Raw genomic sequence first — 61,223 nt, 5'->3', positions numbered from 1 at the left:
ATATTTTTAAACGCTTAAAAGACACACGCCTGTTACTTCCTAACCAAATCAGGATACGTCTGTATCGCCTTCGAAATGGAACAAAATATATAGAACACCAGCCTTCTCTGAAGTCATCCTGTGAGTAGTAGCTATAGAAACACAATCAAGAAGAGCATAAACAGCAACATTAGCCAATCTAGTCCTTTCAGTCGAAGGAACCCCCAATCTATCCAAATACTTAATAAGTTCCGGTCAGCTTCCTCTAAACTATTCAAAGGAGGTTTCTTTTTAGGAGCAGAATAATAACAAATATATATACCTTGGAAATCAATAATTGGGTATTGATTATAAGACCATCTAGGTTCTTTCATCTTCAAGAATCTCTCAAAAGCATTCTACCTAAAATCAAGCATCCAATCAGGTTCTTCTTTAAGTGAAGAAATCAACCTTGATACTTCTTTCGAATTGAAAACGAATCAATATTCATTGTGATGGATTAGCATGTTTTTTTTTCCACCTAGATCATATATCATTTAAAATAACTAGAGGCCGGTGATAATTATTGTGTTCGCCTACTTTTTGGTTTTTTTTTTTAATTTAGCTAAATATAGAATTGCCCCTTCTAATTACAAAAATTCCATTGTGAAAAACCCAAAATGCCCCTTGACCTTCTGCATTCACAAGCTATATAGGAATTATTTAATAATTTTTTTATTCTGAATTTGATTTCCTTAATGCTGCTTTGTAATATAAATATATATATCCATGTCTAGGTTTGTAGACCATGAGATGTAAGCCTGGATAATAAAAATCTTTAGCAATGTGAAAAGGGAGATCAAAATAGCAGTGACAAAATGAGAGGAAGTCTTGTCAATTTTCGTTGAGGTACAAATCATGGTCTTATGCAGGCACATAAATGTGAATGCATGTGTGTGCTTACATGGTTTCCAATCCTTAACCCCTGCCAAGTATTTATCTTAGTATGAAGTTGGCCAAGTTGTTACCTAGATGGAGTGAAAATGTCAAAGTTTTCTTTTTTCATTTTCTTTTACTCGAGTAATATTAAATCTAGAACAGATTTGTGCTTCTGCTTTGCTTCAGTCCCTTTATGACTTTCACTGAATAATTTGTATAAGAAAAACACGGTCCTGCTGTTTTCCGTTCACCATGGTTTCCATTACAAAAAAAAAAAAGAGGGAATCTTTTCAAGCACATGATAGAAGAGATGTTTAGGATCCATAAGCTGAAGCCTCGTGCAAGAAGAAGGCTTAATGCAGTATATTCACTTGGAGGCTTCTGGTATGCGTTGTTTATACCATGCTGCCCTCAAAATGTTCAATTGTTCCAGTGGATTGCTAGAGATTAATTATTCAGGTTATTGTTATGATGTTATCCTAATAGCACTATGCCAGGTATGGTGTATCATTGATCAGTTTCTGTTTCTAACAGCCGTCACTATTTGTACTTTCTAACGGGTGGCTTAATATGGGAAATAATTGATCAAAAAGCTTATGATCTTTGTTTGCAGGAGAAAATTTTTGAAGACTGGTGTAAATCAGTTGTCTTGTTAACTGTGCAAGATGGATCCTCTGAGTCAGGGGACTAGCTCCACTCCAGTGGATCCTCCTATGAAACGCAAACGTGGCCGTCCGCGCAAGGATGAGAGCTCAGTACCAGGCGAGAAAACACCAGTATTGCCTGAATCTGACAATATGAAGGAAAACAAAGAGACTACAGGAACAACTGGTGCTAGCATGGTGGGTCAGGTGATTACCGGTGTTATTGATGGTTTATTTGATGCTGGATATCTTGTTAAAGTTAAGGTAGGGGACTCTGACACTCCTTTGAGGGGTCTTGTATTTCTACCCAGCCGATTCATTCCCATCACTGCTGCAAATGATGTGGCTCCACAAGCAAAAATGAATAGAAGAGCAGATATTCCCATCCCAGTTTCATATCCTCCGACTTAGCTGCCTAGTTTTGTTACTTCACCAGAGCAAAGTGATAAGCAACTGGTTGAGTTAAAAAAGCTTGCACCCACTGCTCAAGACAAAGGGCTACAATCTGGGTTTCAACCAACTGTCCCAACTGCAAAGGAGAGCCAGTCTGCTCCTCAGATGCTGCCTCTGACTGAATACTTGCAGAGTAGCACAGGACCTTCCTTTGGAGGGAAAGTTGTGCGGCATCAAGTTTTGGGTTCAGGATGTGACAATCAATCTGCCTCTGCTATGGCACAGATGGGGCATAATAAGGTTGCCGGACAGCATGATTTGATGCTGGAATATGAAGCCTCCCTAAGAAAAGGTCCTAATTTAAGCGTAAAGGCAAATGAACAATCAAAATCTGTGTCACTACCTGCACCTCCTGCTGATATTTTGCCAGGCAGTGAAACTGCTAAGATGGAGCTTGAAATTCAACAGCAACCTTCCAGTGATGACCTTAAGGTGAATCAACCAGTTCATTATGGAGTAAAAAGCCCTAGTTCTTTCATGGAAAAAAAGGCTTCTCCAAAAAATGTTGCACCTCCGGAGCCTGCTATGAAGATTATCAGTGGGGATGATAAATCCCATCTTAATGGTAGTTCTATAGGTCCTGCTGCTAACTCTACTGAGGCAAACTCACTGTCAGAACCAATTGAAAGCTTTCCATCACTATTGTTTGAGAGAGAAGCTATTCCCTCAACACCAAAGCTTGCAGCTGAAGGATCTCCTCTTCAGAGAGTCACCAAACCCCAGTCAGATGGTTCTTCTGGTGGTACAGATATTATGAAGGCAGGGGCAGACACTTCAGCATCAATTATCCTACCTGCAACTCTATTTGGGAGAGAAGCTATTCTTCCAGAATCCAAGACTGCTTCCGATGAACTTGTTCTTCATAGAATGACCACACCCCAGATCTGCAGTTCTCCTAGTGTTGCCAATAATGTGGACAGTAATATCAAGGATGTCATTCCACCTGCCGAATCTTAGATTATCTAGTGGCATGAAAACATCTCAGTGGTGTAGGACATTTTCTTCTGAAACCATAGACAGGATAAAGCTGTGATAGATGGATGCTACACATGATGTCAAGAGTCAAGGAATAAATAGGCCTGGGCGATAATGTTCGACATTGCTATTATTTAGAGTGTTAAGCAGATCCTTAAATATCAGTTCAGAGGCTGGGCATGTATTTTCTGCTCTTAATGTCCTTTACCTTTTGATTTGGGATCGTTGTAGTAGAAATGGATGTAGACTTTGGTAATAATATTTTCTTGCAACCTTTTGGAGTAAATCAGTTGAAAGTAGTATATCTTAGTTATCAAATTTCCATCTTAAATTTGCTAGAAGAGGAAGGCCAAATCTGTTTCCCAAAGAAATTTTAGGGTCTTCGCCCACAAGTTTAAGAGAACAGTTTGTTTAGCCCAAAACTAGTATAGCTTCTGCTGCTATAAAACCTAAAAATCTGCTACTTTCCGTTTGTTTCTCGAGAAAACAGAGAACAGAAAATAAAAACCCTTGGAGCTCTATGCAACTGGTTTCAAAATTTATAGTACAAAATACAAGGTTGCAATAAACATGGACATAATATCTCAGTTACAGGAGCAAGTGAATCAAATAGCAGCACTTACTTTCAACACTTTTGGTACCCTTCAAAAAGATGGACTTTCAGTCAGACTCTCACAAAACTTCCCTGAACCTCCTCCAAATCCTACAGAAGATGCTGCCAATTTCTCTGAGCAGCCATAACAGATGAGTGCTGCCCTTGTCAAAGCTGCTAAACAGATTAATTTTATTAAACCCTGTTGCTTAAAGATTTAAAATTTATAGAAATCCAGAAGATTGAGTCTTTATGATCTTCTCTTCATTCCAGCATCTGTTTTTTCTTAATTAGGGCTGATTCAGTTGTTTTAAGCAGTGATTCTTTGTGGGTGATTTTTGTGGTGCAAGATGCTTGAAGGGTGGGGTTTTTTTTTTTTATTATTCTTCTAGTTTAGTTTGTGTAAGGACAACCCTTCATGTCTGAATTTTTGTCGGCATACTCGAACTTAGGTTGTCTGTTCAGGGTTATGTTTGGAATTTGAATTGGAAATTTTTTTTTTCCTCTCACTTCAGTCCTTTATTAAGTACTGTAAACAAAACTGGGAAGTGGCCAAAGATCTTGTCAGTGTTATTAGATTTTGGTTGAATCATTGGGGTATAATATCGTTTACGATGAACTTTAAAGTTCTGTGTGAAGTCTAAATTTTATGGCCATATGAAATTCTTTCTGGTGTTTGTTAGTGGAGATTTGTAGTACTAGGATGCTTTCTTTTACTAAACTTAATGAAGAATCTTTTGTTTGTGGAGTGAACACCTCAGGAACTGAAGCGAAAGCTGCCTTGTTGTGATTGCAAGAATCTCGAATAATCTATGAGTTTCTTTAAAATAAGAGTCTGACTCTTGCTTTGTCTAGCAATGTCAAGTTTGCTTTTGGGCTGCAGAGATTTTGATCTCAAGTTCTCTGCTGTTGGTTTTCTGTCCATCCTGCATGCACTGTAATAACTGGGTTGCTTTGTACAGAAACTTATTTCTGGTTGTTCTTTCTACAGTTTGATGTGTTGGTTGCAGCACTTCCTCTGTCTGAGTGAGGTGAGGAGGCCCAGCTGAAAAGGATTGCAGAACTCCAGGTTATTCTACATAAACTTCACCTGATTTACTCTTTTTACATCTAATATTATAGAATTGATGAATGATCTGTTTTTTCTGTGAACGCCAGGCTGAAGATGATGCTGTAGGCCAGGAACTGCACAGGCAACTGGAGGCAGCAGGTAAATTCGTCAACTTTTCAGCTTGTGTTTGATGTGCTGTATGTGCTTGGATACTCGATGAACACTTGTCCTGCTTTACAGTGAATGTTATAATTACTGGGTAGTTAGAGGAGTGGCATCTTCCCCTGCAAAGCAAGGGAAGCACAGAAATCCAGATTTGGAATCCCACCCCTTGCTCCTCTAGTACGTACCCAAAAGGGGACGATATAACATTCTCAATTCCCTGTCAATATAAAAAACGAATTTAGTTATTTGGGAAGTGATTTAAATTATACTAATATGAAAGGAATAGGATATAACGAGTTTTGGCTGCTTTAGTTCAATACGTGCAGATATGGAAAGGAAAATTAAGGATGTAGCAAGGTTTGGAACCACGGTCTCCATCTCATGTATGGGGACTGCTCTAGTTCGAAATGTGCAGATACAGACACGGTGAACATAACTGATTGAAACTAGAAACCATGGTGGAGCTTTAAAGACAGATGGCTGCTTGCGGCTGCCTGCCATGCAATTAGATTCATACAAGTTTCTTTTGATTGGTCATGTTATTTGCTTTTCAAGTCCTTAAATTTGAAATGGGTTATTTTGGATCATTTACATGTCCTTGCCATATGTTTAATTTCCTCCTTTTGTACTCATCACTAACAAACATGGTGGTTTCGACGTTTGCAGAGAGGGAGCTAAAACTGGTGCAAAAGTTGTGCAGTCAAGCTACTGATAATTAATGCTTGAATTTGAAGAAACCAAACTGAAGATTATGGTGCACACTTTTTTTCCTTCTTTCTTGTTTCCCCGAACTTTTTCCTGTTAAGAAGTTTCAAGGATATCGCTTGATGTACTACGTACTCAAGGTATTAGTTGAATGTTAGGGTTCATAGTCTATATATATATATATATATGCTTATTTCGAAATTCTAATTGATGCTTCGATATTTTTCATTTGCATGTATACCTCACCTCAACCCTTCAAAGTTTACCTGCCTCACTTGTGGCGTGTGGATCTGGTGTTATTATACTTCCAAGTCATGGATGAGATACAAAAATCGAGAGGAATTTCTCACTCACATTCATTGTGATTTTAATTAAATAAGATATTAATGTAATCTTTTATTTTTGTTCAAGTTAATATTAGAAAGAAAAACTACACAACCTGAGTGATCTATCCATGAACAGAAGATGAAGTGGTGACAACAGTCAGCTCACTCTTCGACAGATAAACAATGGGATGAATGTTTTCATGTTATATACAACAAAACGATTATCACGCCCCCCACCATAGGGTACCCCCAACAACAATACTGGCCTAGTCCAGCCCTTCATGGTTAAGTTGAAATAAGGAGCCCAGAAATGCTAAAAAATATTCATATAAATTTTTATAATGGTATATAATAATTGATTAAATATTTTTAAATATATAATTAAGACTAAACACAGACCGGATCGTACGGCCGAACAGACCTAACAGTATTGTTAAAAGAAAATTAAGAAGAAGGAGGTTTTGGTAATGGTAAGAAAGATGAGGTTCATAATGCAACCTTAAAGTTACATTGAGGACCAAACAAAAAAAAGAAACTCATAAAATGCGAACGTCCTTACAAGAACAAATTCCTTAATCTTTGCTTCCTCCGTCAAACAGTGTCATTGTCTTCCTTTGATTTTTCAACTGGGAGTCAAATGCTCCTGATCTCACTCTCCCTTTGAAATCTTCAGTCTTTCACTGCAAAATACCCCGGCATCAAATTCTGGTAAGAAGCATTGATTCTTGTTTTTTTCACGTTCTTTCTAATGTTACTGTAATTAAGGGCTTCTATGAGTGGACAGTACCCTAGTTTAATACTGCTGTTTTAAGGATTCTTTGTCCTTGCACTGTCTAGTTTATTGTCCTTGCTAGATTATTAGACCCTTTGGAGATCAATCCAGTGGAAAGTTTTGAGCTTTATGGTTTGTTGTATTTGTAGTAGTAACAAAGGTTAGTGCTTTTTGGCTGGGTTTGCTGGTTTTAGTGGGAGTTTGGGGAATTTGGTGAGATTTGGGAAACGGGTCATAATGGATTTGCATTTGAAGAATTTGTTTGGTAGATTTCAGGAGCAATTTGGTTCTGGTCCTGGGCTTGGTCCTGGATCAAGTACATGTCTAATGAAGGTAGAGGGAGTTTCTCCTAATTTCATTAAATCTATATATAAAGGTTCTGCTGCTCTTTATAGAACTGAACCGTGGAAAAGATTGCGTCCTTGGCATCTTTTTGGTATCCGGGTAGGGAAGGATTCGGATTGGTCCGGCAAGAAACAGCCTTTTCCTTGTGTTCAGTTCATAGGAGGTGATGGTGGGGATGTTGGGTTTTATATGTTTCGATCTGAAAGTGATGCTAAGAAGATGACTGGACCGAGAGAGACAATTCGTGTTCCAAATGTTGAGCTTTTGAGGGTCTCGTATGAACCTGAGAGGTTGATGTTTCCTTCAAATAAGAGAATGATCAAGTCTTTGTCATTGGAAGCATCGGGTACTGATAGGTTTCCTGTGATTGATGTTGCACGTTGTATGTCTTCTGGTGAGCTTCGGTTTAGGAATCCAACTCTTGAAGAGCTTAGGTTTGTGCATGCCTTCATGAGAGCTATTTCTCTTGTGCATCCACTACTCCAGGAAGATAAAGATGGTGCTCCAAAATGGTCAAGGATGATGTATTTTGAAACATTTATTGAGACTGTGGATGTTCAATGGCCTCCAGAAATGGCCAAGGGTCATGACCTTGTTGCAGTTACTGTCTCACATCCTCCTGGTCAGGCATATGAGGAAAAGGCTAGCTCAACAGCTAGCTCGACACCCACCAAGTATGCTGAACCACCAAGGGAGGAGGTCTTTGTTGATGTAAGAGTAAATTCAAATGGTGTCTTGAGGCAGTGTACATTGTGCGAGAAAGAAGTTCATGGAGACCAGTCTCAATGTTGTGCGCAGTGTCGCGCTGTGGTCTACTGCAGTTCTCTGTGCCAGAAGCAGCACTGGAAGGAAACACACAAGAGCATGTGTGGTCTTTACAAGGCTATGATGGAAAGAGAAGAAGAGCTGGCAATGAAAATCTTTTTGTTCCCATGTTCAGCTGACCAGCCTTGTAAATGGCTTGAGTCACTGGGCATCCATCAAAAAGGCATGTGGAGAAGGAAGTGTGGTTGCTATGCTCACTGCCCTCTTGGTCTCCTTCCTGTCAAAGGTGGGCTTTGGGACTCATGGGGTGGGCTGGATGATGAGGAGTACCCTCGTGATTCCCCTTTTCACAACCACGTAAGAGATGGAATATCAAGCCCAATCCTTCTTTCTGGTTGGTCAGAGTACTATAATCTTCGGTCGCTGCCATTATCAAGCCCTGTTGCTGACATTCTCTCTCACCCATTTACAGTTTATTACATATTAACTGCTCTTAATATTAGTTCGAAGAACCTGTTACTCAAAGGGAAAGAGGTGATTCTTCACTACCTTGGTCCTGAAGGGGAGTTAGATTGGATGCCTGCATTTGCAGAGATTGGCCATTTGCTGAATGGATCAGGAAATATACATATTGTAATGGTGGGACCGGAAGTTCCAACTAACTTGTCAGGGACAACTTCAGGAATAAGTAGTAGAGTGAGGGTGAATCTTGTGAGAGGTAATTATCAGGATGAAGCCACCTATCTTCCTTCTCCACATATCATTGTTGCATTGAACTGTGGATTGGAGAGCTATTCTGCTTGGGGAGGAGCACTTGAATTGATAAAATCTAGAGGTGTTCCAGCCTTCTTCACAGAGCAGTCTGAAATTTTATGTGCGAATGCAAAGCAGGTTCTTCGCGGAGCTGGATTACACATTACACATCCAGTGACACCAAATCCTTTCCGCTCTCCAATCAAGACTCACTGTCTTTCAAACAATCTTCCTTCATATAGCAATGGTTTTGTGCTTGGGGTGAATACATGAAGAAGGAGCCATGCTTCTGTTGTCCATGGTGGTTGTCATTTACCTGATCATATTGCAGGTGTTGTGGTGATTGAAGCAACTTGATTTAACCATTTCAAAGAACATTTTGTATATTTTTAATTGTTTCATAATGTTTATCATTTAACTGTAATAAGCTGATTATCAGCTTGGTATGCCACTGTGATCTTATTTCTTGTTGCAATCCATAGTGGGCATCGACAATTCCTGGCCAGATATGGTTTCATTCAAAGTGTGTAAACGTTCAATCATAAGAGAATTGTTTTCCACGGTAACTAAGCCTGCGAACGGTACTAAAATATCCGTGTTTTCTTCCTCTCTTCGAAGATGACTTGCTGAGTGAAAACCATTTCCTTTCTCATAGCACTGTTGTCTACCATGTTTTATGTATGTAGACGAAAGGATGTTAGAGAATGCTGTGATTTTCCTGAAAGCTGTTATTTTCGGTAATGTTACCAGAGATTTTATAAGGATAATTTGACAGATCTTACATCTTCATAACCAGAAAACAATGGAGACAATTTTATAGCTGGCGGAGATTCGATAATGAAATGATGTAGGCCAGTTGTTGTCGTAGCTGTAAGAGGTCAGTATCCGGGGTCAGTGAAATGGGGAAACTTGTAAATTTCTTTGTTCAAATCGTGCATAGAAAACCTCTGTATGCGTTTGATTTGCAGTCTTGTTAGCATGTCTCTTGTCATACTCACATGCTTATTAAGAGCCCTTTGGTTTGGGCTTCAAGTTCTCTGGGTTCGAAAGAACATCATTGAATGCACGCTTAATGATTGAAAAATGGTGGCATCTCATATGTTTTTCCATTAAAAAACCAAAGTCTACCTTTTACCTTTTTCCTGAACCTTCACTCTGATCTCCAATATAACTTCCTGTTCTCTATTTCCTGCTGAAATAAAGTCTTGTCCTGTATTTCCGTACATATCAGGAACTGCTTTCCAGAAGTTGTATGACGAAGAGGAAAAGCTGCAAATTATAGTGAAGAAAAAGCACTGCTGACTAGTTGAGAAACTTACTGAATAAAATTGAAGGTAAGTAAGCTATCTCAAAGTCATAGTAGAAAACGTTATGTCCATAACACCTATATTACAGATGTAGATGGATTCTCACAACTCCTATGTTAGAATACCTCCCTGGCTTGGACCATGTGACAGAGTTGACATCAACCCTAGCATTTCAAGCACCTGAAGAAGATCTTCGTGAGTGGGCCATTATTTGGAGACTTGGTAGGTATGATTGTTTCCATCCCAGCAGATTTTCCCAAAATGGTGGGATCCGTAATGGGCCAGCCAACCACATGTGAGCTACAAGTTGTCAAAACTCAAACGCACCAGAAGCTCTAATTGGTGCAAGACACAACTCTTTATTTTGTTGTATCTTGGAAAAGGGAAATGCTTGTAACAACTTGACCGAAACAGTTCAGTTCTGTTCATGGACATCTAAGGCAACTATCAACTTACTAGTTTTTGTTTTTGTTTTTTTTCTTTAAATAAAAAAATTAACACGATATAAAAAAGGCATATAACATATTTTGAAAGCTATTTAGAGACGAGTCCTGTGAGACATCAACAGCTTGCATGTCACATGTGTTGCAAGCTTGCAATCCACTCCAATGGAATTAAAACCTTGGCCTCTATTTTTCATACTCTTTCTTTCCTTATTTCCCTTTCCATTCTCTTCCTCTGCCATCACCGTTGCCCACGCATCACTCTCTCCCCCACCACAAAATATCTACATGGCCACCATGACCCCACCCCTTTTTTCTGATTTCATATGACTTGTTAAATTATATATATATATATATATATATATATATATATATATATATATATATATATATATACACATGGTGTTTTATCTGTTCTATTTTTTTCTCTGTGATAATTTCTTATTTTTTTTTAAAAAAAAAACTCATCTACTTGTTGCAACATTAACTATTAGTGGCAAAATTTGTCATTTCAGAACGAGATAGTATTAGTCTATGCAGCTAGCACCGCATAGTTTGACCATCCACCTTCCTTCTATTATAGAAGGAAACCAAACCCTCATGTAAAGTTCAGAAAGCCAATCAACTTGCAAACCTAACCTCATTGGCCCAGAAAGGCAGCAACTTGACCGTTTGCTCTATAAAAAGGCTAGCACAGCCAGTGCCTCCTCTTATCAAGTCACACCCCATCAATCAAATCCTGCCCCAAAGAGGTCTGATAAGCAATGGAGCAGTCCATCTATCATCAACCTTCACCATGGTACTATCTCCTTGCAAACCCAGCCCTCTTCTCCTATCCCCCCACCCCAGAAAACCATGTCAACTGGTCTGAAACCCCCGAGTCACACATCTATTCTGCTGACCTCCCTGGTACTTTGGACAACTTACTTTAGCTTCTTATGATGTTTCTTTTCATTTCTTGAAGTTTCTTGCATTTCTTTCAATTGTGTTTGAATTGGAATGAGATGTTGTCTTGGTTCTTATGGCAGGTGTGAGGAAAGAAGAGATAAAACTTGAGGTAGAGGATTCAAGGTACCTCATAATTAGAACTGAGGCTATTAATGAATCAACTCAGCCTGCCAAGTCCTTCAATAGAAAATTCAGGCTTCCTGGTGGGATTGATATTGAGGGAATATCAGCAGGATTTGAAGACGGTGTCTTGACAGTTACTGTACCGAGAGCTTTTAGGAGGAGGGGATTCTTTATTGACCCAGATGATGTGCCTGAAAGGCTACAAGTTCTTGCTAGGGCTGCTTGATTTTTTCCATCCTTAGATGCTTAATTAGGCACTAAAACCTATTGTTTTATGATTGAATGATTGATTGCTAGCACTAGTTATTGGGATAAGCTAGGCTTGCTATTGAGATTGGAAAAAATTGTGTAAAAACATTTATCCAGTAGGCAGATAATGCTTTGGTTCTTCATGTTTGGAATGAAAGAGTAATTGTTTTTGTAAGTGTTTTTTATTTAAAAATTGTATTAAAATAATATTTTTTTATTTTTTAAAAATAATTTTTGATATAAATATATTAAAATGATTTATAAATATTAATCTAAAATAAAAAAAATAAAATAAAATTTAAATTTTTTCAGTGCTTCTTACTGGTAACATCTTGAGTCTTGGTTTCCTCAAGCAGCACACGCTTTGATTTCACTCTAGTTTCCATTGCTTTCTTGCTCCATTGAGAGATGATACAGTTTTACTTGTTTTGCCTCAAATTGCCGAAGTGAAATCAAAATTCAAGGATCATGAATTTTTGTAACTGCATGACAAGTTCAACTCTTATTGGCTGTGAACATTGCAAGTTCCTAACCACCTGACCGTTTGGGAACGCTAGTTCAACCCTTTTGGTTTGGAAACATGGATTGCTCCGCGGCCTATAACAGTTGAACATGGTTGCTCCGCTGCCGCTCCAACTTCCTAAACAGGCACACAGGTTTTCTAACTGCAGCCTTGGTTCATGAATGGATTATCTAACCACCAAACTTGGCTGAAGCAGAAAAACGAACCTTGTCCTTATAGCCCACCAGAGGGCATCAATTTACTGAATATGTAGACATGGTGTTAAATAGGATCACAGATATTTTTGCGGCCATAAGGAATCTGAATCTCTTGGTCCTCCAAAAAGATAATGTCATGTGCACAGCAATGGGACCATCGTGCTCAACTTTCAACAACCTTCCTTTATCCCCAGCTGCATCCACAGATAATTAATTATTGATTATTTCCCTACCACTATTTTTTTAAAAGGGGATTCATCTATATTGAATTAGTTTCATTTGTCTTGATATTTGTAAATATGATTCAAGTTTTGATTTTGCTATGATCATAGTAAAGTTTTAATTTTGAAATAAATACAGTGAAATTTCCATAGGTATGTGTCCATCTGTACATCTATTTTTTTATAAGAAAATAATTATTGCAATTTTCCATGAATAAATGAAGATAATTAACATAGTTTTGCAACTTGTCTAGTGTGTTTGGTCAGTCGCAGCATTTCCATGGCATCCAACTATCCAAGAGGCACATGCAGGAGGACAACAATGCTGTGCTGTAACTCCAACTTGTCCTCTGCCCTAAGAGTAGGAAGTGAGGAAACGAACAGAACAACTTGCTCAAGAAAAGGGGAGAAAAATCATTACAGTGAAGACAAACAGCTTCATCTCAAATCTGCACCCCTCTCAGTACAGTATTTACTTCATCAAATCTCAACTCAACGACGCACAGATAAGGCATGACAACCGAAAGAAAGCCTAACAACATGGCCCTGGAACTGCTCCAAAATGTTACCATTTTCCATACCTCTGAAGGGTTCAACAGGCATAAGTTGTATCTGTGTCTTAACTACTCAAGTTAGCTATTTATCAATTTCAAGAGTTCAACAGCCTCGCATAATCTTCTTTCTATGTTCTCTCTCACAGCCGCACCGCGAGGTTTCCTGCACAAAGATGGGATGTATTGAACTTGGCTAACTTTTGCCTATTATGAATCATGATACAAGTGTTTTCTATAAAATTATTTTGGGATGTACTTTAACGCAAACCATATTTTAATAAAGCAGACGAGCTTGTATGAAATAAAATGTTCTAGCAACTAAAGTTCAGAAGAAATTTTCACAAGCCTAATAACCCATTTCGAGCGCTCTCCCCATTAACAAACCCGAATCTCTCTGTAACAGCTTCTTTACACACACACACATCTTGGATTAGTTCCGGTGTGGGTTTGACAATATCAATCTATATCTTATTCATTATCTGTTGGGTAAATTAACTATCTAAAAATCCCTGCTCATTCGGGCCGGCTAAGGTCGGTATCCATCCGGGTTGACATTAAATTTTCATCCCTGCTACACATGTGCTAGTGTCAGCAACTATAGAATTATGAACAGATGATTAAGAAGAACTGCATGTAAACATACAATAATTGAGGTCAACTGTATTCATAATAATTGAGGTCGACTATTCAGCTGGTTCAAGTTGGGACTCTGGGAGCTCGAAATGCATTTATTTGATGACATCTCATTGCCATCTATTTAAAATACTTTTCTTCAATAATTGTATTTATTTGATCATGATTACTCATAGCTATTTTTCTCCCATATGTAGTTGTCGTCATATTTCTCAAGCCAAATATTTTTCTTTCAAGATTTTGATCTTCAAGTGGCTTTCATATTTGGCCAAAACTTCATTTGGTTGCCTCTATCCAATAAAATTTTAATTTAGAGTTTTGGTATGGTAACTCTATTCAATAAAATTTTGTCTTTCTTTATAATACTTAATCTTTCTTGTGTTATTTCTGAGTGCGTGATCTAGAATCCTAAAACTTTATCCTTGGGTCAAAGGTCAACAATGAATAGCACATAAGCTTACAGAACTAGAACATGCCATAATCGCTTTTATCAAAATTCTAATTTCAGTTTCTCAAATCCATAATTTACTCCACAATACTAATTAATTTTGGGAACTCTTTGGTTTAGGTGATTAAAATGGTTAATTTGATCCCAATTGAAGTAGATAATTTGATTTGATAAATTATTACAGGAAGAGTTCAGCTGTATGAAAAAACTTTCCTTTGATAAACTGATGCTAATTAATTTTTTAAGGAAGTGGATATTGGGGTCATCTCAGAATATTCCTGCTGTTGAATGTGTCAATACAAGATATGCCTGCCATATTTTAGGGGCCAAGGCTCTTCCATAGTTAATTAGCAATAAAACTAGTGCTAGGTTATAACAAATGTACTCTCAACAAGCCCAACAGCAAAATACTTCCTAAGATTAGCTGATAAGTTGTAAATTGTTTTTCTTTGGTTTGACGTTATGTGGACGGGTTTAATTATATGCATCGCCGGTCATTCCGATGATACTCTACTTGCTGCTTTATGTAACCTTTCAGGATTTGATAGGGATATTTTAAATTCTAATCAGCTATATGCCTTCATCAGGATTTTATGACATTTTTCTTTCATAGAACTTTCAAATACTTTAGAATTGTGTTACCGTTAGACCAGCTGCTCATTGAATATTCCACCTGCCTCATAGCAACACTTGAAGGAGTTCCTATTTGTCAATTACGAAAGATTCAAATTGATTCTTATTCCTATGTTTTGGTACTGCTCGGATAATTAAATGATATGCATGAACAACAAGAAAAATGTAAGAATGCAGATGATGTAGTTAAGAATAAGAGACAAGTTCAGAGTTCCTATAAGAAGAAGTACTACTAATTTGTTTTTGCAAAATATCTCAGGTTTAGTTACACTAGCTAGCACAGATAGTAGTAACTATGAGTCCAACAATCTTTTTCTCTATGCTTTTGTTCCTTCTCCCTCTCTACCTTCTCCTGATCGCCTGCAGGAAAAGTTCAAAAAAGCTACCACCAGGTTCTTTGGGTTTCCCCATCATTGGCCAAACTTTCAGCTTCCTAAGTGCCATGAGGAAAAATAGAGCAGAAGAATGGCTTCAGGATAAAAAAAGAAAATATGGCCCCATTTCGAAAATGAGCCTTTTGGGGGCTCCAACAGTATTCGTATGCGGTCAGGCTGCAAACAAGTTCATCTACACCTGTGATGATAGCATACTTGCCAATCAGCAACCATCGTCTATAAGAAGGCTTTGCGGCGAGAGGAATATCCTAGAATTGAGTGGCCACGAGCACAAGCGTGTTAGAGGAGCTCTTGTATCGATTTTAAAGCCTGAAGTGTTGAAGCAATATGTTGGTAAGATGGATGAAGAAGTCAGAAAGCATTTCAAGATTCATTGGCATGGAAAGAAGAAGGTTTTGGTAGGTCAATTTTATCAAACGACAAAATACTTGCACTACATAAAAATGATAAGTGCTTACTACGGTAAATGTCCTAATTTTCATTGTTGACCTCTACAGGTTGAAAATCACAGGTGAAGCAATGAAAACTGTGTACTCTTGCATTTCTTTATGTCTTATATATCTCTTATTTCTCTTTACAACGTAGGCAATGCCATTGATGAAGACTCTTACCTTCAACGTTATGAGCTCACTGATATTCGGAATAGAGCAAAGTGCAAAAAGAGAGATACTTGTAGAGCTCTTCCAACAACTGCTGAAGGGTATTCTTTGTGTACCAATCAATTTTCCCTTCACATGCTTCAACCGTAGCCTCCAAGCTAGAGAAAAAATCAGAACGATTGTCATGGATCTGATTCATGAAAAGAGGGCTGCAATGGAGGATCAAATCACCTCTCCACAACAAGATCTTATCACCACACTGCTTAGTCTCAGAAATGCGGACTTTTCAGCAGCATTATCTGATGAGGAAATAGTAGATAATGTTATCCTTATAATGATAGCTGGATATGACACAACTTCCATCCTCCTCAGTTTCTTGATCAATCTTTTAGCCAATAATCCATCTGTTTATGCCAGCGTTCTTCAAGGTACGCAACTAAATTGATTCAATAAAGACCAAATAATATTGAACAAATTCAAAGCAGTTACTGAAATTTGAGACTACAGAACAAGAGGAGATTGCCAGGAGTAAGGTCTCAGAGGACCTTTTGACATGGGATGATCTCCAGAGAATGAGATACACATGGAGAGTAGCGACGGAGACTCTAAGGATGACCCCTCCAGTGTTTTCCTTCTTCAGGAAGGTCCTAAAAGATTTTGAATATGAAGGATACCTAATTCCCAAAGGATGGCAGGTATGGTTCAAGTCTCTGCGTGTTTCCCTTGTCATTGTAACTTACTCACCAGTGCTACAAGATAACATGTATTCTGCTAAGTTTTGACTCAGGTAATCTGGGCAGCCTGCATGACACACATGGATGAGTGTCTCTTCCCAAATCCATCAGGTTTTGATCCGGGACATTTTGACAAACAGGCACCAGTTCCTCCATATAGTTTTGTGGCATTCGGAGGCGGAGCTAGAATATGTCCTGGATATGAATTTGCAAGACTTGAAACTCTGATAACAATACATTACCTAGTGAACAGGTTTACATGGAAGCTATGTCACCCAAACATTTCTTTTTCAAGGGATCCATTGCCAATTTTCAAGGATGGACTGGAGATAGAAATTGAGCCAAAGATCCCAAGTCAACTGAATGCAAACTCCTACATCTATTCCAATGGAAGTTAAAACAGACGCTCTATATGATACTATTCCATTACAATATAACTGTTGAAATAAAATTCCTGCTAGTTGTAATTGTTGGTGGGAAAGAATACTGGTGGTGGCTTTAAATACTCAGAGGAGACTGTTTTTATTTCAAAAATAACAAGAAAATTACAAGCTCTCAAACTCACTCACTCTTTCTCTCTTGTATTTTCCACACACATTGCAATGCTCTCTTGATGACTATTTATAGGCATGAATGGTAGGACAGAAGGAAAAAACAGAGAACATGCAGAACATATTCCACCAGCTCATCTTTCCATTTTTTGCTAAAGTAGATGAGTTGTTCCACTTTGTTGCTTTAATGGAGTGGGACTACCTCACATGGTAATGTTCTAACAACTGGACCTTATGATTGAGTTTACAGCAACAAATTCCCCTTTTAAACTCGATCGAGTGATGTCATTCCAAGCATGAACTTCAATATGATAAATGTCTCCCCTTTCAATGGTTTTGTAAAGATATCTGCAACTTGATCAGTTGTTTTGCAAGATATCAGTTCAACTTCTTTGTTCTTCACATGCTCTCGGATAAAGTGATGACGTGTATTGATGTGTTTACTTCTTTCATGATACACTGCGTTCTTTGCTAATGCAATCGTTGATCGATTATCAATATTAATCTCTGTAGGATTTTCTTGTGGAAATCCCAAATACTTCAACATATTTCTTAACCATATTGAATGACATAAAGCTGAGTTGGCAGCAACATACTCAGCTTCACAGCTTGATAACGTTACTATTGATTGCTTTTTGGATATCCATGTGAAAGATGTATCTCCCATGAAAAAGACAAATCTTGTTGTGCCTTTTTTTTCATCTAGATCTCTACCTCAATCACTATCCGAGTAGCCAACAAGATTGAAGGTATTACTTGAAGTGTAAAACATACCTTCATTTATCGTTCCTTTGATGTAGCGAAGAATTCTCTTGGCTGTATTCAAGTGAGACTGATCTGGTGTCTCCATATATCTGCTGATAAGTCCAACTCCATAAAGTATATTTGGTCTGGTACATGTCAAGTACCTCAAGCTTTTTACTAAGCTTTTAAAGTAGGTTGGATCAAAATTTTCAACTTTACTCTTCCTCACTTCCACTCCATTCTCAACTGGAGTTGATACTGGATTGCAGCTTTTCATCTTAAACCTTTCATGAATATTTTTAGTGTAGCCGCTTTGAGATACAAAAATCCTTTCTTTTTTCTACATTACTTCCAGATCAAGAAAGTGTGTCATTAAACCAATGTATGTCATCTCAAACTGTTGTACCATGTTATTCTTAAAGTTTTCAAACATGGTAGGATTGTTGCCGGTGAATATTAAATCATCAACATATAGGCACACAAATAGTGTGCTTCCATCAGCTTATTTCTTCACATACATCACGTGTTTATATGGACATTTCTCAAATCCATTCTCTTGAAAATACCTGTCAATTCTGGTACTCCAAGCACGCGGAGCTTGCTTCAAACCATAGAGAGCTTTCTTCAACTTGTATACTTTGCCTTCATTTCCAGCTTCAATGTATCCAAGTGGTTGTTCAACATAGATCTCTTCTTCTAAGAAACCATTCAGAAATGCTGACTTCACGTCGAGTTGATAGATCTTCCATCCATGTTATGCAGCTAGTGAGATCATCAATCTGATTGTCTCTAGATGGGCTACTAGAGCAAATACTTCTCCATAGTCAATTCCTTCTCTCTGTTTGTAGCCTTTTGCCACTAATCTTGTTTTGTATCTTTGTACTTTGCCTTTTGCATTCTTCTTCGTCTTATAGACCCATTTGACACCTATTGCTTTCTTGTTTTCTAGTAGATTAGTCAGCTTCCAGGTATCATTCTTCTCAATGGCATGTATTTCTTCATCCATTGCTTATATCCACTTCTCTTCTGTGATAGCTTCATTGAAGCTAAGTGGATCACTATCTGTGAAGAAACAAAATATAGTTGTATCTTCCATGACTTGAGTGGCATCGTATAATTCTTCTAGATTTCTCATCCTTCTTAGTTCTTCTGATGAAGATGTTGATGTTGATAATGGTCCTGGTATTGATGTGCTTCTTCTATTGAACACAGGAAATTTGTGTACTGGACTTTGCTGCTCATCTGTTGGTAACATTGGACCTTCTGCAAGTATTGTTGGTACTTCCACTTCGTCTTCAAGGATCAAATCAGTGCTGATCCATTTGACTGCTTCTGATCATCATTCCATTGCCAAGTTTTATCTTCTTTAAAGATAATATCTCTACTCATAATTACCTTCTTTGTGATGGGATTATACAGCTTGTATCCCATCCTTCGATCACCATATCCGACAAAGATGCATTTCTCACTTTTATCATCGAGTTTGGTCCTTCTTGCATCTAGGATCTTTGTATATGCCACACAACCAAAGACTCGAAGATGAGTAACACTTGGTTTGTGACCACTCCATGCTTCTTCTGGAGTGACAGCTTGCAAACTTCTGGTTGGGCAGCGATTCAGTAGATACACTGCACATGATACAACTTCAGCCCAGTATTGTTTGGGCAATTTCTTTGCTTTGAGTAAACTTCTTGCCATGTCAAGAATCGTTTGATTATTTCTCTCAGCTACACCATTCAGTTGTGGTGTATAGGCTGGTGTTATCTGATGCCTTTTCCCTGATGCCTTGTTGTGTACAAAAAGCATCAAAGTCATTTGAAGTGTATTCTCCACCTTGATTAGATCTCACGGTTCTGATCTTACAGCCACTTTGCTTCTCAACAATGGCTTTAAAATCTTTAAAACAATTCAACACTTCTGACTTCTTTTTCAGAAAGTATATCCATGTCTTTCTGCTAAAATCATTAGTAAAAGTAAGGAAATACCTATTTTGTCCAGTTGACATAAGCTTTATGGGACCACACACATCTGTGTGCACTAACTCCAGTGGCTTATTTTTTTTCCAGTTGACTTCTTTGGCAAAACTGGTTCTATGATGTTTGCTGAGGACACAACTTTCACAGACTTCATCTGGATGATTAATGTGGGGCATGCCTTTGACCATATTCTTGCTTGCTAGCATTTTCAGACTTGTAAAATTCAGATGTCCAAGCCTTAGCTGCCAAAGCCACTCTTCATTGTTGGTGATGGCACTCAAACACTTTGCTGCATCATCTTATTCCTGGATATCTTCACATAGGCAATTAATCTTCCATTGTAATCTTTAATTGTTAGATTACAGTTCTTCATAGAAGAGTGTAACCTTTCTCCAGAAGTTGGCCTATACTCAGCAAGTTATGCTTAATGGCTAGAACATAATAAACATCTACAATGTAGCTATGATCGTCATTCTTCAAACGAATTAGGATGTTGCCTCTGCCTTTCACTGGAACTTTTGAGGTGTCTCCAAAAATGACTTGACCTTTTACGGTCTCATCTAGATCTCCAAATAGATCTCATTGACCACTTATATGATTGGTAGCTCCAGAATCCAAATACCATATATTCTCCTGATTCTTGCCTAGTCCTTGTTGGACTAATAATACAGCTGGTCCTCTTATGGTGATATTATTATCTACATAGTTGACTTCTCCATCTACCTCGGATGAAGCTTTCTTCGACATTTATTGCTATAATGCCCAAATTGATTGCATCTATAACACTGGATATTTCTCTTGTCATGGTTGTTGTAACTGCCTCCTCTTCCTCTAGGAGTAAATATATGTTCTCCCCGGCCTCCTCTGGTGGTGTTTCTACCTCCTCTTCCTCTTAATCCTGTATTCTAAGATCCTCTTCCTTGAAATTGCTAAAATCCCCCTCGTCTTTGTTGACTGCTTCCTTGAGTGATATATCCACTTGTTGAAATCTCTCTCCCCTCCTTGAAAGACAACTTTGATTGTAAGGCATGCTTAATTGCCTTATCTCCATTTCTTTTCACAATCTTTTGCTTATGAGCTTGCAAAGAACTCATAAGCTCATCCACTTTCAACTTGTCCACTTCTTTGGATTCTTCAATAGCGACAATAACAAAATCAAATTTTGGATCTAGGGATCTTAAAATTTTCTCAGTAATTCGAGCATCTGAGAGGGCTTCTCCATTTCTTCTCATCTGATTGACTATCACCATAATTCTTGTGTGATAATCAGAAATAGATTCTGATGACTTCATTTGCACTGATTCAAATTCACCTCGCAAAGATTGAAGACGAATCTTCTTGATTCTATCAGCACCTTTGTATTTTTGTTGGAGAGCCTCCCATATTTCTTTTGATGTTTCTGCAGAAGCAATGATCTCAAATATGGCTTCATCAAGACCTTGATAAATGATTGTCTTTGCTTTGTTGTCTTTCTTTCTATTAGCTCTCAGGAGTTGTTTTTGTGCTTCTTGTAATGAATCTTCTGCTTGTTTAGACTCTGGTTCATCATAACCATATTCCACAATCTCTATACACTCTTGTGAACCAAGAAATGCCTTCAATCTGATACTCCAATTATCATAATTGTCTTTGGTCAACTTTGGGATAAGTGTTTGTGCATTTTATGTAGTCATTTTATTCTTTGAATGACTATATCACCTTCTGAGAGTTGAATTTTGGCAAAACTGACACTGTAGATGGATCCGGAATGCTTAAAACAGTAGGGAATCGGTCTTACTTGGTTGAAAATGGGTCAGAAATGGGCTGAACCGGTCAGGAAACCGATTCTGGACATCGGGCGGTTCGCTGGGGTTGAAACGGGAATATTCTGGGAATATTCTCTTGGCTCGGCTCAGCTCGGGAGATTGGCTCGGCTGGCGATTAAGCGGCTCGGCGTGGCTCAATATACGGCAAGCGTGTGGCTCAGTTGTCTTCTTCCTCGGGGCGCGTCGGATGCGCGTGGGATACAGTGGCAAACTTTCAAGCGGCGTGTGTGGGATACCTCCTGCTCCGATTATGCTGAGTTTTGCACCAGTGAGTTCGTATGGATGAACTCTACACGATGGAATGATCAAAAGGTGTTTTTGACAACTTTGAAAAATCAGGTATATCCCAAAAACTCTTCTGTTTTCTGACGAATTGGACTCTGATACCAATTATTGGTGGGAAAGACCACTGGTGGTGGCTTTAAATACTCAGAGGAGATAAAACACACTGTTTTTATTTCAAAAATAACAAGAAGATTACAAGCTCTCAAACTCACTCACTCTTTCTCTCTTGTATTTTCCACACACATTGCAATGCTCTCTTGATGCCTATTTGTAGGCATGAACGGTAGGACAAAAGGAAAAACCAGAGAACATGCAGGACATATTTCACCAGCTTATCTTTCCACTTTTTGCTAAAGTAGATGAGTTGTTCCACTTTGTTGCTTTAATGGAGTGGGACTACCTCACATGGTAATGTTCTAACAGCTGGACCTTATGATTGAGTTTACAGCAACAGTAATAATATGGCCTATGTAATGTTTTCTCCTTTTAGCTTCAAGAATTGAGAGAACATCTGAAAGCAAATCTTAGTTACAGATGTGTGAGACTAATTTTACTCTCTGAATGCATTATATCTCCCGAAAACTATTGGAAGAGGAAATTAATAAATAGAGAAATCGTGTTAAAGAACCATCTCAACCCAATAACTTAAGTTGTTAGGTGAGGTCCCATGATATGATTTATATTATTCTCCAACACACCCCCTCAAGTGAAAGTCCCTTGGGCTTGAAACTTGCACATGCTCACATTACCTTGTGCTTAATTTTTATCAAATAAATAGGGATGATGAGATTTGAACTCGTGACCGCTTGGTCATCAAAGCTCTGATACCATGTCAAAGAACCTTCTCAACCCAATAGCTTAAGCTGTTAGGTAAGGTCCCATAATATGATTTATATTATTTTCTAACAAATCGAATATATATATATATATATAGGCATAGATGATCAGCTCGGTAGAGAATCGAAAAGGTGCATGGTAATCCTCCACCTAGAAGAAAAAAGATAGGCATCTTCAAAATAGGTACTTGTTGGGACAATAATTTGTTCCAATATGAAAATTATGAAATGATTAAGATGTTTGGTATCCATGATACAAACGAATAATTACTTCATTATTTTGGTGATTTCCAACAGCAGTAAATGGAATTTTTTATTATTATTATTGATCTTATTCTATAACAAATGAGGACAAATGACGCAGATACTTTGTGTAATATGGTGCATAATATCTTTTAAAAGTGTTTTTCAATTGAAAATATATTAAAAATAATATTTTTTATCATAATTCTTTTATATATATATATATATAGTACATCAAAATCATTGAAAAATACATAAAAATATAGCATCAGTTTAATATTTTTTTCAAGCAAAAAATAATTTAAAAAACACTTTAGAAAATAAAAACGACCACTACACCAAACAAGTAAGCCTTAGTAAACTCTCAACAAGATCACTAAAATCTAAATATAAATTCTTGGCAGTGATCAAAGCGACTAACCACACTGCGAAACAAAACTTGATGTTGTGGTTTTTTGTATTCTTAATTTTTCCTTATCATTTCATATAAATATTTTCTATCATCATAGAATTATTTTGATTTTCTAGGTTGACATTTTTACAAGGATTTATTGGCCCTGCCTGCAAAGGTTTTACTCTACACATTGATTTTCTACATGCTAGTTTGATTTAACTCTCCCAAATTGCTTGTTTGATTATATAATTCAGATAAATTTTAAAAACATTATGGCCTCTTCATCATGATATCGTATTTCTCATGAGCGTTTGGTTATTGTCATGAAATGAAAGAGGTAGAGATAAAAAAGATAAAACAGAACACAAAACAAAGATAAAATTGTGTTTGGTAGTGATATATAAAACAAAATAACTATTTTTTTTTATCTTATTTGGTTTATGGTGGACAAGACATAATGAAATATACAAAAATATATTTTATTCTGATATTAATTACTATTAAACTTACATATTTAAAAAATTAATTAGATATTTTTTTTAATTTAATTTATATTGAGTATTGAAATTAATAATAGTATAATAACCCTAGTTATAAAACCGAGATTGGCTCAGTGGGTCGATCTGAGACCCGATCAACCTAGAATTTAGACCGATCCGAGTTCTAAAAAAAAGAGAAAAGAATTAGCTCGGACTAACCCGATTAAAAACCCTAATCGACCCATGACCAGGGGCAAAACCCATTCAAAACCTGGGTAAATAACTTGTTAACTTTTTTTTTAAAAAAAAGATTGATCAAAACGATATTGTTTTGATCATTTAAAAAAAAAATAAGGTTAACCCGGGTTAACTCTTCTAAATTGTAATCCGAGAGAAGCTCCTGAGTCAATTTTTAAAATTATGATAATAATAATTTTATATTTACATGTTTTAGTTGGATAATTTTGAGAATAAGAGTTATATACAAGAATATTTTACACATAAAAATAATAAATAATATCTCAAGACATGACCTATTTATATATACTTTAAATAAATTTACTCTAAAATTATTTTAAAAATATATTTATTTTAATGTTTTTATCACTATTTTTTCAACCAACCTTTGTACTATTATCTCGGTCTCTCTGTTGTCATTAACCAAACGCTTCCTAAAGTATTTCATGAGTTCGTTGGATAGGATATTCTGTTCGCCTTCTGACAAACTGTTGAGGAAAACTCAGATTTGTCATTTTGGAAAGGTTCAAAAGTCCGATCCTTGTACTCTATGATTTGTTCCATCGACAAATGCTATGCATTGATAACAAGTGAAATTAATGGAAGAATTCTGCTGTTAAGAGACAAATCAGTTTCCCATAGGAAGAAGTTTTTCTCTCGCATATCTCATATATACCAGCTGCTTTAACACCAATCTTTTGAGCAAGCAGAAATGAATCTTGAAATGTTTTTCGTCTTGCTTTTCTTACTTCTACCACTCTACCTTCTCCTGAGACAGAGAATTTCAGGAAGGTTTCCACCGGGTTCTTTAGGGTTACCCATCATTGGCCAAAGTATCACCTTCCGGCCGCATGCCATGCGCAAAAATACAGATGAAGAATGGCTACGGATTAGAATAAGAAAATACGTTCCCGTCTGGAAAACGAGCCTCCTTGGGAAACCAACAGTGTTCCTGTCTGGGGCTGCAAACAAGTTCATCTACAATTGTGATGGTAGCATTCTTGCCGGTCAGAAACCGCTGTCGGTGAGGAGGATTTGTGGTCAGAGGAATATTTTTGAATTGAGTGGCCATGAGCACAAGCGCGTCAGAGGAGTACTGGTATCACTCTTAAAGCCTGAAGTGTTAAGGCAACATGTCGGTGAGATGGATGAAAGAATCAGAAAGCATTTCGAGATGCATTGGCATGGAAAGCAGAAGGTTTCTGTATGTCCATTTTATCTAACAACAAAATATCAGCACATCTCTTAAGAATATTTTAAACCATAAATCTAATTCTGCCATCTCCTGACTATAAATCATAGGCAATATATGCGCGCGCGATATATCTATTTTTATCATCGCATTGTAGGCAATGCCATTGATGAAGAGCCTCACCTTCAACATTATGAGCTCACTGATAATTGGAATAGAATGAGGCGTGAGAAGAGAAACACTTGGAGAGCTCTTCCAACAACTCATCAAGGGTGCTCTTTCAGTACCAATCAATTTTCCCTTCACACGCTTCAGTCGTAGTCTGAAAGCAAGGGAGGAAATCAGAATGATCATCATGTATACACGAAAAAAGGGCTGCACAGAAACATCAAACTGCCTGTCCTCAACAAGATCTTATCAACACGTTACTTAGTCTCAGAAATGAAGACTTTTCAGCAGCATTATCTGATGAGGAAATTGTAGATAATGTTATCACTGTAATGATAGCAGGGCATGACACAGCCACCGTGCTCCTCACTTTATTGATTAGACTTTTAGCAAGTGATCAAGCTATTTATGCAAGTATATCTAAAGGTACGCAACTAAATCCATTCTATACTATTGAAAAATATCGCACAAATTCATGGAAATTTACCGAAATTTGCGACTGCAGAACAAGAGGAGATTGCCAAGAGTAAGGCCTCTGGAGAGCTTTTACATCGGATGATCTTGCAAGGATGAAATACACATGGAGGGTAGCATTGGAATGTCTAATTAGAATGACCCCTCCTGTATTTAACTCCTTTAGGAATGTCCTTAAAGATTTCGAGTACGAAGGGTACCTTATTCCCAAAGGATGGCAGGTGTGACAAAATTCTATGCTTGTTTTACTTTCCATTGTAGCTTAATAACTAGAACAACATGATAACATATAACTCTTGTACTAAGTTTCAATTTTTTTTAACTCAGATAGCCTGAGCAGCCTGCAAGACACACATGGATAACTGTCTTTTCCCAGATTCAATGAACTTCGATCCAAAGCATTTCGATATGCAAATCCCACCGTATAGTTTTGTGGCATTCAGGGGAGGAGCGCGAATATGCCCTGGGTATGAATTTGCAAGACTTGAAACTCTGATTACAATGCATTACCTGGTGAACAGGTTCACATGGAAGCGCTGTATCCCTGACATTTCTTTTCCGGAGATCCAATGCCAGCTTTAAAGGATGGACTGGAGATTGAAATTGAGCCAAAGGGACCTCTCAAAGTCAACTCAATGCATACTCCTGCAATTTTGGGCTCTTTTCCTTCAATAAACTTAAGAACTGAAGCTGTTATTTGATTTTACTCCACAACACAGTCATGAGATTTTCAGATTTAACTGTTTGATTGTTTATCCAGAAATTACTTCCAAGCTGCAGTAGGTCGGCTAGAAGAGGCAGTTTACAAGACTAAACTGGAGATAATGAAGAAAATGAAAAAACAGCTCCAGATTTAAAATGCTTTATATGTGGCAGAAACAGCCTTGAAGTCAGCAACTCAACCTGGAAAAACTAGGTCTCTGAGTTGAGAACCTGTAAGTTATGACTTAGTTCTGAGTTCTAATTTATTACAACTATCTTAGATTAGATTAGGATTTTCTTTATTAGTTAAAATTGCAGAAAACGTTATCTGCCCGTATCCATTTACTACAGGAAAGCGAAAGCAAACCCAATTTCAATTCTCAATCTCGATTCTATGATGCCATGTGTATTGATGAGAAGGATGGCCCCTGTATACACTGCAAGTTTGCCAGCAGCCAGTTGTCATCTCTGACATGTAGGAAAACATATCAGGATTTTGAAAAATAGAGCTAGCTCCTTTATTGCTTCTTGGTGACTTCCAGTGGAATTTTGATGTAAACATGCAGGAGGTTGGATCGGTATTCGAGTTATTATTTGTCCTGTTTTGAATTTCTAAAACTTACTTTCAGACTGGTTTGAGATTTTAGGACTACGGCAAGTATATTACGCGATAACATGTGTTCTTGTCACACCTGTCAGCAACAAGATTCCTGCTGAGCAAGGAGTTGCAGATTCTTTTTCTTCTTTCTGCCTTGACATGTCTTAGTAGGATATTTATGCATTCCCGGCAAAATTTTTATTTCATTTCAATGTGTGATCATGACATTTACATCCCTGGACAGAAGCGCAAGTCCTTAGGGTTCGCCATATTGGATATTCCACCCACCTTATGACAACACTGGAGGAAATTCAGATTTGTCAATTTGGAAACGTTCAAATATATCAAATCCTTGTTATTTACAATTTGGTGCTTTAAAAATTGTTTAGCATCAGCAGCTTAGGAAAAAGATACAGGAATACTGCTAATGTAGACCGGCCGGCAAGGACAACAATAAGAGATTTGTCAATTTGGAAACGTTCAAATATATCAAATCCTTGTTATTTACAATTTGGTGCATTAAAAATTGTTTAGCATCAGCAGCTTAGGAAAAAGATACAGGAATACTGCTAATGTAGACCGGCCGGCAAGGACAACAATAAGAGATTTGTCAATTTGGAAACGTTCAAATATATCAAATCCTTGTTATTTACAATTTGGTGCATTAAAAATTGTTTAGCATCAGCAGCTTAGGAAATAGATACAGGAATACTGCTAATGTAGACCGGCCGGCAAGGACAACAATAAGAGCAATAAGAATCAGAATTTCCTGTAGCTAGGATATTAGTCTCAACACATTTCATATACTCGCAGTTTGCACCAAAGTTACGAGCAAGAAGAATGAATCCTGAAATCCTTTTTGCCTTGCTTCTTTTCCTTCTCCCTCTATACTTCCTCCTCACAAGGAGGAGTTCCAAAAGGCTTCCACCTGGTTCTTTAGGTTTACCCATCATAGGCCAAACCCTTAGTTTCTTAAATGCCATGCGCAAAAATACAGCAGAAAAATGGCTTCAGAATAGAACACGAAAATATGGTCCTGTCTCAAAAATGAACCTATTTGGGACCCCAACAGTGTTCCTTCAAGGACAGGCTGCAAACAAGTTCATCTATACTTGCGATGGCGACACACTTTCCAGTCAGCAACCATTGTCAGTAAAAAGGATTTGCGGGGAGAGGAATATATTCGAATTGAGTGGCCTTGAGCACAGGCGTGTCAGAGGAGCACTTGTATCATTTTTAAAACCTGAAGTGTTAAAGCAATATGTTGGTATGATGGATGAACGAATTAGAAAGCATTTTGAGATGCATTGGCATGGAAAGCAGAAGGTTATGGTAAGTTGAACAGCAACATTTGAACACATCTTCAACTGATATCTTATTGATAGTTTTATTTTTTAAAGAGTAAAGGAAGAAACAGGAGAGATTAAAAGACTGCAAGAATAAGAATACTTGCCAAGTAACCTTACCTTGTTAACAATGCCAAGCAATTTGTCTAAGTACTCTTTGATTGTCTCGGACTCTTTCATCTTTTGCAACTCAAATTCTCTTATTAAATTCATCACTTGTATTCCACGTATTCTTTCATCTCTTGCATATTCTTTCTTTAAATAATCTCAAACATCTTTTGCTGATCTAACAGACATGATTCTAGTAAAAATAGTTGTTGAAACAACAACATACAAACAAGCTTTTGCCTTTGACTTCCTGATTTTTCTTTCCTAATGACTTTTGATCTGAGTCGTGGTGATGTAGGCGAAAGCTAAAGACAGTAAAAACAAAGAAAAAACACAAGAATTTTAATGAGCGAAAGAGGCTGCCGATATAAACCTCAAGTTCGCAGATTTTATTTTCTCTAGAATAACAGTGATAGTGTGCCTTCTTAGGATGTTTACAAAGCTTTAAATAGGCTAGAAACCCAACCTCAACTAGGAAACAAAAATATAAATTCGAGATTATAAAGGAAGAAAGTATAAAATCCAAAAATAACTAGGAAAATTATAAAAACTGACAAAACCAAGGGGGTCTAGGGTGAGATTTTCAAAATCTAATAATTCAACAGTGGAATCAAAAGTTATAGTTCTTTTCAGCTGTTATTCGAGTCTGGCGTGACCAAACTTCTTCCTGGACTTAGACCTGTCCTACTGGTCTATAAATATATGTTAGGTCATCCATGTAATCTATTTGAGGCAACTCTTCATCTAGTTGTGGCAGACATACACCTGGTTACTCAAAATCACCCATTTTGACAATGGAGGAACTTCATAATCCTTTTTCATAGCTTCCCATAGATCTAATGCCTCAGGTATGTCTTTATTTTCACTGTTTAAAGCTGGTAGTTTTCTCCATCAAAAGACAAGAGGAGCAATTTGAGAGAAATTGACTTCAGCTTCTATCATAGGTCTCTTAAAAAGACTGCTCTGATACCAATTGATAGTTTTATTTTTTTAAAAAAAAAAGTAAAGGAAGAAATAGAAGAGATTAAAAGACTGCAAGAATACTTGTATGTTGCATACAGGGATTATTGATTGCATTTATTTGATAAGCATCCTTACAAATAAATAGTAGTAAAAGAAAATTGAAATGCTAACTAACAGCAACAAATCATGCTATGATGTGCTAACAAACTAACAACTCCTACATACTAAGACAATTTTTATTTGCTGGAAACATAAAAATCTGAAGCTAACAGAACAAAAAGGAAATATAAACTTATAGCAGTCCTGAAGCAATCTTCAACACTTATCACTAGATTGTGAATTTGCTTCTTTTGTGCTAATTAATAAATTGTTTTTTTTTTCTCTTCACGACACAGGCAATGCCATTGATGAAGACACTTACCTTCAATCTTATGAGCTCACTTATCATGGGAATAGAACAAGGTTCAAAAAGAGATGTACCAGTAAAGCTCTTCCAACAACTGATGGAGGGTCTTATATCAGTACCAATCAATTTGCCCTTCACACGCTTCAACCGTAGCCTCCAAGCAAGTGAAAAGATCAGAGAAATCGTCATGGATCTTATTCGTGAAAAAAGGGTTGCATTGGACCATCAAAATGCCTCTCCTCAACAAGATCTAATCACTAGCTTGCTTAGTCTCCGGAACGATCACAATTCTGTAGCATTATCTGATGAGGAAATTGTGGATAATGCTATTATTATAATGATAGGTGGCCATGACACATCCTCCATCCTCCTCGCTTTCTTGATCAGGCTTTTAGCCAAAGATCCATCTGTTTATGCCGGCGTTGTTCAAGGTAGGCAACTAAATGAATATAAAAAAGATCAAATGATTGTAAATTAATCAATAACAAATTACTAAAATGTGAGACTGCAGAACAAGAAGAGATTGCCAAGAATAAGGCCTCCAATGAGCTCTTAACATGGGATGATCTTGGAAGAATGAAATACACATGGAGAGTAGCTATGGAGTCTCTAAGGATGAACCCTCCTGTATTTTTTTCCTTCAGGAAGGTCCTGAAAGATTTCAATTATGAGGGTTACCTTATTCCCAAAGGATGGCAGGTGTGATACAACTCTACTTCTGCTTCTCTTATCATTTGTGAACATCAATGCTGAGTTTCAAATGTTTTGCCGCAGGTGATGTGGGCAGCCTGCATGACACACATGGATGGTTCTATCTTCCCAAATCCATCGGATTTTGATCCAAAGCATTTCGAAAGGCAGTCATCGATCCCCCCATATAGTTTCATGGGATTCGGAGGAGGACCTCGAATATGTCCTGGATATGAATTTGCAAGACTTGAAACTCTGATTACAGTACATTACCTGGTGAACATGTTCACATGGAAGCTTTGTTGTCCTGAAATTTCTTTTTCTAGGGATCCAATGCCAACTTTCAAGGATGGACTAGAGATAGAAATCGAGCCAAAGATTCTTGGAGAAATCATCTAAGTGTATGCTTCTGCAATAATGGGATCTATTCCCCTCGACCAAAGTTATAATTGATGCTATTATTGGACTCTACCCTTTCGCTAATATTCTTTCAACCTCTATGCAATGCAAATAAGAATCCAACTACTGGCGCTCCATCTCAGTCAAACATTTACTACTGGAATTTCAGCAGAATAGCCCATCAAGAATGTTGCATCTATCATCTCCATGAAAGAAACAATGTGTAGTACTGAACTCATAAGTGACCTCTCAAATATATTCACTCCAAAACATGATTGATTAGATAATGTGAAGATTGACGATGATTTTTGGTTGATTCTTTACCTAGTGGTCTAGAACTACTTCGATGATTCTTTATCTTTCAAAACCAATATTTTGAAGATAATAATGACATTTGATCATAAGCACCCCAATCTTGTGCGATAACCTCGAATCAAGAATTATTAGCCCAATGCCTCCTCGTGTTAGGTTATTATATATGAACTATGGAATCCTAACACGAGTCCACCAAGCCAATTCTCCCCAAAACATTTCAATGATCATAGACTCTTCAAGATCCTACCATCAATCTATTTCGTTGGATTATTAGGCTTGTGAGAGATAAGCTAGATATCCAATATTCAACAGATCATGATACATATATATTATATATCTATAGATATAAACTTGTTTAGAGAAGTCTTTATATATAAAATAAAGCAGCATCCTCTGATCACTTTGCATTCATCACTTAGAGCTTCAGATTAGACAGTAGACTTGGACAAAAGATGGTTTTATTATTAAATACTTTCTTCAGTTCTACACAAAATAGTTAACCTTTGTCTGAATATACAAGTATTTAGTAACAGAAATTCTGCTGTCCAAATTCGGCAAAAATATGACATGCTGCCTTGCAGTAGTGACAAGGGCTGAATTAATCAGTATATACTGGGTGACACATTGTGTTACTAGAAAGCCCAAGAGCAAGATATTCCTGTTGGCCAAGCTGTTTAAGGCTATTCTTGTTCTTCCTGGATGACAAGTAGTAGGATTTACATGCGTTGCCGAAAAACTTTCAAGAACATTGCAACGTTTTCCGACAAGTAGGTTGATTTAGCATCTTGGATTTTTGTGTGTAACATGTACTCATGATGGCGTCCGCATAGAAGACTAGTTCAGCTCTTGATTGGATATTCCACCCACCTCATGACAAATCCTCAGGAAATTCAGATTTTTCAATATGGGAAGGTTCAAACTCAGATCATTGTTATCTATGATTTGGAGCATATACATCTACAAGTGATATGCATCAGCATCAAGACCAAAATGCTTGAATACGTGTAGATCTGCCAGGATAACAACAGGAGACAAAATTAGAGTTTCTTATAAGTGGGATTGTTAAGTCAGTGTTTCGTAAGTAGAAGTGTTCCTCTCTAGGTATTTTGTGTGGTTTAAACCAATAATTATAGGAGATATGGATCCTGGAATCTTTTTCTCCTTGCTTCCTTTTCTTCTTCCACTTTACCTTCTCCTGATAAGGAAAAGTTCAAAAAGGCTTCCACCAGTTTCTTTGGGGTTACCCATCATAGGCCAAAGCCTGAGCTTCCTACGTGCCATGCGCATGAAACACAGTAGATAAATGGCTTCAGGATAGAATAAGAAAATACGGCCCCATTTAAAAAATGAACTTCTTTGGGACCCCAACAATGTTCCTTCATGGACTGGCTGCAAATAAGTTCATCTATACTTGTGATGGTAGCACACTTGTCAATCAACATCCATTATCGGTAAGAAAGATTTGCGGTGAGAGGAATATCCTGGAATTGAATGGACATGAGCACAAGCGTGAGGGGTCCTTGTATCATTTCTCCAGCCTGAAGTGTTAAAGCAATATGTTGGTAAGATAGATGAAGAAGTTAGGAAGCATTTTGAGATGCATTGGCATGGCAAGCAGAAGATTTCGGTATGTCAAATTAATCAAACAGAAAATATCAGCACATCTTAATATGTTTCTTTTATCTTGAATGCATAGGCAATGCTATTGATGAAGACCCTTACATTCAACATTTTGAGCTCACTGATAATTGGAATTGAACAAGGTGAGAAAAGAGACATACTTGTAGAGCTATTTCAACAACTGCTGAAGGGCGTTCTATCGGTGCCAATCAATTTGCCATTCACATGCTTCAATCAGTTGTTGAAAGGAACAACTACCAACTGAATAAAGATCGATTACCATTACATAAAACCATAAATGGTTGAAAAATATGGCACTGCAGAACAGGAGAAAATTGTCAGGAGTAAGACCTTGGGGGAGCTTCTAACATGGAATGATCTTGCAAGTATGAAATACACATGGAGAGTAGCATTGGAGTCTCTAAGGATAATGTCTCCTGTATTCATTTCCTTCAGGAGGGTCGTTAAAGATTTCGAGTATGAAGGATACCTTATTCCCAAAGGATGGCAGGTGTGACACAATCCCATGCTTGTTTCCCTATTTGTTGTAGCTCAATACCATGCTACATGCTAACATGCTTTAGGTTTGAACTATTTATTCCAGGTAGCTTGGTCAGCCTGCATGACACACATGAATGAGTGTATCTTCCCAGATCCATCAAAGTTTGAACCAAGACATTTCAAGAAAGCAGCATTCCTCCCTCCATACAGTTTTGTAGCATTAGGCGGTGGACATAGAATATGTCCTGGATATGAATTTGCAAGACTTGAAACTCTGATTACAATACATTACCTGGTGAACAGGTTCACATGGAAGCTCTGTTGCCAAAACATTTCTTTTTCTAGAGATCCAATGCCAACATTCAAGTATGGACTAGAGATAGAAATTGAACCAAAGATTCCTGACTAAGTCATCGAAATGCATACTCCAGCATCTATAGACTATAGCTATGTCCCTTGAATTGTAAAGTTAGAATTGATGCTGTGACATCATTTGAGAACTTTTCTGCCGCCTGAATGTCAAGAAGTCATGCCGGCCATATATTAGTAACCACAAGAGTCTTTATTAGTCAGACCAAGATGATAACATATGTTACTATCACATTCCTACTGCAAATGCGTTCCTACTGGGTGCATTAATTTAGGTTATTTTCCTGTTTCCTGGATTGATGGTTTATAGAATAACTTTTGTATTTATTTGACAGTAGACAAATATAAAGAATGTCTGCATCATGCAGTTCACTTTCATAAACAACAGCATAAGACACTAAGTCAGATTCAATTATTGGATATTCAGCTCATCTTAGGGCAATGCTCCTGCAGGTTCTGATTCAACTCATCTTTTCCCTTAAAACATCACCTCAGTTCAACATCATGATTAACTTGTTTGGTGTAGATGATGTATCAAATTGCTTATGAGATGTATGCTTTTCTGAGGCAATCAGACTTTCACTTTATTGCTCTTCAAAGCTGAATATCACAGCAAGTAGGAACAATCAGCAGTGAAAGCAGCAAGGTGAGGTAAACACAACAATGAGTCAAAATAGAAAGTGTAAGATTATCACCTTCGGTTGCAAAGAACTAGATAAATATGGAAATTCTAAAAAGAAAGTAAAAGCTGTGATAATAAGTTAAAGCAGTCATCTAAACTTAATGGCAGATGTGCTGATGTTGTGAGCTACAGTGATAAACGAATAGACATTCTGCAAAACAAAAGCTTGGATGTTCCTTTCTATAAATCTCTATAAATATAGAAGGAAAAAAAAAATCTAGGGCACTCTTGGACATTGTGAATATGTGTTATGAAAAAATAAAGAAAGTGTCTAAGGCCTGATCTTGTTATGCCCTTGAATGCAACAACCTCACCTGTGGCCCGTATATAGTAGCTACAGAGTTAAATCAATTCAATGCCAGGAATCAGATGAATTTGTCGTCTTTCAGACAGCTTACATAGCATATAAAGGGAGAGTACAGAGAAAAATGATTCTAAAAAATTGAAACCTCACCTTCATCAAAGCAAAGAAACATTTTCATTCAACTATAATTTATGCTCAACACAATTCAACAGCCAAAGATGAAAAACTATTATTTCCTCTAAACCAGCATAGAAGGTTCTCATTCCTATACAACGTTCCCTTGAACTATCAAACAAACTAAAATCTTACCATATCCCATTTGCTACTGAGGCAACCCAGCTTCAACCTCATTCCACAACTCGATATTCTTGGAAAACCTCTCCTTTACTTCCCCAATAAGCTCTTTCGCCTTGTCTACCTCCCCACTACTCGCAAGCCCTTGCACTAAAATCTTCATAGTCGAAAAATTTGGCACCATTTTCTTCCCCATGCTCTCCTTGCAAACCCTATAGGCCGACTCGAAATCCCCACCTTTACCCAAAAAGTAAACCAAAGTAGCATAACAGCTATAAGCCGGTTGACACCCTCTATTCTCCATACTCTTAAACAACCTCTTTGCTTCCTCCAAATCACCTTCCATACAAAACCCAAGAATCAAATGACTATACGTAACCCCATTCGGCGTAATTCCCTTCGATAAACACCCTTCTAACAATACATTCGCTTCTCTCGCCCTCTTAAGTTTACACAAACTGTGAATCCTAATATTATAAACACCAATACCAGCACTGATCCCATAATCCTCCTCTATCATTTTCGACACTGTCCCTACATCCTCATACTTCTCTTCCCTATAAAACCCCGCAAATAAATGCCCGAAAGTGGTTTCGTTCGGCTTCACTCCCTTCATATCCATCTCATTCAAAACCGAATAACACGAACTCGAACTCCCACTCTCACAAAATGACTGAATGACAGTATTAAAAGTTTCCAGATTCGGCTCGATTTTGTACCTCTTACTAAAATCAACAAAAACCCTATTCACTTCATCATATTTCTTTGCTAAAATACACGAAAACAGCAAGGCATTCAACAATTTCACTGACCCAGAGGTTAAAACGACGTCATTTTGATTCTTCTCATGATATTCCTTGAAAAGCCGAATCGCCTGATCAATCATGCCAGCTTGGCCGTAGAGGATGATGGAGTGAGCAGCGAAGCGTACGGTGCGGAGATCAGGGCGTGAAGTGCGGAGATCAGTTAAGAAGTCGTCGATGTAAGAGAAGTTGTTGGATTTGGCGAGCTTGTCAATGGCGACTGAGAAGGTGATTCGGTCGATGTGTGCGTAGGGAGTTAGGCAAGCGGAGCGGCAGATTTCGAGGATTTTTTCGGGGTTGGTTTCGCTTTTGAGGAGTGAGAGGGCGGCGCATGTTTTGGATTTGGAGGAGAGTGGGGAGGTGGAGAAGTTGATGTGGTGGCGGAGGTGGAGGAACTGGAGGCGGAGGCGGAGGCGAGCGAAGAGTGCCATTTTGGTGGGGGGAAAGGGAGGGGATTTGGGGGTATCTGGAGAGTGGAGGGTTTGGGGGTTTTAGGGGGGAATGGTATGGTGGGTGAGGGTGTATGATTTGAGGATAGAGTGCGGAGTATTTATTTAAGAAAAAAGAAGAGATTGATTCGGTTAGCGAGGGAATTGAACCCGACGTGAATCGAACACGCAACCTTCTGATCTGGAGTCAGACGCGCTACCATTGCGCCACGGATCCCTGGATAGTTATTATCAGATACTAAAATCAACTTAACATAATGAAATCAATTTTAAAGACAAGTCATTGATAGATTGAACTACAAATTTATTTGAAGCCTAAACAGTGAGGAAGTTTAAATTGGTGGTGATGCTCTGATAGTTTATTGTTATTGATCGTGGACAAGCAGCCGCAAATACGGCCTCAGGATGCTAAATGTTAGTATCGGTTTCACTTTATTGATGATGCAAAAAGGGTTGTATTTTTGCAGTTGGCCTTCGCCGGGATCTTTATTAGTAATCGTCATCTCTGCCTTCTCTGAGCTGTTTCCAGCAACTTACGTTGTGTGAATTCATAGTGTATGTGCCGAACCGTCTTGAAGCAGCCAGCATGCATGACATGGATGATAGTAGTGTATACACTTTAAAACTTTGCAATCATTTGGGAATTGAATTTGATGTGTGCCGACAAATTAATTTGGTTTATTCTTGTAGACTCTAGCTAGTTTGAATTTCTTGCACCATTTGCCAGAGCCAGCTGCTTTCATCTTATTCTGTGCGAGGAATTAAGGAACGAGGTGAGGGTTTGGGGGAATGGTTTTGGGCAGTCGATCTAAATTGATATATATTTTGTATTGATTTGGCACTGCTAATTAATAATGGTCTCTAGTTTCCTAATTCCTAGCATAAACAGCTCTGACCTTGCTGCAATAACAATTTATTATCCTAATTGTCCTATTTCAGATAAGTGTCTTTCCCTACTGAACTTACGAACCAGGCTTGCATCTGGGTGTACCTTTGGATAGACGACATCAGTCCTATGGAATTACTTGGAAAGATAATTATTGCAGGTTAAAACTAGTTGGTTGAGTTGTTTGATGATATCTTTCTAATATATTTTTTAATTTAAAGTTTTTTAAGCTTGAAACTTATATATGTTCACCTTAAAAGATTTAAAATTTACATAAGTTCATACTACTTTGTGTTATTAAGAACTTGTTTATAAATGTAATAATAATTATTTTTCAAAATATTTTTTATTAACTCGCTCTATCTTTAAAATAGTTAATTTTTTTATAAAATAAATTGTAATTTAGACCGGCTATTATATGTGAACGTGAGAAAAAGAACAACCTTTAGGTACCTAATTGGAAAACTATAATCCCTTAAGGACTAAAGCTGTAGTTTGTTTACTAATTTCAGATATGTGCATAACATGTTTTAATTGGGTTTGGGAAATGGATGTGGTGGATGCGGGTGCATGGGGGGGTCATTATTATCCGGGATGATGATGGTCGTTTGATGGCTGTGTTGGTACTTTTATTTGCAAGGATATGGAAAATGGACGGCACTGATTTGAGGGTAAAGTGCGGAGTTTTTTTATAAAAGAAAAAACAGATTGATCCGGTGAGGGAGGGGATTGAACCCGACGTGAATCGAACACGCAACCTTCTGATCTGGAGTCAGACGCGCTACCATTGCGCCACGGATCCCTGGATAACAAATACTTCCTACAAATAAATATTATTAAGCTAACATTACGAAAACATGAAAGATTAATAGTAGTAGTAATAATAATTAGGGTTTGTTATTTTATTCAGCTTTCTGAGCTTCTCAAGATTGCATCAAGAAGCATTAATGGCCGCAGAAAAGGATATCAAGGAGTCTGAAGAAGCCATCGATTTGTAAGGAAGGTAGAGATGCACAGCAACGAGAAGGTTTCCAAAGACTTTTTGATGACTTTACGTGCATACAGAAACGGGTGCAAGGATTTGGTTGATGCGTACAGAGGTGTTGTTGGGCTGGTTGCAGGCTATCTGATTTGCTAGTGGGGTTTCATAGATTTTTGCCAAATTCTGAAGCAATGGACTCTATAATAAGCTAGTTGCCCATTTGAAAATTGGAGAATATGTGTTAGAATTTACTTCCACGAAACTTTTGACAAAGTTAATGGATCCCTCACAAACAAGTAAGCCTCCATGTCGCAGACAGTTGATATGGAGATTTTTTTGCTGGAGAAGATGAACGTCGGGATGCTGGAAAACCTACAAAAATTTGTCCCTTTTGAAGAATTGAAGATCTTTCAATGATGAAGTTAGTATATATGAGGATGGAGATTATGAAGCAACAGGAAGTTGTGTGTGGGTGTTGAAAGGTTGTGGGAAAGGTTATAATTAAAAGCGAGTTCTAGCACTTGAAATGATTTATATACGTGCAGCTAGCTATCGCTATTGAATATAAAGTTAAGAAAAATATTATCATTCAGATGTAGCTCAGATTTTGTGTTTATCTTTCATAGCAATCCTGTACGTACATGCTCTTCATTATTTCATAGATCTGCTAAACTCGAGCTGGAAGCAGACTTTTCTATGTCTTCTCCACCAGATCTTGACGTCTTGTAATGCAATATTATATTTCTAAAAAGAAAATCAATTTATAAACTTAGTTTAATCCCAATTTTATTTAACTCCAAGGGTTATCGATCTGGTTTGGTTTCCAGCGCAAAACTCTGAAACCTTCATGCCTTATTTCTTTCTTAACAATGCAATTAAATTTCTTTTTCTTTTCGCATGAGATCCATAAGTTTTTCCATAGCCTTGCAAATAATATCTCATCATATTTTACTCTGTATATTTCAAGGAATTTGAAGTTAAATAAGGTTGATATTGTTGTTGGTGCTAGCAGGAGCACTAACAATTCTTTAGGTGGTGATTGTCTTCGTGAATGTGTTTCTAGAAAATGATGATTATGAGTCTGGTTATTTGTTTTAGCCCTAGCGATTATGATTTATAATTAAATTAATGAAAATCTACGCACGTATAAATGAAGTTTAAATCCAAAGTATACAACAATTTTTATGTAATGAAAACTTTTATTTTTATTCCAGAAAGTAATGTTGTTAGTAAAAATCTTATTAATTTATAATTAATCCGAGTTTTGAAAACCTCTTCCATGTCATGTTAACAACGCATTTGTAAACAACCTTAATTAGTTGTGGGTATGTAGAAGAAGACGACATAATATTGAGGAAATTAAGAGCATCAAAATCTAAATCCTTTATCTAATTTGTGTTAATAAGACGAAGATAAAATTAAGGGTTCATTTTTTAGGCTCCCTATATATCATCATTTGAAGTAATAATCTATCATTGAGGTGAAATGTTAAAATCATATTTTTCATTTGATAAGATTTAAATTTATATTTCACTAGTTGCTCGAACAAGAATATTTTATTATAATTAATCGTTCATTTCAATTGAAGCAGCACTCGTATTTATATAATTAATTGTTAAAATAATTTTGTTAAATTTATTTTCTTTTTTTTCCTCTCTACTTTATGTATTTATCTCATTCAAAAATAATAGTATGAACCAAAAAGGAGATCTAAACTCTATTAACATACAAACTAATTTAATATATTGATTTTTTAAAGTTGAAAAAAGTCTCTTTAATATATAAATTTACGGGGTGTGTGTGTGTGTATATTATTTTAAAAAAATCATTTTAAAACTGTCATATTTATTTTAGTTTTTTTTAATATATTTATATTCTATATTCTATATTCTAAAACAGTATTCAAACACAATCATAAGAGATTATTACATGGCTGTTCAAAATTTCTGACAACTCAATGAATCTCTGAAAATAATAATATCGATGATGATGGAACTGTATTAATGCAAAACATCTGTCTTTTATGTATAAACTTTAAATCTACTTTCTAACCTGGAAAATTGTAAATAAAACCACTAATCTAAAATTTGAAACAAAATATTACCCCTTCTAGTGGGCGGCAGGATTGAATAATTTAATCTTAATTTGATGAGAAATTAAAATTTAAAAATTGATGGACTGAATTGTACTGTGCAAGATTAATTAATTTCGGTATAAAAAAATTAACAAATACTTCTAAAAATAGACAAACGAAACCTAACACAATATCTCTTATCTCTTCTTCAAATATACTAAAAGATCTCGGGTTGGTTTTTCTAGTGAGGCAGGCACCTTCTACATCTTTTTTCTACCATATTAGAAAGAAACTTGAACCCTGTAAAAAGGGTAAGAGGTAACATTGAGAAATGTGAAAATACGAGGACGGAAGTGAAATATTAGCAGATACATAAGGACTAACATGTAGTATACCCTACAAAACAGATTAAAAAACAAAGAAAAGAAGCGGCAGCATAGTGATAGACTGATAGTTAACAACCACCAAATCTGATGATCACGTCTCTCTCTCTCTCTTGTGGAAGCTTATTAGGTGCTGCTTCTCTTCCTTCTTCAGAAGACTGTCTGGTAAAAAACACACACACTAAAACAACAACCACCCCACACTACTCTCTTGCCCGGCGGATATCGGAGCTATGGTCGGCGACTGGTGGCAAGATATCAATGACTCCACTCAATGGCAGGACGGAGTTTTCTACACTCTTTGTGCTGCTTACGCTCTTGTTTCCGCCGTCGCTTTGGTTCGTGTTTCCGCTTCCCCGCACCCGCGTCTTTCATTTTCATACAAAATTGTTGTCATTGGAATAAAATACTCTTTTTTTTCTTGTTTATAGATTCAATTGATAAGGATTGAATTGAGAGTGCCAGAGTACGGATGGACGACGCAGAAGGTTTTTCATCTCATGAATTTTATCGTTAACGGAGGTTTATTTTTTCTTAATGATAATTTTTCGTTGTGCTATTTAACTTAATAAGATTATATTTTTTTTAATAATTTTCTGGGGGTTTTTTATTTGTAGTGCGGGCGGTTGTGTTTGGATTTCATAAGCAAGTATTTATCATGCACCCCAAGGTTAGTATTACTATAGTTTAATTTTGAATTTCGATTAAAAATAAAATAAAAATGCTAAATTAGATGGTGAGGTAGAATCAGTTAGGGTTTTGAATATTGTGATGATGAAGGGTTGTTGTTTTTGGGAATGGGAGCAGGCATTGGTTTTGCTATTATTGGATTTGCCTGGACTTCTCTTCTTCTCTACCTTTACTCTCCTTGTTCTGTTTTGGGCAGAGATATATCATCAGGCAAGCTTTATATTCGAGTTGCTTTTTAATTATTTCAGGGTTTATGTACTTGGATTGTTGTTCAGCTGTTTATATATATATATATATATATATATATATATATATATATATATATATATATATATATATAAAATCCTTTTTGACTTGTTTTTGAAGTTCCAGGCCAGAAGTTTGCCGTCGGATAAGCTCAGGGTTTTTTATATTTCAGTCAATGCAGCAATGTATTTCATTCAGGTATGCTAAATGTTAGTATCGAGTTCACTGTATTGATGATGTAAAAAACGGGTGTATTTAGCAGTTGGCCTCCGCTGGGATATTTATTTGCTATTGTCATCTCTGCCTCCTCTGAGCTGTTTCCAGTAATTTATGTTATGTGAATTCTTAGTGTATGTGCCAAACTCTCTCGATGCAGCATATGACATGGATGAGTACACAAAGAAAATACTTAAAAACTGTGCAATCTTTTGGAAATTGAACAAAGGTGCTGGTTTGATGTGTACCAACAAATTGGATGCCTGAGTTTATGTGACAGTTCCCTTATTCTTGTAGACCTCTAGCTAATTTGAATTTCTAAGACCATTTGCCTGAGCCAGTTGCTTTCATTTTCTTCTGTGATAAGGAATGGAGTGAGGGTTTGAGGGAATGGTTTTGGGCAGTCTAAATGAATATAGTTTGTATTGATGTGGCGCTACCAATAATGGTCTTTAGTTTCCTAGCATAAACAGCTCTGACCTAGCTGCAATAACAATTTATTATCATAGTTGTATTTCAGTTAAGTGTCTTACCATAATGAACTTTTGAATCAGGTTTGCATCTGGGTGTACCTTTGGATAGATGACAACAGCGTAGTGGAATTAATTGGAAAGATATTTATTGCAGGTTAAACCTTGTATCCAGCATGGATAAGCTCATCACTCCCATTTCTGGGAATTAAGCTCTACCTTATCATTTTTACAAGTATCTATACATATTCAATCATATTTTTTTTTTCTTTTTCAGTGGTGTCAATCCTAGCTGCATTAAGTTTCTTGGTATATGGGGGAAGGTGAATATTCTTCATTGTATTTAATGATTATGGTTATTAGGGTATCGAGAGATGTCTGGTTTCATTTACTCATGTAAGTTTTATCTGTGTGCTGTTGTTTTTTGTGTCTGCTTCCAGATTGTTTTTCATGCTGAAACGCTTCCCTATTGAATCTAAAGGGAGAAGAAAGAAGCTTCATGAGGTTTGGTGCATTTCCTTCTTGCTTGATTTCTGTAATTTAGAATCCATTTATCATATTACGAAACATGATTGCTGCTACACTATGTATTGTGGCTTTTGCCTATTCTCTTATCTGCATACAATGTTTGCATGTTATCCTTTGGATTTTAGTTCTCATCAATCAGTTTTGTCAAGTTTGTGATGGATCTGAAACCATCCTTCTCATATGATCACATATTTCAAAGACTTACTGTTCCCATATATGGATATCAAGTCAAAACATATCTATTAGGTGATTGCAAGTTTATAACTTTCCCATTCAAATGGTCGAGTGTGAGAGAGCTTCAGTGGTCTTGGTCTCTGTGAGTGATTTTTCTGGAACAGATATTTGATGTTGGAGTTGGTGGCAAAGCATTCTGCTAAATGAGCTATTTCATGGATGAATGTGCATTCCATGCTAAAAGATTTATTAGTATTATGGACATGTTGGGTTTTACACAAGCTTTAAAAGAGATATCGCCCAAATTTTGAACTAGTGAAAATAAATAATTACACTTACAGTATCGTGGCAAACATAACTTCCTGCAATGTAATAGAACAAAAACAATAAGAATTTAAAATAAAAATGAGAGAAATTTTAAAGGTGCACTAATCATCCACAAAAACTTGCATGAACTTATCATTTGACTTTAAATTAGTATGATGAGCTCTATTGCAGGTTGGATCAGTTACAGCCATATGCTTCACTTGCTTCCTTATCAGATGTTTTGTGGTAAGCCTCAAACAATAGTCCACCCCGACTTATGTTTTAAGGATTTCTTTTGATGCTTTATCAAAATTTGAAACTGTTGCTGAAAGAATCTGCCATCTTCTTAATTTTCAATCCATTATATACTCATGAAGTTGGAGATGTGGGTCTCCTATAGATTTTGAGGGCACTAAGCATGGGGAAATGTCAACGAAGCTGGAGTCCATGAATTAGCATTTTTTTTTACTGCATAATGTATAGTCAGGAATACAATCATCTTAGATTTTTTTGCTTGACAGGGAAAAAGGATATTTGATATGGCAATAATGCTTTTGCATGTGCTGTCTGGGGCATCGCTGCATTCATAAATATGAAGTTGTTTGTTTAAACTAAAATTTAAAGCTTGCAGGTTCTTCTCTCTGCTTTTGATGCTGATGCCTCACTTGATGTACTGGATCATCCAGTTTTGAACTTCATCTATTATATGGTACTCTATTACACTTTTTTATACATGTAATAAGCTCCAGTAATATAACTTGGCATTACATGGCTTAACTTTACTTTTGATTTGGAACTTTTTTTGCTCAAAATTACAGCTTGTCGAGATTCTACCTTCTGCTCTAGTGCTCTACATCCTGCGGAAGTTGCCTCCTAAGAGGATATCAGCTCAATATCACCCAATTTGTTAGCCAGCAATGTTTCTTTAATCTTAATGTTCTCTGTTCCCCCAGAGCAGTTGGTCCTGTCTGTTTCAGCTGTAGGTGATGTTGGAGTTGAGCATTGAAAAAGAGTCCGGAAAACGTTCCAGATGTCTATTCTGGTGTAGCTCATGACGGCGGAGATTCGTTTTAAATGTATATTACTCAGATTACTGCAGCTTGTTGAAAGGGAGATTTGAATTCTTAATGGGTTAAGAGATGTTGAGGCATTGGTTGTTTGATACTTTTCTATGCAGTTTATTTTCTTAGAATCTGCTAAAGGAAAATTTTGTGTAGTTTGGGGTAGTTGTCAGTCAGTCTGTAGAGAATTCAATTTGAAGTTGTATGCATGCTTAACAAATCAAGGAGATGATGCGTCCCTTTTTCCCTCATTTTCCTTTATGGTACGCCAATCATCAGTCAATTGTACCTTTTGTGGAGGGATTTATTTGAGATTTGGATTAATGTTTCTCTGCTTCTGTTTTTTTGAGCCATGAACAAATTTTACATAGACGTTACTTTCTGATGACCTATTTATTAGAATGGCTGATCTTTGTATTTCCTTTGTTGCAATTGTCCAAAGAAAGTTAGCTGGCTATTTATCAAAATCTTTCCTTTATTAGGATATGCTAGCTGTAGGCTAAATGTATATGGGAGTTTTGATATTCTAAAGGCCAGAAATCACTTTATACAAATTTTATACTATTGTACTATTTCAATATAATGAAAACTCTCCATCAAGAAGAAAGGAATTTTTTCCTTGAAAACTCTCTAAATTTAACATGGTATTAGAGCCACAATTTTGATTCCTCTCATGTCTCTTGTTCATAAGTTTAGTATAGTTCTTTGTTTTTAGTTATTCTTTATCAATTTATTTCTTGGCATCATGTCATCAGACAAGTCAATTCTTTTCAATGGTAATAACTACTCAGCCTGGGAATTTCATTTAAAGGTGTTTATCAAAGGCAAGGATTTATGGGGCCATATTGATGGCAACAACCTTACTCCTAACAAAGACAAAAACAAGGATTGGAACATCAAGTGGGAAGTCAAGGATGCTCAAGTTATGGTATTGATTCTCGGATCTATCGAACACAAACTTGTCTTGAATCTTTGACCATTCAAGACTGCTGTTGAAATGTGGACTTACCTAAAGAAGTTGTACAATCAACATAACACTACTCGTTGATTCCAGTTTGAACTTGAATTGGCTAATCTCAAATAGGACAATCTCTCTATAATAATTTTATTTTTACTCTAGCTTCATGAATCTTTGGACTTAATATATTGATATTGTGTATGTTACGTTACCTCTCAAAAGCCTTAGTTTCATTCAATCTCTCCATGAAATTACTAAAGAGATCAATTCCTCATGAAACTCATATATGAATCTAAAGGGACCCAGCCTAATCTTATGAATTGAGAGCTTGACGAGCAACACCTCTTTACTCAAACCACCATAGAGCGACAATTTCATTTATTCTCTTATTCCCATAGCTTATACAACACAAGGCAAGCCAAGAGGCCGAAACATGAGCATTGTCTACTGTGTTTGTTGTAAAAGATAGTCATTTTGCTTTGAATTGTTCCAAAAATTCTGCAACTATTGCAAAAGGATGACCATATTATCAAGAAATGTCTTATCCGACATCCTAAGAAATCTATAACAACATATACAACTTTAGCTGAGTCTTCTAGAATTGGTGGATCCATGGATACAACACCCATGACATAAAATGCTTTTGGTTTTGTTCAACCCGTAACTCTTGAAGTAATCCAATAAATGATTGTTTATGCATTTTCCACTTTAGGAATCTTAGGCAAACAATTCTTTACATCTCCTCCTCGGTATTTTGACTCTACAGCTTCCAATCATATGACAAACAATGATAAATCTCTTACCAGTGTGCACAAATATTCTAGAAATCTCAAGATTTATATTGTTGATGGCAATTCCTTACCTATTATAGCAACTGGTGATGTTTCTCCTTCTCTAACCGATGTCTTTATCTCTCTTAGCCTTAACACCAATCTTGTTTCTACCGATTAGTTGGTTGACAATGATTATAAAGTGAAATTCTCTAAATCTGGTTGTGTTGTGTAGGATCAACAATCTAGAAAAATGATCGCGAGGGGGTCTAAAGTGAGACATCTTTTTCCTCTCCATTTACCTTTATCTCCATGTTTATCATTACCTTTTGTCACTTGTAACTTTGTTCATGTTGATTGCTAAACATGGCATAAACATCATGGACATTCAAACTCTAATGTACTTCATGATTTGCTAAAATTTAGTTTACTTGGGAATGCAAAGTCCCCATCTCTTAATGTTGTTTAATTTGATTACAACTCTTATAGGCTTGGCAAAAGTAAAACTATGGCATATCTCACTCACACACCAAAAGGAGTCCAATCATTTGACATGATACAAAGTGATGTATGGGGTATGGCACCAATTATTTCTCATGTTAATTACAAGTATTTTATCACTTTTATTGACGACTATAATCGATTCACATGGATTTATTTTCTATGCTCTAAAAGATAATTTTTTTTAAGCTTTTACATGAATATATTCAAACCAATTTTCTACCAACATAAAAATCTTACACTCTGACAATAGGGTGAGTACATGTCTCACTTGTTTCAGGAATACCTATAACACACATGGTATAAAAACATAAAAATCCTACGCTCTAACAATAGGGTAAGTACACGTCTCACTTGTTTCAGGAATACCTATAACACACATGGTATAATCTCTCAAAGATCTTGTCCCTAAATTCTTCAGCAAAATAGGATGGCTAAAAGAAAAAAAATCATCACCTTCTTGATGTTGTATGCACCCTCTTATCAGAGTTATGTAAAGCTCTCTCTACTACTGTCCATCTCATAAACAAATTGTCTTCCCTTTCATTGCACAAAGAATCTCCTTTCACTCAATTATTTGGTCATACTCCAACCTATTCTACCATTTATATCTTTGGATGTGTGTGTTATGTTCATCTTTCTATACACAAATGCATAAAAATCATGGGCCAGTCTATCCAATATATTATTTTAAGATATTCTATACCCTAAAAAAATTTTCTTTGCCATGATCCAATCTAGGTTGTATTCACATTTCTAGAAATGTATTTTTTTTCTAGAAAATCAATATTTCTTTCAAACTCATCATGATAACTCTTAAGCCTTTCCTAGTATACTAGCGACGATCCCACTCCTTATTAACTTAGATTCCAACATCTCTTGATTCCCCTCCAAATCATCCCCCAACTATTGATTTTGTTCCAACAACTACACTTGCTCTTCTTAGACATGATACTCAGGTTCGTAGACCTCCAAATAGGTTAGGTTTCAGAACTTTTTTATCTTTAATATCCACTTTGTCTTCTATTCCTATTCAATTGAGTTACAAACAAGCAATGATGCATAAGTGTTAGCGAAAAGCTATTGAAACTGAACTTTTAGCACTATAAGAAAACCACACCTGGATGTTGTTATATTTCCTCAATTTATAAAACATATTGGGAGTAAATGTGTGTTTTCTATCAAGCTTCATTCTAATGGATCTATAGATCGTTACAAGGCTCGATAGTCACCAAGATGACCATCGTGTGTACAATCATAGCCCTTTCCACCTCTCACTCCTAGCCTTTACATAAGATGGATGTTAAGAACACATTTTCTGCATGGTGATCTCAAGGATGGAGTTTACATGAAATTTTCCTCTAGTATGTCTACTTTCTTACCCGCTGATGTTTGCAAACTAAATTGTTTTTTGTATGGTTTGAAATTGGCACCAAGAGCATGGTTTGAAAAATTTTGCACCTTTCCTTAGGTTTTCATTCACTCAAAGTTTGTATGACCCTTCTCTTTTCCTACAGAGAACATCTAATGGCATACTCGTCCTTTTTGTTTATGTGGATAACATTATTGTCATTAGTTTTTATATGACAACTATCTTTGAGATTAAAAAATTATTGCATTCTACTTTCCATATGAAAAACCTTTTAGGCAACTCATCTATTTCTTGGGGTTAAAGGTGCATCGTTGACCTCAAGGTATCTTTTTAAATTAGAACAAATATATTTAAGAACTGGTTCATTTAGCATGTCTCACAAACTCTATTTTTATTGACACTCCCATGAAAATTAATGTGAAATATCAACGTCAAAGGAAACTTCTTGAGGACCTCTCTCTATATCGAAAGCTAATTGGTAGTCTTATCTACTTTACCATCACTGGACCTAATATCTTTTATGTTGTTCAACATTGTCAACAAGTTCATGCAAGCCCCCCAATATCTCAACTTGTTGATGTTCGTCGCATCATTCAATATATCCTTGGCACACCTAGTTGTGGCTTATTCTTCTGCTGCTGATTGGGCTGATTATACACTAGAAAATCCACTACAGGATGATGTTTATTTCTTGGTGATGCTCTTATCTTTTGGAAATGCAAGAAGCAAGATTGTATCTCCAAGTTCTCCATTGAGGCAGAGTATCGCGCCATGTCTGTTGCCTGATTCGAAATCATTTGGCTTCGTGGTCTCCTCAAAGAGCTTGGTTTCTTCCAAGTTCACCCTACTCCATTACATGATGACAACACTAGCGTCATCCAAATTGTTGTTAACCCCATCTACCATGAGCGTATGAAGCACATATAGGTTGACTTCCACTTTATTTGGGAGGCTTTTGACCACAAAGTTATTACACTTTCATATATCTTCACTACTCTACAAATTATGGATATCTTCACCAAAGCTATCGCCAATCATATCATTTTCTTGTTAGCAAATTAATGCTCGTAGATTTATCAGCATAAATTTGAGGGGGATGTTAGAAGAAAGTTAGGTGGCCATTTTGTTAAATGTAAATTCTATACCTTGTATAGCTTTGACAACTAATTTCTTTATTTGTAAATCTTCTCTTTATTAGTACCTTATTAGTATATACTAGTAGTAAGCTAATTGTATATGGTAGTTTTAATGTTCTAAAGGCTATAAATTTTCTTGTATAGATTTTATACTTTAATACTCTTTCGAGAGAAGGAGTTTTTTTCTAAAACGCTCTCTAAGTTTAACAGCAATTCCATTGTATTCTTCATTTCCTGTTTAGATTTTCACTCTGCTGTTTTTAACAAGTTAAATATGCAGCTGGTCATTTTTTTTAGGGTCTAATATAATCAGTAAGAACACAGATCCTGCTAAAGGACTTTCACAGGAGCAAAAGTTGGCCGCTTTCTCCAGGCATGAGCACTAGGCAAGACCCACCCTGACAACTTGGTAAAGGAACCTACCTTAGCCTAAAAAATAAAATGTTTGCTGTTGTATTGCTACACAAGCGTCAGCTAACATTTCTGGTTCCATTCTCTACAGTCGGACCAAAAGTTCGATTGAACCAGAAAATATACCATCAGTTCTATGATAAATGATGAGGAATCATCGAATTCCAGAAAATCAAACTCGCTGTATATTTGATTGAGCATGAGAAATGCACGAAGGAGAAAAATCCTATATCAACCGGAAGCATCTATTCTTAACATAAATGCGAAAAACTTGTCTCCAAAATCCAGCAGCAGCAGTATCATTTACAAAGTTAATCTCTGAAGACATGTCAGGTAAAGAACCAAGTCCACCCATATTTCCCACTACTTTTACGGGCAGGCCACTGTAACCAAACGTTACTATTCATCAGCCTATGTTTTCTGGGTATCTCATCAATCTTGGTGAAGCTCCTCTGCAGGTGGAGCAAATCGCACATTTGCTGGCCGAGCCACCACAACAGCGTCATCTGCAAATAGAGATTTAATAAATCCTGGGGTTCGTAGGGGCCGACGACCTGTCATTCGCGGATATACATCTTCAAGAAAATAGTAAGCATGACCCGCTATCATCCCCTGTATCAGAAAAAGTTACAATTAAAAAGAGGAAACCAAGAGAGTCACATGACAAAAAGGCAGTCAGATTAACAGGAAATTTGACATCAAAGTCAGGAGGATCTTTATATAACACAAATTAAACCTAGAGGAGCCACACATTCTAATGGCTCCAGCTTGATTGGAGTTCAAAGATACTTCTTGACTTCATAAGTATAATGTAACTGGATAAAGGTGGAAGTCCTTGATCTGTCACTATATCAAGCAATACATCAAAAACTGGAAGATGACTCAGTTTATAGTGAAGCAAAATGTCTTGTCTCAGCTTACAGCACGAAATTTACAATCAGTATTAGTGTTTCCCTTTTCTTTTCATTTTTTTGGATAATGATAAGGACAAGTCATGGGAGGTACTCATCTATATTTAAGTTTCTTCAAAACTTGAATGCCAATGACAGAACATCCAGGATTTGATGAAACAAGAACTACATTGAAGTTCATATCCAATCAAGCAAATATTTCCGAGTGACCATGGTTAAGAATTTGCTAATGCATGTAACATAAAAGCACAAACATGGAATTAACGATGGCACATAAAACACACCAGCAGATCCACCCAAGCACTGGCACCAACAAGAACAGAGAATCCCAAGAGAACCTGGTGAGAAAAAAGGGAGAAAACAGTGTTACTACTTGCCTCTACATTGACTTTCAAGATAATTCAACTTGAAACACATCACGGTTAGAACCCTAATTAGGACAGCTCATGTATCAGTTTGATTCTAAGTGAATGTTAGAGCAGCTACAAACAGATGGCAGGCAGAAGTACATGTTATCATTACGAGACAAACTTACATGATTAAGCTGAAAAACAGATCAAATGCTCATTAAAAGCTCACTCACCCATGGTAGGTAAGCTGCAGTGAAAGTGAAGAGGCCCAAGAAACTCATGTGGATAAAGGGGTTTTGCTTGCTCCAGACATAAACCTGTATAGATGAAAGATTTTTTAAAATTTTTTTAAGAGTTTACTCAAAAAAGAGTTATCAAAATGATATTAGAACGTAAGAAAGATTAAAATAACTAACCATCATGAAGGTCAATGAATTGCTCAGGAATATGATTTTTGAAAACGATTCTGACAGATAGGGTATGTTTCCTCCAATTATGACAATGCTAGTCAAAACACTAGCACCAAACAAGAGCATGTAAAAGAAATCTGCAGTCCTTCCCCTGAAAGAGTTCTCTTCGAGAAGTTTGCAATATCGAGCAAGAAAGAACATGTGGAACATAAAGTCCAAGTCTGGCATCATGAAGAAGAACATTAAGAAAGACAGTTGGTGATTAAAAAAAAAAAATTAACTGCAAGAACACAAGTATATCATAAGCAGTCAGAACTCATAACCCTATCTTTATTGTGAATAAGGAATTTGACATAACATAAAGATATAAGAAAACCAAACTTTCCGGTAAAAAGCACCCCAGGATGTAAGATGCTTTCATGGAAAAAAAAGAGCCATAAAGTGCAAGTTTAATCAGCTATGCGAACAGACTCCATCATCTGCAACATCTTGGTATGGTATATTAGAAGTGCCCGATTCAGTTTTAGGAATTAATTGTTGATTCCCAACACAGAACTCAGGTTCCCTCTGTAGAATGATAACAATCACAATTTGATAATCACTTTCCTTGGAACTGAAGCCTTAAGATTTAGACTGGAAAAAAAGAGGTAGTATTTCATTGAAGAATTTGCACTTGAATATTAATTTTTGCTTGAAGAAGATAGGCAGTTAAAAACTTGGATATCACATGCTGTAATATATGCAAATGTCATAAAATTGACCAGGCAAAACACTGCAACGCTCACAATGAACTTGTTCAACCAAAGTTTACAATAACTCTTCTATTCATAGTATATCTACATCTTTGTTTATGGATATGCAGATATTAAAATCCAATTCAGGACCCTCTTATAATAGAGATGCAAAACGAATGTGAAATTCTCATTTCACTACACCTAGGAGCCTGTTCACAGGTCACCGAAGGAGCTAGACAAAGCTTGAAACCTTCTGATATTAAGATGCTAGAGGCTGTGCAGACGAAAGAATTGATACATATACTATAAAGTTGAAAGCTTTCGTACATTTCTGATATTGGTAATCACCACTAACACCCAGATGAAAACTTACCCATCTTACGGAAGTAAAGGAAATTAGTGACAAGGCGCCAGAACTCATAATTCTTCATCACAAGTTTAGGGTTTAAGTACAGATTAGAAGGAGATATTATCTGCCCAATACAAACAAAACCAGAGCTAAATTAAATATAAAAGAAGTTCCTTCACCTTTATAAACCCATCAAAATCACAAATGCCAAGATAAATATAAACCCAGAATGAACCAAATTTAACTCCTTAAGTCTAATAACAAAAGCAATAGCTAACTCAACCTCCAAATATCCAAATTAATTATTTCAACATTCTTCAAAAAAATCAAGAAATAAAAACAAACACAAATTTCAATGAAAATCAAAAGGGAAACTACAACTTACAGAACTGAACGAAACCCAGTTGAAATCATTCAAGAACAGAATCACTCAAAACGTTGTCTTTTTTTTTTTCAAAAACAACAAAACCCACAATGAAAATCAAAGAAAAAAACCTATCATTCACAAAATTAAATCAAACCCATTTGAATCATAAAAAGAACAAGAAAGCCCATTTCATTAAAAACAAATTTACCATTCATTATCCCATCAAAACAAGCAAAACCCACATATTAAAACACAGAAAAAAAAGAAGAAAAACAACAAATACAAAGTTTAAAAAGAGAAGAAAAAGTGAGAGAAGGCAAGCAGGCAGGCATACATCAAGAGAGCAACCAATGGTGGTAACAACTGCAGCTGTGACATAAGAGCGAGTAATTATTGGCATCTGCTTATACCAATCCTCCACTGCTTGAGCCATTAATTAAGAATTGATAATTGTACAAGTGACCTCTAAAAATATCTGATTTTTTATGTTTCAGCTGAAAATTCTTTAGACCCAGAATAGAAATAACGATTTTCTACTTAAGATGGTTTTCAGTAGAGAATTTTGGTGCTTTTTTAAGGAATCAAAGAAAGAGGTGAATGAAAAGTACGATCTTGGAAGGCTATAAGGTATGGTATCCAGCTAAAGTTCCTTGCTTGATACCTGTGACTATGCTGGCCCAATCAGAAAGAGAGTGAGTTCCACGAACCAATTGAATTGTTATTAGTTTTTGGGTTTATGGAAATGTGGTACTTGGTTTTTTTTTTTTAATTTTAAAATTTAAAGGGTTATTACGAGGTTACTGTCCCGCGCTCCGCTCATACTAAAATTTATCGAAGGATAAAAATCTAAGTTGAGAAAAAAACTTAACCGCGTGGATTCATTATATAAAACTTTAAAATGATATTTTTTTTAATTAAAAATTATTAATTTTTTATTTGTCAATGATGGCTGGAAATTTAGATGAGATAATTTTTTTATTTAAAAATTTATTTTCAATTATTTTTACTTAAAAATAACTAAAAAATATTATTAAAGCCTTTCTAAACCACATAATAACACTGAAAACCCAAAAATTGGTTTAAAAACTGAAATTCAACCCAAATTAAAAAAAAAAAAACCTTTGGTTTCTTTTCTTTTAAATTGTTTTTTCCTTCAAATATTTTGACAAATTCACCAATAGTTTAGCCATTAAAGTCAGTGTTTGAAAAAAGAATTGAGGAACAAAAAAGAATTGAGGACTAAAAAAAGAGAAGAAAATTGGTTGGTGAAGCTACAATAAAATGTACGTGTGACCATGTTTGGTTTTTTTTTTAAAAAAAAATATTTTTTTAAAAAAATTTATTTTTTATTTGAAATTTATTTTTTAATGTTTTTAGATCGTTTTGATATATTGATGTCAAAAATAATTTTTAAAAAATATATAAAAATATTATTTTAATATATTTCTAATAAAAAAACACTATAAAAAAAATAATTAGTATATATTATCTTGGTTTTTTTAAATGGATATTAAGTAATCATTTTAAGTATCATCTAATCTTCAATTCGACCTGAGAATCCAAAATTAAGCATTATGGATATTTTACAAAAGAGAAAGGAACAATTAAGCTATTAGCATATAAAATTTTAACTTTTGGCAAAATAATACAATTATAAAAAGTATTAGTAAAATAATATAGTTTATGTTTGTCATTGTTCCAAAATGTAACATACAAAGAAGTCGCGATTGAAAAATTAACATTAAATAAACATCATGTTTATAACACGTGACTCCTTTATATGTTCTGGAGTCGGGATAACCACCAAAACAGTTATACCCTACATTGAATTGCTTTATTTAAGAGAATTGCTTACCATGTTTGTTTATTTTCAACCGTTAATGAAGCGTAGAAATTGAAGTTTCTAAACATTTGGGTGGAGATCTGATATATCTATAGGTGGATTTGACCTTACAAGACTACGTAGATAATCTAATAAATGTTTTTATAGATTAGTTGATCATATCTAGATCCTAGAAAAGATCCAACTGCAACAGAATAGGTTAGCATCTCTAAATTGAGATAATATAATTAAATTTCTCGCTCGTTGTGATTCACAATCACGACATTTAAGGAAGTCGTGGTTCAGAACCACGACAACTTATGATGTCGCAGTTCTGAATCGTGATATGTACACAAACTATGCTATTTCAACAATTCTCTTTTCAAATTGTGCTATTTCCTCTATATTTTTAATTTACTGTGCTAATTTTATAAAAAAGAAACCAAAGAAAAATTAGAATATAAAAGGCATTTAACAAGAATATCTATTTTTTCTTTGTTCTCTATAATCATATTATGAAATGTTCAAATCATATTTTCTATAAAATATTTGAAGATGATTAAAAAAATGTATTTTTTTTAACTAGAAAGGGATATGTTATAAAATAAAAAAAATATTTTATTAAGATTATAAACTATTTTAATTTAAATTTTGGAGGGCGTTGCACCCTTAGTTCTGCCTTTATTTCTCATGTCACTTATCTTATCTTCTGCATATAAGATTGGTTGATTGATTCTTGAAAGGATGCTGCCAAATCCTTTTATGTCTATAGTTTGGCTTCAATTGGATATCACTGGTTGTATATGAAGTTGATAACATAAACCTTATCCTTTTATGGAAAGGAGGTCATCTTACCCTAATAATATTTAAAGATAGATAAATATCTCTTACACATAATTAACGAGGGATAAATATCATTTACACGTCATTAATGAGGGATAAAGTAACAAGTCATTTTGAAGACTTTTATACACTTGGGGATATAAAGAGATGAGTATCTTTGACCTTAACTATTTATGTTATGGGTCACGACAAAAATAAACGGAGTCTAGTGACCCAATAGGAAACCTATAAAGATTATCAATTTTACATCCATCTAGGCTTAGTGAGATGTTAAGTCTAAGGATGTTAGGTCTGACAGACTACTAGTCCCACATGTACCTAGGCTTTGTGCATAGATGAGCCTATAGATGCTGGGTTTGGCAAGCTGTTAGATCCACATATACATGGGCTTAATGCGTAGCTAAGCTCAGGGATGCTGGGTCATCACCCTGCCTTTAGTCCTTTAGTTGAATATGGATTCTATGAAAAAATAACATAAAACATGCTTTCCCATCAGTAGCTCCCCAAGTCCTTGCATATTTATTACGCAAAGATTTTGAAAGGTTACTAGCTTTAAAAAAGTCGTTTTACTTGAGAATTTTATGTCCCATTAACGAGGGATTTTTTAACTTCCTCATGAGATTTGTCTTTATAGAATTGTTGAGATTCTTTGTGGCAATGTGTCTCATTTTTATTTGAAATGGATGATCAAGTGACCTATCTTTATTAAAAAAAGAGGTATCCTTTAGGAAACAAAACGTCAGCGTGCATTCAATACAATAACTGAATGGACTTTTGAAGATTTGAGATGACATGAAAGATTATTCATCTAACAGTGGGGGCAGAAATATGTTTTCTTTATAACTATAGTCGTTCTTGCTTCTATCTTTTCTTTTACTTTCACTTTCTGTAATTTCTGAAAAACTACTCTATTTGAAAAAACCTCAAACCAATTTTGCTATAATCCAAGAAAAATCCCTCATTCTATGTATTTCATGCCAAAAGCTTTTTTTTCCTTATCTACTTTAAACATAAAATTAGACCAAAAAAGAGTCAGATTTGTCTATAGAAAAAAAAATGTTGTTGCTTATGATGAGGAGTTTAGGTTTCGACCTAGAACTAGGGGAAACAACAGGGATATGGGTCTATTAGATTAGGCCCCAAAACTAAAAGGGGTGGAGCCCTAACATCCATTTCTGGTAGGGGAAGGTAGTTCTCTCTAGAGGAGAAATACTTCTTTTGTTGTTATTAAAGAACATTAAGGGAGGGGAAGGTTGCCTCAGGTCCTTGAGGATGATTCCCCTAGCACTTTAGATGTGGAGAATATTAAGTTCGTTAATGTTCGACAAGTAGGAGAGTACACAACTCAAATTCTTGCTGAGGCTGAGCATATCAACCAATTGACCTCAAGCTCTGCTTATGGTCATTTGGAAATTACAACTCATTTTTACATGTATGCATTAGGGTACACCTTTCATCTCCAAGGATTTATGAAGGAGGTTTTTAGGTATTATCAATTGGGTCCAAGCCAGTTATACCCCAACAAGTGGATAATCTTTTTCGCCTTTGATAAGTTTCTTAGGCTCGTCATAATTGAGCCTATAATTAGTGTTTTTAGGACCTGTTATCATCTAGTTGCTAGCACCAATGGTGACAATGACATATATTGGTTCTTTAACTTCACCAATAGACCCATAAGAGCCATGAAAGGAACCCTGCAGGGAAAACCTGCTTATGTAAAAAAATAGAGGAGGAGGTGGCTGATAGTGAGGTATAATAGGCTAGTCAGCCCTAGAGATGGGATGCAACAGATTTAGGGTTGCTCCCACTATTAGAGGGTACCTTGTTTTGAAGTCAACAATAAACCCCATCTAAGCTTGGATTAGGGGAAGACATATGTTATATTGACATTGGCCTCAATTGAGTACGAAGTCAATAGGATGGACAGAGGGCACTACTAGGTTATGTTGTAAAGTATGCAGCTTCCTTACCCTTTTTTATTTTTGTTACATCTAAGTTCACTGCTGACTTTGTTATTTTTGGAGGACTTGTCACACTCAGACATCATAATGACCAATTAAAAATTTTTCATGAAAAAAAAACCGATATCTGACATCTTGTTCTTTGAAGAAAAATGTCTAGTTTAAGGAGTCACCACCTAGTATTATGATCACTAGGAATCCTAATTGGTCAACAAAGATTCTATGGTACGGGACTGATTATGCAAAAAGGAAAGATACTACCACCCCTTTAGCGTCCTACTTGAGGTAGACAACATTGCTGGTTTGTCTTAAATTGCTAAAAGTTTGTTGTATTATGCTTTTCATGGTTTGCCTAAGATATTCCTGACTCTGACGTTGAATACTCGATTACAAATATTTTCAACCCTAGCTTTAGTAAAATTATGTAACCCAAAAAGTATAGTATTTCTGACTCTAGCGCCAGTGAATAAACCCATAAAATTTGGATTAAAAGAAAAAAGGAAACTATTTTTTTATTATAATTTTATTTTATTTTTTTAAAGGGGTTGGATCTAGCCTAGCCATATAGACCAGCTTCGTCATTGGCCCAAACCAGTGACCAAACCGTGTAGCAGTGAGCATTCGTGGATTAATTCATGCTTGGATTGCATAGTAGATGGTTAATTAAAAATGGCAAGACGAGGGAAAGGAGAAGAACTTACCTAGGGATGAAGCTCATTGTTGGGATTTTGGGAGAAGGCTAGGATTTGCCTTTCTGCTCTTGGCTTCTCCTCTCCTCTTCTGTTTAGTCTTCTCTTCTTTGAGTTTTCTTCTCCTGCTATCTCTCTCGTGTTCTCTTTGCGTTTCTTTTCTCTACCTTTTTCTTTGTTATTTCGTCTCTTCTTTTTTTTCTATCCCGTTTGTTCTCCTGTTCTCTTCTCGTCTTTCTCTATGTCCTTTATTCCCTTCTCTATTCTAGGTTTTTTTTTGTTTTTTTTCCTTCGTCATGGCTACTTACTTTTGACCTAAATCAGTTCTGAATTTTAATATTTCTTTAATTAAGCCTCTGATTTCATTAATTAAACTAATTCAAAGCTCAATCAAGTTCCCAAACTTATCAATTCTTCAATTAAACCAATTCAAAGTTTAATTGAGTCCCCAAACTTATCAATTCTTTCAATTTCTAACAAAATTGAACCCTAAATTTACAATTCCTCCCTAGTTGATCCTAAAAAATTTCCTATTTGTGTTGTCTTGACCCAAATCTCAAATTTTCTTCATTCATTCCAATTTTTCCATTCCAATTTTTTTTATTTTATATTAGGTTATGACATGACTAATAGCTGAAGGAGAAGGAGAAACTTCAACAAGGTCTGCAAATGAGATTTCATTGAAAGGGTCTTGGTCTCTTATCTTGAGTAGAGGTAAGATTAGAGAAGAGATGAATGACAACTCCATCATCATCATCATCGATGAAATCCTTATCCATAAGGATGCAATGGTGGGAGCCCAACCTCTTTCAGAAACAAAAGCTAGAGGTAGTCACACTTCCCTACCTAGGGGTCAAACAAATCTAACCCCCTCTAAAGTGATTGCGTGCCTAAGGCACATTTAAGAGAAGAAGGGTCTCCACCTTTATAGAAATTGGTGTTCTAGCCTCTACCATAAAGGCTCATATAGTGGCATTTCCTCTACCTCGACTTCTAACTTTGCCTTTTATTTGTGTTGTTCCTAAGGAAGTTGAATTTGAGGATGCTTTTCCTGATCTCGGTCTTTATTGAGCTTCCTTCAGTTTCTCCACCTTGACTGATGAGGAGAGGTGGCTCATAAAGGCTATTGTCGGTGAGAGTTTAAGCCTTAAAGAGACTGGCCTAGAAATGATGAGACTGCTAGAGAGGATCCTTACCGTTACATCAAACATCTCAATGATGTCTGATAAGAGCTATTATCTCTATTTAGCCTTAATCGGACAAATAGCCTTCAATGTAGTGAACTTTATCATTCCTCTTTGTAGATTAGTTTTATGACCATTGTTCCCAACATTTGTTTTTGGTAGACTTTTATAATGTACGCTTATTCCAAGAGGCATTAAATGGCAAAAAAGAACCACATAAGAGAGGTCATTACAAAAAATAAGACAAATTAGGTTGCCTTCAAGCGACTAAAGAAGGAGAAGACTACTGTGGAGGCTAAATTGAGGAGGCTTAAGGTGGACTATTCATCACTAAAGGAATAGATACAAGACATTGTTCTTCAGTTAGGCTCCAATGATAAACTGCTTCAAGCTATTTATAATAAAGTGGATATCCTAAAACGGGAGATTCTTGAGGCGAAGACCACCTAAGATGGTCTGAGGGTTGAGCTTTTTACTTCTTAAAAAAAAGCCTAGAGTTCTCGAGCTCAGTTGGAGGCGTTGAGAAATTCCTTTGGGGAGTTCCATGAATGTTTTTGGGGGTTTGCAGCTTTGTTCGAGATGATTAGAGACAATATCTTTCTTACCATATCCAACTTGTATTTCTTCAATCAATCTAGAAGAATGCAAGTGGACTTCAGTGCTTTCTTCACTCCAATTCTAGTGCCTGATTTTGCAGAGGGCTATAATTGCCTAACATGGAGAATACCTAGCTGAAGATCCTAGTCTAAACATCTGAGCCTCCCCCCCTCAATCCTTATGTACACAACCACTTTCCTATAGGGTTTCTCCATGTAACATATATTTTGTTTTATTTTATAAATTTGATTCTTTTCATCCCAGATCTAACATCCATAGTAAAATTTCCACGTGGGGTTCAAGGCCCATAAGAAAAGTTTTGAAATTTTATATGGGTCTAACACCCATACTTAGAAAAAAGTTGAGGGAATTCCCTAGGCAATCTATATTGGTCCAACGCTTATAATAAAAATTCCATGTAGGGTCTAAAAACCTTTAGAAAATTATTGAAAATCTGTATGGGTCCAATGCCCATACTTAGAAAAATATTTATCAAATTTTGGTAGGAATTGACCTTTGAATTTTGTCTAACCTTAGTAGGATATGCCCTCTGCTTGGAACTGAAAAGAAATTTAGGTTGTGATTATATCTTTTTATTTCTAATAGATCATTGAGATGATGCTAAGATCATGTGGAGATTGGTGTTATTGTATTATGGGGACAAAGTCAAAACTTTTTTGAAAGTTATGGGGTTGTTGCCTTAGGGAGATCACTTCCATCCCCGTTGTTGAGGCATCATCCATCTCATCATTGGAGAGTTGTGCAATTGCACTAGGAAGACCATGTCGATCACTTCCAAGGTAAATTATGCAATCGCACTATGGAGACTGGGTTCATCCTATCCCTGGAAGGTTATGAGGCCTATCTCATCTTTGGAGAGTTGCACTAGGGTGACTAAATCAATTTCTTCCAAGGTAAATTGTGCAATCTCAATAGCAAGACCGTGATGATCTCTTTCAAGGTAAATTGTGCAATCACACTAAAAAGACTAAATCCATCCAATCTTTGGAAGGTTGTGAGGCTTATCCCATCCTTAGATAGTTGTGCAATTGTATTAGGGTGACTAGGTCAATCACTTCTAAGATAAATTATGCAATCACACTAGGAAAACTAGGTCTATCCCATCCTTTGAAGGTTGTGGGGCTATTTCCCAAGTCAAATCCTTCATTAACTAGTTGATGAGAGGTCCCCGGGCATCACCCGAAGAAAATGAAAACATATTTTGAATAAGTCATTCATATACAAAAAACTTACATTGTTTTTCTCATTGGCTATTGATGAATTTTCATTTGATCATAGTGTCAAGCGTGAGGGAAACTCTTTCATTTCTCTTGGATGATTGCCAAAGATACTTAACATGCTTAACTATTTGAACCAACTTTCCACTTGTACTTGTTGAAAGCTTTCTAGAATCTCGAGGTTCTAATTGTATTTGTGAAGTTGGCAAATGCATAGCCCA

The 61,223-nt window shown here is 36.2% G+C and overlaps 10 protein-coding genes, 2 non-coding genes and 1 pseudogene across 19 annotated transcripts; 9 read left to right on the top strand and 4 right to left on the bottom strand.

Moving 5' to 3' along the window:
* Positions 1–776: 776 nt before the first annotated feature.
* On the top strand, positions 777–3,255 carry LOC18111266 (protein METABOLIC NETWORK MODULATOR 1). 2 transcript variants are annotated; one of them, XM_052445178.1, is made up of 2 exons: positions 777–1,356; positions 1,511–3,255. In XM_052445178.1, exon 2 carries the CDS (start codon positions 1,563–1,565, stop codon positions 1,950–1,952), a length of 390 nt encoding a protein of 129 aa, XP_052301138.1. In that variant the 5' UTR covers positions 777–1,356; positions 1,511–1,562; the 3' UTR covers positions 1,953–3,255. The 2 variants fall into 2 exon arrangements, with proteins under 2 accessions (XP_052301138.1, XP_024436775.1); XM_024581007.2 differs by having other exon boundaries at positions 777–1,394.
* Positions 3,256–3,539: 284 nt separating this feature from the next.
* LOC18111267 (mediator of RNA polymerase II transcription subunit 21-like) lies at positions 3,540–5,523 on the top strand (annotated as a pseudogene).
* An 855-nt stretch (positions 5,524–6,378) lies between these two features.
* On the top strand, positions 6,379–9,009 carry LOC18111269 (uncharacterized). Its single transcript, XM_024581676.2, has one exon. It carries the CDS (start codon positions 6,818–6,820, stop codon positions 8,714–8,716), a length of 1,899 nt encoding a protein of 632 aa, XP_024437444.1. The 5' UTR covers positions 6,379–6,817; the 3' UTR covers positions 8,717–9,009.
* Positions 9,010–10,779: 1,770 nt separating this feature from the next.
* On the top strand, positions 10,780–11,688 carry LOC18111270 (15.4 kDa class V heat shock protein). Its single transcript, XM_024580986.2, has 2 exons — positions 10,780–11,102; positions 11,222–11,688. The coding sequence occupies exons 1-2, from the start codon at positions 10,958–10,960 to the stop codon at positions 11,488–11,490; spliced, it is 414 nt and encodes a 137-aa protein (XP_024436754.1). The 5' UTR covers positions 10,780–10,957; the 3' UTR covers positions 11,491–11,688.
* A 3,220-nt stretch (positions 11,689–14,908) lies between these two features.
* LOC18111271 (cytochrome P450 716B1) lies at positions 14,909–17,010 on the top strand. Its single transcript, XM_006389584.3, has 4 exons — positions 14,909–15,515; positions 15,703–16,144; positions 16,224–16,411; positions 16,504–17,010. The coding sequence occupies exons 1-4, from the start codon at positions 15,018–15,020 to the stop codon at positions 16,846–16,848; spliced, it is 1,473 nt and encodes a 490-aa protein (XP_006389646.1). The 5' UTR covers positions 14,909–15,017; the 3' UTR covers positions 16,849–17,010.
* Positions 17,011–24,712: 7,702 nt separating this feature from the next.
* LOC18111272 (beta-amyrin 28-monooxygenase-like) lies at positions 24,713–27,302 on the top strand. Its single transcript, XM_052445378.1, has 6 exons — positions 24,713–25,204; positions 25,576–25,786; positions 25,866–25,923; positions 26,001–26,055; positions 26,888–26,966; positions 27,166–27,302. Exons 1-6 carry the CDS (start codon positions 24,713–24,715, stop codon positions 27,300–27,302), a joined length of 1,032 nt encoding a protein of 343 aa, XP_052301338.1.
* A 541-nt stretch (positions 27,303–27,843) lies between these two features.
* Positions 27,844–31,180, top strand: LOC18111273 (cytochrome P450 716B1). The gene is made up of 4 exons (XM_006389586.3): positions 27,844–28,466; positions 29,947–30,388; positions 30,469–30,656; positions 30,732–31,180. Exons 1-4 carry the CDS (start codon positions 27,975–27,977, stop codon positions 31,044–31,046), a joined length of 1,437 nt encoding a protein of 478 aa, XP_006389648.1. The 5' UTR covers positions 27,844–27,974; the 3' UTR covers positions 31,047–31,180.
* A 622-nt stretch (positions 31,181–31,802) lies between these two features.
* On the bottom strand, positions 31,803–36,436 carry LOC18111275 (pentatricopeptide repeat-containing protein At1g61870, mitochondrial). Of its 4 annotated transcripts, XR_002976873.2 has the most exons (5): positions 35,147–36,436; positions 33,775–33,994; positions 33,472–33,599; positions 33,143–33,298; positions 31,803–32,899 (listed from the first exon to the last, which is right to left on the bottom strand). XR_002976873.2 is itself a non-coding variant. In XM_006389588.3 (2 exons), the coding sequence occupies exon 1, from the start codon at positions 36,363–36,365 to the stop codon at positions 35,160–35,162; it is 1,206 nt and encodes a 401-aa protein (XP_006389650.1). In that variant the 5' UTR covers positions 36,366–36,436; the 3' UTR covers positions 34,155–34,451; positions 35,147–35,159. The 4 variants fall into 4 exon arrangements, 1 of the variants encoding a protein (XP_006389650.1); XR_002976874.2 differs by lacking the exon at positions 33,775–33,994; XR_002976875.2 differs by lacking the exons at positions 33,472–33,599; positions 33,775–33,994.
* LOC18111274 (beta-amyrin 28-monooxygenase) lies at positions 32,708–33,891 on the top strand. Its single transcript, XM_024581336.1, has 5 exons — positions 32,708–32,812; positions 32,899–32,988; positions 33,058–33,124; positions 33,305–33,492; positions 33,586–33,891. Exons 1-5 carry the CDS (start codon positions 32,708–32,710, stop codon positions 33,889–33,891), a joined length of 756 nt encoding a protein of 251 aa, XP_024437104.1.
* Positions 36,437–36,528: 92 nt separating the features above from the next.
* Positions 36,529–36,600, bottom strand: TRNAW-CCA (transfer RNA tryptophan (anticodon CCA)). The gene has a single exon. It is a non-coding gene; the product is annotated as a tRNA-Trp (tRNA).
* Positions 36,601–37,999: 1,399 nt separating this feature from the next.
* TRNAW-CCA (transfer RNA tryptophan (anticodon CCA)) lies at positions 38,000–38,071 on the bottom strand. Its single transcript has one exon. It is a non-coding gene; the product is annotated as a tRNA-Trp (tRNA).
* Positions 38,072–40,756: 2,685 nt separating this feature from the next.
* LOC18111276 (tobamovirus multiplication protein 1) lies at positions 40,757–44,729 on the top strand. 4 transcript variants are annotated; one of them, XM_024611511.2, is made up of 11 exons: positions 40,757–41,046; positions 41,140–41,230; positions 41,326–41,378; positions 41,516–41,608; positions 41,765–41,842; positions 42,415–42,487; positions 42,608–42,653; positions 42,771–42,834; positions 43,511–43,584; positions 43,970–44,047; positions 44,157–44,228. In XM_024611511.2, the coding sequence occupies exons 1-10, from the start codon at positions 40,942–40,944 to the stop codon at positions 44,028–44,030; spliced, it is 738 nt and encodes a 245-aa protein (XP_024467279.1). In that variant the 5' UTR covers positions 40,757–40,941; the 3' UTR covers positions 44,031–44,047; positions 44,157–44,228. The 4 variants fall into 4 exon arrangements, with proteins under 4 accessions (XP_024467279.1, XP_052301600.1, XP_024467277.1 ...); XM_024611509.2 differs by having other exon boundaries at positions 40,760–41,046; positions 41,771–41,842; positions 43,531–43,584; positions 44,157–44,729; XM_024611508.2 differs by having other exon boundaries at positions 40,760–41,046; positions 43,531–43,584; positions 44,157–44,729.
* A 4,980-nt stretch (positions 44,730–49,709) lies between these two features.
* Positions 49,710–53,295, bottom strand: LOC18111277 (derlin-2.2). Its single transcript, XM_006389591.3, has 6 exons — positions 53,003–53,295; positions 52,326–52,425; positions 51,225–51,439; positions 51,042–51,125; positions 50,743–50,796; positions 49,710–50,159 (listed from the first exon to the last, which is right to left on the bottom strand). Exons 1-6 carry the CDS (start codon positions 53,099–53,101, stop codon positions 49,980–49,982), a joined length of 732 nt encoding a protein of 243 aa, XP_006389653.1. The 5' UTR covers positions 53,102–53,295; the 3' UTR covers positions 49,710–49,979.
* Positions 53,296–61,223: the final 7,928 nt, after the last annotated feature.

Source organism: Populus trichocarpa, chromosome 11 (assembly GCF_000002775.5).
Source record: "Populus trichocarpa isolate Nisqually-1 chromosome 11, P.trichocarpa_v4.1, whole genome shotgun sequence".
Lineage (NCBI taxonomy): Eukaryota > Viridiplantae > Streptophyta > Magnoliopsida > Malpighiales > Salicaceae > Populus > Populus trichocarpa.
This window is presented reverse-complemented; position numbering and strand designations above follow the sequence as displayed.

Bases quoted from the DNA above. Each gene is read 5' to 3' on its own strand.
- LOC18111266 (XM_052445178.1), top strand. From the start codon at position 1,563: ATGGATCCTCTGAGTCAGGGGACTAGCTCCACTCCAGTGGATCCTCCT.
- LOC18111269 (XM_024581676.2), top strand. From the start codon at position 6,818: ATGGATTTGCATTTGAAGAATTTGTTTGGTAGATTTCAGGAGCAATTT.
- LOC18111270 (XM_024580986.2), top strand. From the start codon at position 10,958: ATGGAGCAGTCCATCTATCATCAACCTTCACCATGGTACTATCTCCTT. The intron at 11,103-11,221 runs GTACTTTGGACA...TTCTTATGGCAG, and splicing joins CTATTCTGCTGACCTCCCTG to GTGTGAGGAAAGAAGAGATA.
- LOC18111271 (XM_006389584.3), top strand. From the start codon at position 15,018: ATGAGTCCAACAATCTTTTTCTCTATGCTTTTGTTCCTTCTCCCTCTC. The intron at 16,145-16,223 runs GTACGCAACTAA...TTGAGACTACAG, and splicing joins TTATGCCAGCGTTCTTCAAG to AACAAGAGGAGATTGCCAGG. The intron at 16,412-16,503 runs GTATGGTTCAAG...GTTTTGACTCAG, and splicing joins TAATTCCCAAAGGATGGCAG to GTAATCTGGGCAGCCTGCAT.
- LOC18111272 (XM_052445378.1), top strand. From the start codon at position 24,713: ATGAATCTTGAAATGTTTTTCGTCTTGCTTTTCTTACTTCTACCACTC. The intron at 25,205-25,575 runs GTATGTCCATTT...AGGGCTGCACAG, and splicing joins ATGGAAAGCAGAAGGTTTCT to AAACATCAAACTGCCTGTCC. The intron at 26,056-26,887 runs GTGTGACAAAAT...CATTTACTACAG, and splicing joins TTATTCCCAAAGGATGGCAG to GAAAGCGAAAGCAAACCCAA.
- LOC18111273 (XM_006389586.3), top strand. From the start codon at position 27,975: ATGAATCCTGAAATCCTTTTTGCCTTGCTTCTTTTCCTTCTCCCTCTA. The intron at 28,467-29,946 runs GTAAGTTGAACA...TTCACGACACAG, and splicing joins ATGGAAAGCAGAAGGTTATG to GCAATGCCATTGATGAAGAC. The intron at 30,389-30,468 runs GTAGGCAACTAA...GTGAGACTGCAG, and splicing joins TTATGCCGGCGTTGTTCAAG to AACAAGAAGAGATTGCCAAG.
- LOC18111274 (XM_024581336.1), top strand. From the start codon at position 32,708: ATGAACTTCTTTGGGACCCCAACAATGTTCCTTCATGGACTGGCTGCA. The intron at 33,125-33,304 runs GTGAGAAAAGAG...ATGGCACTGCAG, and splicing joins GATAATTGGAATTGAACAAG to AACAGGAGAAAATTGTCAGG. The intron at 33,493-33,585 runs GTGTGACACAAT...TATTTATTCCAG, and splicing joins TTATTCCCAAAGGATGGCAG to GTAGCTTGGTCAGCCTGCAT.
- LOC18111275 (XM_006389588.3), bottom strand. From the start codon at position 36,365: ATGGCACTCTTCGCTCGCCTCCGCCTCCGCCTCCAGTTCCTCCACCTC.
- LOC18111276 (XM_024611508.2), top strand. From the start codon at position 40,942: ATGGTCGGCGACTGGTGGCAAGATATCAATGACTCCACTCAATGGCAG. The intron at 41,231-41,325 runs GTTTATTTTTTC...TTTTATTTGTAG, and splicing joins GAATTTTATCGTTAACGGAG to TGCGGGCGGTTGTGTTTGGA. The intron at 43,585-43,969 runs GTAAGCCTCAAA...TAAAGCTTGCAG, and splicing joins TCCTTATCAGATGTTTTGTG to GTTCTTCTCTCTGCTTTTGA.
- LOC18111277 (XM_006389591.3), bottom strand. From the start codon at position 53,101: ATGGCTCAAGCAGTGGAGGATTGGTATAAGCAGATGCCAATAATTACT. The intron at 52,426-53,002 runs GTATGCCTGCCT...TGTATTGGGCAG, and splicing joins CCATTGGTTGCTCTCTTGAT to ATAATATCTCCTTCTAATCT. The intron at 50,797-51,041 runs GTGAGTGAGCTT...TTTTCTCACCAG, and splicing joins CTGCAGCTTACCTACCATGG to GTTCTCTTGGGATTCTCTGT.